This window comes from Lepidochelys kempii, chromosome 1, assembly GCF_965140285.1.
Source record: "Lepidochelys kempii isolate rLepKem1 chromosome 1, rLepKem1.hap1, whole genome shotgun sequence".
NCBI lineage: Eukaryota > Metazoa > Chordata > Testudines > Cheloniidae > Lepidochelys > Lepidochelys kempii.
This window is the reverse complement of record NC_136380.1, coordinates 288,647,891-288,719,979: the sequence shown is the minus strand read 5'-3', so window position 1 is coordinate 288,719,979 and position 72,089 is coordinate 288,647,891. Positions and strand designations below refer to the sequence as shown.

Genomic DNA, 72,089 nt, shown 5'->3' with positions numbered 1-72,089 from the left:
GGAAAATACAGTGGGGAGATTTATATACACAGAGAACATGAAACAATGGAAAAGAAGCTTGGCCATGCCTCCATCTAGGAGCAACTGGGGGGCGAGGTGGAGTGAGCAGGGCAGGGCCTCAGGGAAGAGGTGGGGTAGATCCTGGGTTGCCCTTAATTTCAAAAAGTGATGTTGGGTGTAAAAAGGTTGGAGAGCACTGCTGTAGCCTCTAGTCTTAGGTCCAACAGTCATGGGGTTGCCTCCCTTTTACGTTAATGGAGAACTCCATTTTAGTACTTCCCTACCCCCATAACGTACCATGTGGCGTCAGGGGCTGCACCCCTACCCCCACCACTCTATGCCAAGGGACAGTAAGGAAAGCCACAAGCTCACATACCTGTGAGTGCTACAGCATGCATGTGGTGCCAAAATTGATTGAAACAGGAATGTTTATCTACCTTTCTGATTTTAAAGTTCTGTTTTGTTAATTCATTTTAGAAGTTGGTATTGTATTTGTTTTTAATTGCACATTAGTTTGCACTATTTTTGATATTCCATAACATTCTATTTTTCTGGAAATAATTAATCTTTATTACTTCATAACATATACTGCAGAATGCCTAGCATGGCTCAAAGAACCCGCTACTTGGAATCGTCCAGGACCACAGAACTCATAGGGTCAATGAAAAGCAGTGAAATAGTTATAAATGTACAGCAAGCACCACATAATTCTAGGTGAGTTAAAAGACAGCATGATATTCCTAAATGTACACCAAGCGGTACCTAGCAATTCCTAACAGCTCCCAAAATTTCAGGGCCAGGGAGAGCACTGTCCACAACACAGCATTACTGTGGCTGACCATTAAAGGCTCTTTCAAGGCCTCCTCAGCTGCCTACCTGTGCATTGAGTTCTTCTAATGGCCCTTGTGTCTAGTTGTTCAAACTCAGCAGATAGGTGCTTCCCCTCCACCCTGGCAGCAATTTTTCCACCTTTGCCTCATAGCTGTTATGTGGGACACAACAGACAGCTGTAACCAGTGGGATATTTTTCTTACTGAGCTCAAATCTTGTGAGTAAAGATTCCTGCCAATGTTCCCACTAGTTTTTTCCACCCCTGTGTGGAATGAATTCTGTTATGTGCACCAATATGGAGGTGATGTGTGGCAGGGGTGTGACTGAGCGGTTCAGGATGCAGGAGGGGGCTCAGGGCTAGGACAGAGGGTTGGGGTGCAGGGGGGAAAGGGCTCCAGCTGGGTGTGCAGGCTCTGGGGTAGGGCCGGGGATGAGGGGGTTCAGGATACAGGCTGCCCTGGGGCTGTGGCAGAAGAGAGAATCATAGAATCTCAGGGTTGGAACGGACCTCAGGAGGTCATCTAGTCCAACCCCCTGCTCAAAGCAGAACCAATCCCCAACTAAATCATCCAGGCCAGGGCTTTGTCAAGCCTGACCTTAAAAACCTCAAAGGAAGGAGATTCCATCACCTCCCTAGGTAACCCATTCCAGTGCTTCACCACCCTCCTAGTGAAAAATTTTTTCCTAACATCCAACCTAAACCTCCCCCACTGCAACTTGAGACCATTACTCCTCGTTCTGTCATCAGCTACCACTGAGAACAGTCTAGATCCATCCTCTTTGTAACCCTCTTTCAGGTAGTTGAAAGCAGTTATCAAATCCCCCCTCATTCTTCTCTTCTGAAGATTAAATAATTCCAGCCCCCTCAACCTCTCCTCATAAGTCATGTGTTCCAGCCCCATAATCATTTTTGTTGCCCTTCGCTGGACTCTTTCCAATTTTTCCACATCCTTCTTGTAGTGTGGGGCCCAAAACTGGACACAGCACTCCAGATGAGGCCTCACCAATGCCAAATAGAGGGGAATGATCACATCCCTCGATCTGCTGGCAATGCTCCTACTTATACAGCCCAAAATGCCATTAGCCTTCTTGGCAACAAGGGCACATTGTTGACTCATATATCCAGCTTTTCATCCACTGTAACCCATAGGTCCTTTTCTGCAGTACTGCTGCCTAGCCACTGTAGCAGTGCATGGGATTCTTCTGTCCTAAGTGCAGGATTCTGCACTTGTCCTTGTTGAATCTCATCAGATTTCTTTTGGCCCAATCCTCTAATTTGTCTAGGACCCTCTGTACCCTATCCCTACCCTCCAGAGTAGAGTAGTATCTACCACTCCTCCCAGGTTAATGTCGTCTGCAAACTTGCTGAGGGTGCAATCCATGCCATCGTCCAGATCATTAAAGAAGATATTGAACAAAACCAGCCCCAGGACCGACCCTTGGGGCACTCCACTTGATACAGGCTGCCAACTAGACATAGAGCCCTCTTCCCACCACAGCAGCCCAGGACTGGGGGAAAGGCATCTCTCCCCACCACAACCCTGTACACTATGAGCTCCCTGACCACCCTCTATTCCCTACCTCACCCTACATGTCTCTCCTCTCCAGGCCCCTGTGGCTGCTTCTCCTCATCAGATGTGCGGCCCTTGATGGGTTCCAGTGAGGCACACAGTTCAGGAGCCCTACTGCTGCAAATCCATCCACTCTGTCCTGCACAGTGCCAAGAATCACAGTCCTATTTTGGAGATGATTTAATGGCCCTGGACACTTGCATGACATGAGCCCCCACTGTGGAATTTCCAACTCCAAAATGATTGCCCACTGACCAGTAGCAAACCAGAGATGCAAGTTTCCATGGTACAATCACCACTCAATTCTCTGTCAGTTCAGCTCTTATTCTGGTGTCCTTGCACTGGAGGGCTGGAGTGAGCTTGGCCCACTGATCCCAGAACGTGGCCTTTCACATCCAAAAGTTCTGCAGCCACTGCTTATCATCCCTAACCTGCATTACAATCACAGCTGCCAACTTTCACAAGGTAAATAAGCACCCCTGACTTTCACAATAAGCCAAAAATCAAGGTAATCCCATTTCAAAACAAGCCAGTCCCTAAGAACCCCAACACTCTGTGACTAGATCCCCCCAGTGTGCAGTCTGGGACTGTAGTGGGCCTGCTGTGCACCCCAACTCTCTTGCCCCCCCTTTCCTGCTTGCCAGGAGCTGATCAAAAAAAAAAAAAGAAGCAGCAAGCTACAACAAGCAAAAAGCTACAAGCCAAAAACTAGCCAACAACCAACTCTTAAGCCAAAACAAGCCCAATTTCTTTCTTTTCTTTTTTTTTCCCATGGGTTTGGTATATCTGATTATGATGTAATCCTACCAGTCCGGGCTTGTTTCTTGGGCCTAGAAGTGCTGCTCCATTACCTGCAGCTGCTCCATGAATTCCACCAACAACCTTGAATGGCTTTAAGCTATGACCCTCAGCAGCCTGGCCTTGATAAAATCCTCATTCCCCCAGTTGTTGTGGTTCTTCCTGCAGCTCTGCAAATACCAGCGGATTGTTCAACCTGTGTTGCAGCATTCGTCAGAATAGTGCAGAGCTCTGTAGGCTTCATGCTTATGGCAGACAGTGAAAAGTACCGTGTGATTTTTGTGGGATTTTAAAAAAAGAAAATTATGAGATATGGATGATATTATGGGATGGAGAAAGTTGCATGACGGGAACTTGACCTCATGCTCCTAGTCACCCTTGTGCCACTCATTTCTGCCCCACCATGCATTGCCAAAATTTTCCAAAGGACAGTGCACCAGAAGGTGGCAAGTGGCACACTGGGATACCTACCCAGCGTGCACTACTGTGTGCATTGACACAAACTTTCCTCATGAATACATGCAGTGCAGACATAAGCAGCCGAGTGTGCACGCATGTTAGCGACAGACTAGCTGTGGTGGCTTTATGCTGACGTTACTTGCCTCACAGCAGTTGATAGTGTAGACATGGCCTCAAATTAAACCCAAATAAGTGTGGTTGAAACTGAAGTAAGAGTGCCCCTACAGCATTTTCCACTGGTTTAACTAAATCTGTTTATAATCACAATCTTAATTGAAGCCAGGGCAACTCTGTACATAGTCAAGCCGTGAGACATGGCAACACTTGTCTCTGTACCCTGTACAACATACTGTGTACAATGTAAGCTCTGAACTATTGGCTCCTGACATTTTCAGTTAAACAGAATTCCAGCTCTCATTACAGCAAGTACAGGGCTGGATCCTCCATGGCAGTACATTGGGTTTATGTTGGTGTAGCTCTTCTGATGTCAGTGGAATTGCACCAGAATAGAAGCGCTGTAAAATTGTGTGGAATCAAGCCCAAGGAAGAGAAATAAATTTGGTTTTAAAAAATGCAAGTTATACCTGGAGGAAAAATAACCTAAAACTAATAGGGATGGTCTGCACACAGTTTTTGTATTGCTTTAACTGTATGTGTTTTTTGTTTGTTCATTTGTGGGTTTTTTGTTTTGTTTTTTCCTTTTCTTTTCTTTATTGCTTATTGCTACTGAATGCAAAAGAATGAATGATGTCTGGGTTTGGTTTTGTGCCCCCTCCCCCCCGCAACTAACTTCAAAACTCCTGAACTTTGGAAGGGTTTCAGGTTGGCAAAGGAATCATGAAACATCATAGAGCCAATGCTCTAACTTTGCAAAAGTTGGAGAAATTGGAGAGCAGAAAGAAAAATTGAAAGAAAAAGAAAATGAGTAAGTGGGGGAAAAAGGGAAACCCTGAAAATTTGACAGTTCAAAATTCTTCAGAAATGTAGTTCATGAAAAATATTAAGAAATCTAAAAATTGCTCCATTTCAAACCTACACAATGAAAATAATGTAACATTTTCACAGAATTGTCCCCCCTTCCCCATTTTTTTCTTTTTTCTTTTTTAACCCGCGCAGCCTTTGATTTGGATTTGGAGCATGGTACTTTGTCCTGTCTGTGTTACATACAGATAAATGGGTGATGCTACCAGGCTACATGTTTTAGATTTTTTTTTTTTAAACCTCACATTCAAAAATATATGATTTCACGTTCAGCAGTATCATAAGGTATCCTTACCCATAGCTATTATATTCCCTGTAGGTTTTTGTACCGGCTCCTCACCAGAATCTAAAGGCAGAGAGAGAAAAATGAAGTGGCTTAGGCAAGGTCATATCAGTAGCAGAGACAGGCCCAGAACCCAAGTTCCCGACTGCCATCCCATTTTATTATCCACTAGGCCATGCTACCATCCTTTTTTTAATCCTGTACAACTGGCTTAAAGAGCCAACAGGAGATTCCCATTGTGGTATAATGCTAGCCTAGGGGTCTTTTCAGGGAGAGCAACTTAGGCCATGTGTTCACTACCATTTTTGTCAGTATAACCGATGTTGCTCAGGAGTGTGAAAAAACACCCCTGACAGAAGTGCCGCAGTGGACAGCACCATGTCAGTGGGAGGGCTTCACTTGCTGACGTAGCTATCGCTGCTCGTGGAGGTGGTTTTATTATGTCAACGGGAGAGCTCTCTCTCCTGCTGGCATAGAGCAGCTACATTGGTGCCACTCTGCCGCTGTAAGCTCGCTAGTGCAGACATGGCCTTAGAGTTGTTCTAATTTTTGCTGAAGTCAAGCACTGCCTGGCCAGCCCTGGAATTGGGTGGCGAGAGCAGGTGTGTGAAAGCAGCCTAAAGCTTCCTCTAATCAGGACCTCTCGGATCCTGCCCTGAGCACAGCTGTGGTGAAGCCAACAATCCAGGCCTTGTTCCTATGTCACAACATGTAGCATTAGTTGCCTACCACTCAGACATGTGTGTGAACCACTCAGATGCTACAGTGATAAGCACAGCAGAGGGGTCTATAAATAAGTTATACTATATAATTACAATATGGGTAAATGTACAAAACTTACAGGCCGTAGCTTTCTACCTGTTACAGTATCAACTAGCTCGATTGTAAGTTCCAAAACAAAGCGTTAATAACAGGGGCTGCAGACTCTTAGCTACCGTGCCATTACCAAGCACCACGACAATAACAAACGTTGCTGAGTTGTTTCCTTTGTTTCTCATTGACACTCCTTTTGGAAAGCCAGGAATCTGCACAGAAGCCCTGGCAGCATTTTCACTATCTTTGTTGAAGTGAAGATACAAATTTCAGAGGCAAGGGGAATTTGTATGGGGGTGTTAGGATTGGTTTTATTTTTGTACTTCGGTAGAGTTTTTAGTGAGGGGGAGGGGGAAGTCGAGCTGAAACAGATACCTTCTCCTAGTCTCCCCAGTCTGTTACCCCAACTTACTCTCCCAGACATGTCATGTGCACCTCCCTCACAGATCACCTCTGAATTGAGCTCACTTAATGCAGCAGAGATTAAGCTGGTGTAAAGCCAGGACACCAGCAAAAGAAATACAGCAAGAAAAGTGGCCAGCGGGAGGGTGTGAGGCAGTGAAAGCAGGCCAGCCCCTTCTTACCGTACACGTTCTCATAGCTCTTTCCTTTTCCTCAGGATGTACATTTCACTAGCGTAGGCTCCTTTACACTCATTCACACATCGGTAAATGGGTCAAACTGAATAGAAGGAAGTCTAATGTACATCACCTCACCCCTGAATTTGGCTCCAGACAGTATGTATTTATTTGTTTTGATAATACACACTAAAAAGAGCTTTAGGTGTCCATGAATACATATACAAAAGCGATTCCATTGTAAAGGATTCAGCTCTGGCCCATATAATTCCTTACCAATGAGCTGTGCAAATTCAAAGTTAAAAACACTCTTCCTCTTCAGCAATTATAATTTCTTGACATCATCAAATGTTGAGGGGAAACAATGTGGTTTTCAGCATGCCCTGAAACCCACTGATTTGCTGAGTGACCTTGCGTAAATCACATCCCTGCTCTGTGCCTCAGTTTCTCAATCTGTAGAATGGGGATAATGATACTGACCTCCTTTGTAAACACTGAGATCTACTGATGAAAAGTGCTGTATAAGAGCTATTATTATTATCTGATTCATTTCAAACCAGGCAGAAGAATGAGTTGCAAAGCCATGGGACTCCCTTCAGACAATTCCCTATTAGCAGCCCCATTTCAAAGACAAAGATAATGCTTCAGATGTCACCCAGAAACCCAGAGGCAGCCAGTTCAGGTTATGGAGCACTGGTATCATATGCACATGGCAGGGTAGGCCCGATTATGTCACTCTCAATAGTTATACTGTAAAAATCAGTCAGCATTCCACTAGCCACATGGAGACACTGATTCATATACAACTTGTCCACTTTATGGTGCAAATAGAGTGGAGCAGCCAGGGATGACAAAGTAGGAACTGGAGGGAAGACTGGGATAGAGGGCTTGGGAGAGACACTCAACACCAAAAGAAGAGAATTACAGCTGAGAAGGACAGTCTAATAAGAAATTATTTTTTACCAGTGATGTCTCACATTTTGAATCAAAACTTTCTGAAGTTCCATTTAAAACCCAGCATTTTGTTTTAGACCTGTCTGCTCAGTTTTTACATTGTTACTTACATTTTGTTATGCCCAGGGCTGGCCTTAGGAATGGGTGAACAGAGCAGTCGTCCTGGGCACTAAATTCTGGGAAGGGTGCCAAATCAACATGAGGAGAGGGAACGGCCATCTTGCTTTGTTTTCACAGTTACCACTTCAGGTAGGGGTGATGGGGGCACAGTTTTCGGCCCTGGGTGGCAGAACACACAGGGCCAGCCCTGATTATGCCATACAATGCCCAAGCATCTTGTCCGGGAAGCATTGTTATATTATCCTACATAATGTATAAATTATTCTCATCAGAACCCAGAATGGGTTTGAATGCTAGTCCAACCCTCCATGAACATTTAGTGGAACTGCACTTACGATATTTGCACAGTACAGCACCCTACCACCCACCCGAGGCCCTGGGCCCTCATTCCAAACCACTGTTTTGTTATCTTCCAGACACTAGTGTCTTGAGTCCTCTGCTCATTCCTAACCCCCCTCTCCTGAATCTTCAGAGGGCATCAGGCAGCTGCTTTCTCTAGATTTGATGGCAGTTGTCTAGTATGGTCCATTGTTCCCTCAAATCCAGAGACTCTTCTGTAATGTTAGAAATCAAACTGACCCTCCTCCAGTAGTGAGCAAGAGAGAGAGGTAACACTCCTCCAACTGCTGTTACTCCCTGAATGAACTGGATGTGCAAGTAGAGCTACATACTAGGGCTTCCCTTAGAGTTGTCTGCTCAGCCTCATATGGTGCTACATTGCTCTTGCAGTTAGTTTAGGAGCTGGCCGCTGCAGAAGAGGAATGCTTCCTCTTTTCGACTGTCTATACAGAGAAGGCAGGCTGCTTCCTAATGGCTCTGAAGACTGTGTGGGTTCTGAAGGAAAGTGACTAATGCTAGAAGGTCCCCAAAGCAAGAAAATGGATAAATCAGTCACCTGATATATTACGGAGTCTCCAGGCAAAAGGCATGGTGGGCTAGGAACAGCCCATTGAGAGATGGAGGGGATCAAGCCATCGGCCTCACCAGAAGACGGCAAAGGTAAGATTTGGGAGTCTTGGGAGTCCCAAGGCCTGGATGAGGGACCTCCTGGGTGGTAGTGAGCTCTCCACTCATCCCTGTGGGATGCAGTTTCCTGGAGATTCAGGTCTTCTAGAACACATACCTCCAAGTGAACTAGGATGGGCTCAAGAAAAACATCCAAACTTCTCAGCATATTAGCAGCAGCTAACCCATGCCAGGGAACTCCCACATTCCAGTTCATGAACCCATATAAACCAGACCTTGCAAGGGCCACTGAATCCTTGTTATCTCCCTTTTATTGCTGTAAGTTACTGATATTGGAAATGCTGTGTCATAAAACACAAGGTAGAGAAGATATTCTTTGTGCATTCTATTAATCTCTCACATTGTTATGTGGACACTGAGTGATATGCAGAAAGATGAAGGATTGAAAAGGGCCAAGAGACAAGGCAAAGAGAGAAAATATAGAATAGAAAGCACCAGGAGAGAGAGAGAGACAATGAATTTACACAGAACAGGAGAGGACAGCTGGAGATAATACTGACTAAAGGAGAGAGAAAGAGACAGAGGTCACAGGTAAAAGGAAAGCGCATGCCAGCAGATAAAAGGTGACTATCTTTTCACCTATTAGCTTCCCCTTCTTCCTCCCTCTTTCTACCTGGATCTCCATAATTTCCTTTTTCTTAGCATTCTTAGTGCCTGTTATGTGCTTTTCCGGTGTCTGAGCTGTTTACCACCTAGTCATCATTGTGCTTTCTAATCAGAGAGATAGATAAAGGATCATTAACCTCCATGTACTGAAGTTAAACTATATATAAATATACTTATCACATTCCAACACCTTTGACTGACGGAGACATTACGCACTGCTTGCATGAGGCAGTATTCTTAATACAGTTCTTTACAAGGGGAAGAAAGGACAAGAATTCATGGGCTGTACCCCACATGACAGACCATTTCAAACAAAAAGGAACAATAAATATAATGCTCTTATTGTGCCTTTCATCTTAGGGTCTCAAAATATTCTAAAGACATGTATTAATAAGCCTCACAATATCCCTGGCGAGTAGGTAGATAATATTTTTATACTTATTTTGCAGCTGGGTAAACTAAGGTGCAGCCAGGTTATTGGCCTGATTTTCAGAGGTGCTGTGTACTCACAACTCCCATTGACTTCAGCACCTCTGAAAATTAGGTCATAAGTGCCTAAGATGACACAAGTACTCCTTTTCTTTAAGATGTCACAGCAAGTCAATGGCAGATTGGCAGATAGAACCACATTTCCTTCTGATATTGTCTAAATCCCAGCTAATAGGTTCTGATTACTAGCCAATGCTTCCTCCTTTCTACAGTTGAGAAAGCAAATTAGAGCTGAGCAAACAATTTGTTCAATGAATCAAGGTCCAGATCCTGTAAACTCTTAACCATAGGTGTAACTTTAAGCATGTGCTTAGTTCTATTGAAATCAATGGGATTGTGCAGTTGCACACACATGCGTACCTGTTTCTCGGATGAGAACCTTATTCTCTTTTTCTGTTTGCAGAATGTCTGTGAGAAGAATTCCCTTGCATTAATTTATTATTCAGTGATTTTTAAATTTCATGCATTTATTTTTTCAATGTTTCCTCCTCTGTGGATTGATTGCAAACAGTTTGTTTGAGCATGTAGGTGTACACATCAACTTAGGAAAATGAGTACAAATGATAATGAACTAAAACCTTCTACTTTAATTTTCACTCTGTCACAAAAAATTGGGCCTGCAGTTTAACACACAGGCACACGCACACGCACATAACCTTTCTTCTCACCCAAATCTCAGTCTGACCCTCTTCACTTAAAACAGTGGGCTAATTTACGGCTCTTCCAATCCTGAGCTGCACTTTCGAGGGTAAAACGGCATATTGCCAAATAAAGATTTGATGCCTCTGAATGGCAGAATACATTCAGAGCTCTGGAGGAACATGGGTAAGGGATCCCCTTGCTACACCCATACAACAGGTTTAGCCAGCATTTCCTACAGCATGACTACACAGGGGGTGGAGCCAGGACCATGCTCTTGCTTCACTGAGAAATGCCCTCTAGTGTTTCTGAGCCAGCCACCCTTAAAGTGCTTAGAGACATTCCAATTATGCATTGCACCCTGGCAAGTGCACAAAGTAGAGGTTTGAAGAATTCCCAATACTCTTGCTCCCTTTCAGATATACCAGAGGGAGGCATAATTTAGCCCAGTACATCAGGATGATTCCTTTCTTGTTACCCTAACATGAGCCCTGAATATATTTTAATGAAAAAGGTGTTTCTTAGCAGGAACCCTTACCTTTGATTTTCAGCGCTTAGTTCACAGCTTAACTCAGAAGCCTGTGTGTAAATCCTGGCAGTAGATCACATCAGTGAATGATAGCGGACCTTGGGGGACACAGTTCATTCCCTAGTTGTAATGAATCATTTTCCTTTTATGATTAATAAATTCTGCTCAGAGACATCCTGTCTGAGGAAAGAATTTGGTTGGAGTGAGTTCCTTTTGGATACTGAGGGTCTCTGACACGATTTAATTATGTCTCACTTTGGTTCTTTTGTAGCATGATCATTTAAATGAGGTTTATCATAAGTGGCCTAGATTTGTAATTTCACCGTTTTAGTGCATCCTGTGAGGTAATGAGTTCCCTCAGCTTCCAGGGACTTCAAAGGGAGCTGAGGACACACAGCACCATACAGAATTAAGCCCCGATCTCTACAAAATATTGCAGTGGAAGAGAGCTCCCTTCTCCCTCTCCTTCCCTGTGAAGGATTGTCATACTTACACATAAGGTGGGAGGAGTAAAGATTACAAGAGTTTCTTTTGCTGGGATGAGCCCTACCTTTGTGTGAACAGCTGGTTTGGAAACAAAGCCCTAGAAACCAATTCACCCACACACCAAGTGCAAGAGAGATTTCACAGAGTTTCTAAACTGGCTTTCAATGTGGAGAGAGGAAATTAGAGGAAAACAGGCTATAACAAGCTGGTGATTTTTCTCTGAAATAATCTGTTATAAATTCCTACTATCCCAACTGATTATTATCCTACTTAGGTTATTTCAGATTAAAATTTTAGTAAAAGTCAATATGAGGGTGAGAACCAGTCATTTGCAACCACACCTAAGAGCCAGAGCATACCCCTGAGTTCTGCTCTTGTCTACATGACTGGAAATGAAAGCGAGCCACCTTTATAAAGCCATCTCTGCCCCGGGCATGTAGAGGAAGTGTTGTGGATCCAGTGTCCATGCATGGGAATGGGGCACCAGAAGGGCTAGGATGATGGGCGTCATTCTCTTCAGTCCTGCAGTACATCTTCTCAGGAGTTCATGCAGATGAAGGCTGTATCAACTATTGAGAAGAACCAACAGACTTTATGCTGTGGAACATTATTTTAAGAGGAGGTAAAGAGGCAGCTGTGGCTAGAAGTCATTGCTTCAGAAAAGCAAAGGGACAGCAATAGTGGCAGGAGACGGCCAGCATAGAGGCTGAGCTCTATATGAATTTCCATGGTTTCCTTTGGACCCTGGAAGATCCCTGGAGTTTGTAATCCCTCTTATTCTGCAGGGAAGCAACCTCCTTCTGCCCTTTCTGACAGCAAGATTTGGAGGAAGATCTATAAGGAGAACTTTATGGCTTTTTCTCCTCATACAAATAAAAAAAAATTCCACAAGAAGGGGTGATAGGACCCACCAGGTGAGAAAATAAAATGTCTTCATATCCTTTACCTGTTCCCTCTCTTCATTCCTTTTATCATCTCCTTTAAAGCTTTATCCTTTTCACTTACCCTTTCTTCTTCCATCCCTTCTTTCCCTTCATTTTCCCTTTGCCCCTTCATCTGCTTCTATTTGTTATCCTTCACCTCCTTCTGCTTGCTCTACTGTTCCTCTTCCATACATTTGATCCAAAGAAGTTGCTTGTTCATGCATATTGATACATGTTAATATAAATCATATACAGATGGCAACTAAGAAAACAAAACTCATGGTGGGGGAAAGGAAGATGGGAAAAGAATGAAGAAAAGCAACCAAGTTGTTCCTATTCCTACTTCATGATTGACCAGGATTCTGCTGCATTTTCCGTGTTTGGTGGGTTGAGAAAGGCAATGGACTGACCTTATATAACACATTAATTCATTACAAGTGTTAAAAACTATTTGGACCTGATCCTCTTCTGCTCTCACTCACACTAGTTTTACACCAGTGCTACTTCCTTGACTCCAGTGAAGTTGATCCTCATTTATAGGGGTGTAACTGAGAAGAAAACAGGACCTGTTGTCTCCAAATTACCCCTGCTGAGAATTTATACAATAACAGATGTTAAAAGGATAAATCTAAAATTGTTTGAGAAGACAACATGGGAAAAGAAATGACAACAAGCAATGGAGGGAGATCTGGGGCAAAGCAGTTTCCGCAACAATCTGTACAAAACCAAAAGAGAATGAGCACAGTGTATGTCTACACTGAGTCTGGGAGCAAACCTCCCAGCCTGGTTCCACAGACCTGTGCTAGCAGAGCTCATGCTAGTATGCTAAAAATAGCAATGTAGCTGGTGCTTTGAAGTTGGGACTCAGTCTGGAACTGGGGCTCTGAAACCCCCTCTTTTTTGTGGCTGCAGAGCCCCAGCACCATTGTCTACAGAGCTAATTTTAGCATGCTCGCAGGAGCCCTGCTAACACAAGTCTGTGGGCCCACACTGGGAGGCTTGCTCTTAGATGCAGTGTATACATATCCTGTGAGACTGAACATTAATGCTATAAGACTCCAGAAATGATACAGCAAATCTGCAATACAGAGACTTAGAAATGTTGGAGTAACCTAGGGAGGAGGCAAAGCATTTCCAGTAATGGATGGTGGCCCTGTCCTAAGATGCAAGTATACTGGAAGCTTACTTGCTTCACAAAATAGCTTTCATAATATAAGGATTAAATTACCATTAGGCCTGCAGTTTCATACAGTACCTCAGAGCATGCCTTCAGGGGTATATTCATAGACCAATAAAAAATCCCTTGTATCTTAATGCTATAGTAAAAGTGGCAGCTTATGTGTTCTTGGAGTGCAGAATGAAAACACTGTGAGAATATAGTGTAGCTGGAGTGGAATGTACCTGGAGTGGTTTATGAGTGCCAGCAGATATTTGAACCTTGCAAATTATTTCAGCTTGGTACTATATTCGCACTGGGGCTTCCCAACACACTTTCTACAGTTCTCTGGGAATGGCCCTCCAAATACAATACTTTCCTGTCTGATGCTATATATTACAAAAAACAACCCCATTTTTCAAAATTGTGTTGAAATATAATCTTAACCCTGGCTGCAATGGATGTTGTGTTGGGAAAATAAGATGCTGGGAAGAAAGGTGGAGGGGGGTCATCAATTACGGGTTTGAGTGTACACGACTCTGAAAGGATGGGCCTGACCCTGCTTCCAAAGAAAATTCCCAGACATTTCAATGGCATCAGGAGTGGGTCTTAAGGCAATTCAGACCCAGTGTTGAAATTCATTCCAGATTTTCTGTTCTCCCCAAGCTCTGCTTGGCATGGGCAGGGAGGGCAGGGTTAGTAGTAAAGGTAGCTTTGAGCCACCTTTGTACTTCCCCCAGTTCTGGGCTCGGCCCCCAGTGTAAGTTAGAGTCGCCTTACTTTATGCTTGGCTGGCTATGGCCAGAATGGGCTGTTTATGACAGCTGAGAATAGCCAGAACACAGCAGTTCCCCTGCTCCCCACCCAGGCAGCCTACACTGGGGGTGGCAGAGCGTTATCACTCCAGCTTTGTGCCGCATGCGGATTCTCTTTTTAGGAGGGAATTCCTCAATAGGCAGATCTATCAGCTTTATGACCCCCATAGTGCCACAGGAGAGGATCAAATGGTCTATAATGTAACAGACAATCAGGCCCTGTATCTCTCCCTGCTGTACTGGGACATTGGTGGAAAATTCTATAATGACATTTTTTATGTATCATCTAATCAGCAATACCCACATACAAGAGGCTGACTTTCCTAATGGATTTTCCTGATTCTAGCTTATCTTGGTTTTGTGGTTTTAAGATAGAATTTTAGCTGTATTTTATTATTTAATCATTTGTGATTTAGACTAATAGTGGCCAAGCATTTGGAGAGACTGTGTGCTGGTTTACCAGATTAAGACTTTAACTGTAACAGCCAGTGATCGATTTGCTCAACTTCCCAGGCAACCAGCTACCTTTCTCCTCTTCTTCTGCAGCCAGTAGCCTTCTTGCCCCACTTCCCTTCCAGCCAATGACCTCTGCTCCTACTTCCCTCTATAATGAATCTGGGGCCACCCCGTGTGCTGAGCCCTTGTGCACCAATAGTGTCTGCCTCCCCATAAGCTGTCTTTATTCTCATCTGCAGTGGAGCTTGAGCACTGTAAGTCCCAAAGCGGCCAGATCATTTGAGATCAGGATCTTCATATAACTGTTTTAAAAACAAATGCTTCAATGCTATTTTCCCCTAAATCCCTTGCAAATAGTCTACTGCTCATCACCACACAATAACACACTAGTGTACATGGGATGACGGGAACATTACTCTTTCATTATTGGCAATGGACTGTATGGGAACAGGAGACCGGGTTAAGAAAACTCTGATTAGTTTTTCCTTCTAATCTCTCAGTTTTGTATCCGTCTCTTCCAGCCGGGGTCTTGTATACTTTACTACGATGGGTATTGAACTTGGCTGATCCTCTCCATGCCAGCATTTTCAACATTGGTTTGGAAGGAACAGCAAATGTTTGCTGCACTGCAGTATCCACAGAACTTGAGAGCAAAAGCAGCTGGCCAGCAACAGAAAGGGGGAAATGTGGCCACACAGCTGGATAGATATCCACATATCTGTATATAAAGAATGAAGAGAGGCCTGGCTTTGCCTTTTAGCTGTGACCTCGTCACTGGGTTATGCTGTTCCCCCACGCTCTCTTGTGTGCTGTTCAAAAGCCTCAGCTTTTGTGACATATTTGGATCCCTTGGCTCATATTGACTTCCTTTATGCTTCACATTTCCTTCCATATATGTGTGCCTAGGCTTGTGGAGGTTGTTGTTGAGTGTTACCACTTACAGTGTCATTTGTAACTGTTTCATCCTCCATCTCCCTGTCTATAGGCCAAATTCACAGAGATGCTCTCAGTTGCAGTTAATGCAAATTACAGGTGCTCAGCACCTCTCAAGAATTGTCTCTCTGCCTGTCATTCCTAAAGTACCATCACCATAGCCTAGCATGCAACCATCAAGTACCCAATTAAGAAATGCAAAATTTCGTCCACAAAGATAACACTCTCCTGCTCTCTGTGATCTCACCACCATTTTTCTAAGGGATATGTTCTTTCTCACTTCTTTTCCTGGAAAAAACGCTGTCAGCCATTCGTTAATCACCATTGCAGTAAGGCATATGTTGAGGTGTCTGGCACTGTGTTCTATGACAGGCTTGTCCTGATCTCCAGTTTCACTGTAGACTCCATCAGCCACAGTGTGCCCATTGATCTCAGCTGTCAAGCTGGGTTGTCCAGAGAGTCTTTGAGATATCTAGGCCCCAGTCCATTGAAATATTAGAAGATTAGCCTAAAACCTTGAAATGGATGTAGAATTGCATAGGGAGCCGAATGGGAGGATCAAGCACCAATATGCTGTGCTCTTGTTGGTCGGACTTATCTAAATGGCTGTTCCCTGCATGAGGAACCAGCTGACTTTTCTATGTAGCCTTCAGAGTAGTCCAACACTGAACAAATTGCAATAGACAAGCCTTAAACTGGCACTGGTATTGATCACCTGATAGGAAAGAGTGCAGTCTCCTAGCTTGCTGAAACTGGAAAAAGCCATTATTTCTGCTATTTGAGTGTTTTGGAGATCCAATGAGTCCAGAAGGAGCACAAGGCTGTACCTCATCATGGCAATCAGGGCAGGTAAGGTAAGACCAGAGCTCCTGCTAGTTCCTTGTTTTCTTCATATCAGCATAATATCTTTCTTATCTGGATTGAATTTAAACTAGCTACTTTTTCATCTCAATATTTCTCTTGCTCACACTTCTCTCTCTCTCCATATATAGTAATCCTGCACTTCTCTTGACCATTCCCTGAACTGCTGTGCTATCAGTGCATTTTATGGGAAATGATAATGTTCCCATGGTGACTGCCATCTTGGGTGCTGCTGATGTGCAGTTTCATTGCTTGTATACATTTTCCCACTTTTTGGAACAATTGGAATCCTAAATGGTAGTTAGACACCAGCATTTATACAACTTTATTTAGTTTATTTTTAATATAACTGCCAAAGAAGCAGGACTCTGTTTCAGTTTATTTTTCCTCCAGACCTTCCTCCTTTGTCCTTCTAATTTTGCTTCAGTTTTCGGGGGTCTCATAGTTAAGGCTAAAATTTTGTCATGATTTTTAGTAAAAGTCATGGACTGGTCACGGGTAATAAACAAAAATTCACGGAAGCCATGACCTGTCTGTGACTTTTGATGCTGCAGCGCCATAAACAGTGGTGGTGGGGAGTTGTGGGGTTCCCCCTCTGCCCGTAGCAGCTCGAAGCTGTGGAGGGAGGCGAGGGGGGGCTCCACTCACAGCAGGAGCTGCAAGGTGACCATATTTCCCAAGGAGAAAATGGGACACCCCAGCCATTTGCCCTAGGCATCCCCCCTCCTCCTCCCACGTGGGGCTGTTGCACGTCTCTGGAACCGTGAGGAGGGCCCCCTCTGGAGTCTGTCACCTGTTGCTGGAACTTTGCAGGGGGCTCCCTGTCACTTGTCACTTTGCTGTCGCCTGTCGCTGGAACTCTGCCAAGGCTCCACTGGCTGTCAGCTCCAGAGTCCGGCAGCCCCTGGGGCTGAAGCAGAGAATGTCATGGAGGTCTCTGGAAGTCACAGATTCCCGATTCCGTGACTTCCATGACCTCCGTGACATAAACGTAGTCTTAATCATAGCTGGTACCGCTCTCATCCCAACATTGTTTCAGCTCTTCCCAACCCCATTCACTTCTATTCCCCCTCTCTGTCCTCTCCCCATTGATGCCCTGGCCACCTTGACGCTCTCAAGGTTTGAGCCCAGATGATGGGTTCTGCTCATCATCCAAATGCAGGTGATTGAGAATGTGGTTGGTTTTTTTGGGGGGGGGGCGGGCATAGTTTGTAGTTGTCACCGTTTGTGAGTGTCACAGAATTGACTGCCCTCAGCCAGGCAAGTGGGGAAAAGGGGGAGGAAATCATTTCTTTGGGACGGGGGCTAATTTTTGCACGGCGAGCTGCAGCCAACAGCCGCTGGCATGCAGCTCACGGTCACTGGAGCTCTGCCTGCCCCGGGGGGACCTGCACAGACGAGGAGGCAGGAGACGGTCACCGCGGCCGCCCAGCCCAGGCCCTTGGGGAGCGAGCGAAGGAGCGGAGGGAGGGGTGGGGGCGGGGAGCGGTTCCCCTTTGGGGTTGCTGGGACTTTCGGGGCGTGCTCGTGTGGCTCTTCGCTACTGAAAGTGAAAGTGGCGGGGCCAGGCGGGGCGAGTGTGTGTGTGGGGGGCGGCGGCGGCGGCGGGGGGGGGGGTTGGAGGGCGGGGAGGAGAAGCGGCTGGGGGCGGAGATCGCCCCTCCAGAGCTGTTTGTTCCTATTGCTCTGTGTGTGCAGGGGGGGGAGGGTCCTGGCCGGCCGCCTTCCCCTGCTCTCGCTGAGCTCTATGTGAGGGGATCGGGGCGCTGATGTGCCTGGGCAGGGGCGGCGGCGGCGGCGCTGCTGCTGCTGCCGGCGGAGGAGAGGGAGGCTAGCGGGGCTGCGCTCTGTCCGGCGGGCCCGGGGCCGGGGGGATGCAGCGGAGCGTGGGCCGGGGGGGAGCGGATCGGGGAGGGAAAGCCGCCGCCGCCGCCGCCCGGAGAGGCCGAGGAGGAGCGGAGCGGAGCAGCCCTGACATGCCTTTCCCTCAGCCTCCTCTCCAGCGGCCATGTTAGCCCGGAAAGCCTCGGCGAGCGCGGCTGCGGGAGCTGCCTACCCGGCGGGTAAGGAGAGGGCAGGGCGCAGCGCCCGGGAGCGGCCAGCCGGGACACGCGGCCTTTGCTCGGGGGCCGGGGGAAGGGGCTCGGCCCGCTGCCCTCCCGGCCCCAGCGGCGCGGGGCGGGGCGGCGGAACAATGATTTGCCCCGGGCCGGGGCACGGAGGGAAGCCCGGCCCCGGGCAGTGTTACCTCTTCGCCCAGAGGCTGCCTGTATCCCCCCCCCGAAGGGGCGCGGATCCCCAGCCCGTCCCCCCGCAGGCTCGGGATCCCCGGCGGTGGGGAGCGGGGATCTGGAGTAAGGGAAGCGGCGGAAATCGGATTGGCTGCGTGGGGGGTTTCTCGGCCAGACGGCGCGGGCGGCGCCCATCCGGGCTGCGCTGCCCCTTGGCATGTGCCCGGCGGCGGCGGCGGGGTCCATCGCGGCCCGCAGGGCTGCGCTGGGCTGACAAGCTCCGCGCACACGCGGGGCCCGATCCCGGCCCTTCCTGCTCCCTCCGCTGTGCCACGTTTGCGGGCCGCTTCCCAGGGCTTTCTGCGTCGGCAAAACAGAGTCTGGCGGCGGCAGGAGGCTTCCCCTCCTCCCCCCTTCCCCAGCCTGCGTGCTGTCAGCCAGGTCCGCCCCACCGGGCTCCTCTCCTCGCTCACCGTCTGCTCTCCCTTCCTCGGCAGGCAGGGGAGGGGACAGTGGCCGCCAGCTGCAGTCTTCCCCGGGCATCGGAGCCGGGGGATCCCGGACGGGAGCTGGGACCGGCCCGCCATCACCCATCGCCTTGCCGCCGCTTAGGTCCAGCAACACAGCCCACACGGTGAGAGCCGGGAATGGAGGGGGCAGGGGGCAAAGGCCTGGCTTGATCTATTTGCAGCGACCCTGTGCGGGCCATAGGACCCTCCCTATCCTCCCCGTGGTGCCTGGGGCTCTGCAGCGCCCGAGCATGTTCATTCTCCAAATGCAATAACCTCCCACCAGCCGCCTCCCCCTTCGTATTAATAGAAATAAATGTGCTAGGTGCCGTCAGGCTGCCAGCCTGCCCGTCTGCCAGAGAGCTGTGAATGAGGCTAGAAAGGACAGAAGGCGGTAGGATCCCTGTTAATTATCCTGCCTGTCTCATCATGTCTCATTATTCCTGTTACCAGCCTGGTTTCAACAGGTATTCTGATGGGGCTGGGGAGGGTACTTTTTTGTCACTTGAAGTTTGCATGGTTGGGATAGAACCCCTGGCGGCCATGAGTCCTGTGCGAAGGGGGGCAGGCCTCTGGTGTAGGAGGGTTTCCCAGGTGGTTCTCTGTAAAACGAATAATGTATAGACAGGGCTCATTTCATTTGAAAGGGTCTGGTCAAATGTTGCATGACTCCTTTTGAAGCTGGCACCTTGCGTGGATTTGGCATGGAAGGCCTGTGCTGGTACATGGGTTCCCATGAAATGACATTGCTTTGAAAATGAGGTTAGTCACTGTCATTAGAGGATGGCCTTTACTACAGTGGGGAATGAAAGCTGCTCTTTCCTCATTTGTCTGATTAGCTCAGGCTGATAGCTCTTTCCCAGGGTAACAACTATGATTGTATTCAGGGGCAATAGGTGGATGAAAGGCTGACAGTGCTGCTACAGCACAGTGTACCTAAAGAGGCGTGTGCTGCCTGACCTAAAGGGGATTTTTATTTTTCAGGTCTGTGATATCTCACATTATCTTCCAGTCCTAGCTAATCCCATTGGAATGGAAATTCACAAGTGTACCACTATTTATGGATGCAAGAGGGCATCTCTCTCTCCTTAACGTGTGGCTGAGTGGATAGTAGATCTATATGATTATATGTTAGCACTAAATAGCTCATGTTTTTATTTCATAGATTTTAAATGGGTGAAAAATGTATGATTTAAAAAGCATTGCTAGAATATTTTTCTTTGAGCTAATACTTACTTTATTGGATGCTCACATGCTATCATGGTAAACATATGGCAGAGCTTTAAACTGTAATGTGATTATGGGCTGATGGAAGGTGAAACTCTGCATTTGGATATTACTGTTGCACTGACTTTCTATGCTTTTGTGTTAAAAGCATTGGCCATTTACAATAAGAATAGGCTTTTTTAATGAAATAACACATTTAGGGTGCACTGGAAAAGAATGTGATAGTCTACAATTTGTGTCTGCATGCATAAAATCAACATCACTATATACGTAAAATACAGTATGTGTCCACAAATTCAAATGCCAAATTTTGTTCTGAGTTACACATATGTGAATGAGTTGAAGTGCTGACTGAGTTAAAAAGAATTAGAGGCAGTTTTTAAAATTTTCTTTTAAGAACAGAACATAAGACATAATAACAAAAAAACACAAGTAATGATTGTGCAGACTCATGCGTCCATTCTTGTGGCGCTCCCTGGACTTAATTGAGGCTCTGCATGGGCATATAGTGATCCACTTGCATAGTTCTACTTACAGAGTTGGGAGATAGTCTTGACAGTACAGACCCCCAATCTAGTGGGGTGGGTTTTTTTGCTTTTTTTTTAATGCACAAGGGTGGCCAACCACCAATATTGTTAGCTTTCGGGTCCTTATAACTTCTGATTGTTAGAATCTGTACTTTTGGGATATATGATCTACTGCACACAACATATTTAGCCTTGAATATTGTTTTAGAAATATTGCAGGCTGTCCCTCTAAATTTTGTAGGTTGTTATTTTGTGGTTGGTAGAAGATGCTAACATAACTTTTTATAGTAAGAATCAGATGTGACATTAGAATAGCGGATTGTAACTTTAAAAACCATTTGGATATGTCTGTTACATGATCATTCTAGGAACTGTAGTCCCAGTGACCTCAGTTAACACTGACTGATTAAAATCCCTTTAACTTTATGTCCCACTGCTTCCTCAAATCAGTCATGTCTAAAATGGAACTTCTCATCTTTCTATCTGAACTGTCTTCCCTCCCTCTATCCGTATACTTAAATGGTCCCCATCACCACAGTGTCTGAGTGCCTCCCAAGTAACTAAAAATAAAAATAACAATCTATCCCTTTTGCCTTCCCAGACTGTAGGAGAAATAGCTTGGCTGGTTTACTGGATTTGAGTGTGTTGTGTATATGAAGAATTTATCAAGGGAAAAAATGAGTTTTGCATTTAATTCTGAAAGTGAAGAGGTCCATTGTCATTCTTACCTCTTACAGGAGTGAGTTAAGTAGTCTAGGTCCAACTCCTGTCAAAATTCTGTCTCCCACCTTGTTGGTCAACAATTTAATTGTTGGTGTAGTATAGCTTCATGGGGGATCATGGTCAGAGAGATAGAGGTGTGAAGATGAGGACAGAGGTTGTGTAATCATGGCAATCTGTGTTGCTAACCAGACAGGCTGTTGTGTATGCACCAAGTAGAGGGTTTTTTGTTTGTTTGTTTTGTTTTTAAAGAGTGTGTGGCTTCCTCCTAATTCTTTCCTTCTCCCTTTCCACTGATACTGCCACTGTCTTTCTGGTCAGTCAGGCTCAAAAACATGGGAGCATCACTAATTCTTCTTTGTCCTTCTCTTCTCCAAAATCTGCCCTTTCCTCTCTATTCCTTACTTTCAAAATCCTTTCTTTCTTGCCTAAACTACTGTAACTTTTTCTCTTCAGTCTCTCATCTCTCCACTGTTGTATCCAATTAACATGCTGCAACAAAGATAATCTTCCTTACCTGCTGCCCTGATCATGTAAATCCCCATCCCTCTGTGAGTCTGTTAGAATTATTATTATTAATATAGAATACTGCCACAATGCCAGTTTCACCATAAATTCCTTTATTCAATCTCACGGCTGAATAGTAGTTCTACAATTGCTCTAAACATATCTAAAAAGCCTAAATTAAATGCAGTTTAATACATCCATACAATAACAAGCATTTATAAGCATTTGATCATAATACTCACAAAAGGGCTAACCCTAGGGGTGCTTGGACCCATGCTGGTCAGCTCCAACTTGATCAGGCTGCTATTATCAATGAACCCTTAAAGAGTTCACCCTCTTATACCCTTTATCAAACAAGTGATGTCATTGTTTCTAACTTAGCTAAAAACCAGGTTTTGGCCAGTTTGGAGTTATTGCTGGTTCAACACACACAATCCTTCCATATTATTTACTATGCCTCATGGAAGGAAGAAAAGGCCCCAGTTATCTTATCAGTTACCTTTCAGGTCCAGTTTTTCCAATTAGGCCATATTCTTTCAAGGCCTTCCTATTACTGCCAACAGACTGAACCTCACATGACCTTATATATATATATATATTCATTTTGAATTAATTCAACTTTTTATGTCTTACAGGGTCCGTCTACCAGCTTCTTATCTCTGCCCTCTGCTCCCATCTACATCTGTGCTTTTATTACTTGTTGCACCCACTCTTGTACGCACCACTCTGCCAGCTTCTCCTGTATTATTGCAATTCTTAGTCTCCTTCTCCCACTGCCTAGGACTGGATTGACCTTCCTCTACAATGCATCAAGCAACTTTGTTCTCCTTCTTCATGACCCTCCCCAAATTTCCCAGTTTGTAGTTAGCTTTCCATTACTGACCATCTTGCATCTACACCCTATTCTTTTGCCTCGACTCATAATTCTAACATTTAACTTAAATTACAGTATAACAGAGGTTCCCAAATTGTGGTCCATGAAGAGCTGATTGGTCACAGGCTGCTAGTTCTCCTTGTTTTTGGTTGCTAAATCTCATTAAGACAGCTGAAAATACATTACTTTATTACTGTTACTTTTCCATATAATCAGTTACTCTCATTGCCACAATTGCTCACGTTATGTGAATTTGAGTGGAAATGTCTATACAATCATGAATGCGAGGAGAGGCATTCGTAAGACAGTCTCTTTATTAAGATGTGGTCCACGCTATGAAAATTGTGTGTGCTTTAAATATCTGATACTTAGTGCAAGCTCTTCAGGGCAGGGACTTGGTCTTAGATCTGTAAAACACATGATAATAATCAAAATCATTTCAATAATGCTGCTACATTGGTATAATATTGGCTAATAAGGAGATATTTTTAGAAGTTATGAACCACAGAAGCACTTGAATCCATCTATAAAAAAAAAGGGCATTCATACATATGCGTGCTTGTGTTGTAAGCCACTAAATAAGCAATGAAGTGTGCTACACATGATACCCATATGTCTCTGGTGTGTTGTGAGCAACAAGGCTGAAAGCCAAGTGCCTTGACCTAGCCTAGAGAGAAGAGTATGTTGTGTAACAGTCTTTCTAGAAGTATTTTATTGCCTTAACAAAATGTTTTCCCCCACCTATTTTTGTAACATCAGATTGACAAGTCCTGGTTCTACTTGATATCTCTACAATCAGAGCCTTTGTCAGCCCGTCACATTGCTTGTTTAATATGATTCACTTTATCATTTTGGGGTTCTGATGACAACATAAACTGTTGTTTGGGCTTTGGTGGAATTAAGTCATTGTAAATAATTATAGCGCAACTATTTCCTTTGGGTGATTTTATAGGGTACAGCGCCTGAGACCAACTGAGATTAAAAACTGAAGTTGAAAAATAATTTCCTCAGTGTTGACTACATAGAGCACCTTGTTGCTCCTGGGAAATGCAATTAACAGGGGAAAATGCCAGGAAGAATTATGGTCTACTCTGGATAAGGCTTACTTGATCCTACAGTGATGGGCAGTATAGAAAATCCTAAAATAGATTTATGTATTGACTGGGTATCGCCCACACATGTACAACTGATTGCTGATCAGTCCCATTTGGTTTTAAAACACTGGACACAATTTATACTATTAAAGTATTTACAGCTAGTATAGTTGTGGTTGTAGAACAGTTTCCCTTGAAACCTCTTGTCCTCACACATTGATACATTTCTGAAACATATATTTATTTTGGACTAAATTTTTCCATGATGGGTCTCTATTTAAGGGGATATGTGGATGTTATGTACCCCATCCTACCCATTTCCATAAGACGAACAAATAAAGTTTTGCAGCAGCCAGTTTAGAATTATGAAATGGTAAAGAGAGAAAACATTTTTACTTTTATTTTTTTCTCTTTTGTAATTTATATTCCCAAATAACTCAAGCAGAGGAATTTTTCAGCTTCAGACATGATATGTAGATAAGTTTTAGTGAACACTGTGTGCTTTGATAAGTGTGAGAAGAAATGATGTATAAAAAAAGTTATGATTTTGAAAATATGGGCAGGAAAACATCCTCTTAAGATGTATATGCTGTGCGGGTATATGCAGATGTATAACTCTCTAGCTGTTTGGTTACAGGAATTTACAAACACATCTGCAGAAGCAGAAGGCGTTTATAAACCTCTCAGGCTTACACTGTCAGATGAAAGGATTGTGAGTTCAACAAGCAGTTCACTGCGGGACTACGAAGCATATAGCCCTTTATAGCGCCACAGGCCCATTAAGCATGGTTCATGGAACTTACAAGCTTCACTGGGGAAGCATGTAAGTTCTACAAGTCTGATCTTGAAAAAAATATCCAACACCTGCTATCCAGAGGACTATACCTGCTAGGCCAGGTGTCGGCAACCTTTCAAAGAAGAAGAGCCATTTTTTTGTTTTTGTCTTTGACCAAAATTTTTCGAGAGCTGCATCACATGCAAAGCTACTTGTAGAGTTAGAATTTATCAACTAAATAATTGAATATATTAAAGTTATTACTAGTCACCAATACTTTTAATGTGACTTCTGCTGTTGGACATCTTTAGAGAGTTGCTCAATGGTCGGTGAATATGCCGTGATTTTCATTTTCAAGCAGGACTCAAGACTAACATCGTGCAGTTGGCTCCTCAGTTTGTTTTTGATGAAATTCATGTTGGAAAACACTTGTTCACAGAAGTACGTTGAACCGAAGATTGAGAGAAGCCCTAATTCGTATTTCTTTAGCTGACTACAGATCAGGTAGACAATTCCAAAAGTTGAATATAATCTGGTCTTGCCGTTTCAGGTTGTCTATTTCAGACCACTTGTGTTGTAGCCCCAGGGTGGATTTCTGCCTTTCCAGATTTTCAAGTTCAGTGATAAGATCTTTCATATTTTAATTCCATAAATCCTTGTCTTGCAAGTCCGCTAATTCAAGTTCAAATTGCGCTCGACTGATTCCCGCAAATGCTGAAAAATTCAATGCAGAAGTGTCAGCTTCAAGTGGTTTCAACAGAAGTGACAAAGTGGCCTTTTCCTTCTGAACTCGTGAAATTGGTCAGCAAATGCAGCCTGCATTTTGATGACTGTTTCTGCAAGGAACCTAACGTCAATGTCACAGTTGTTTGTTTGTTTGTTTGTATTGCTTCAGTGTTGGGAAATGCACGAATATGCCCATCTCAGTGTCCCTTACAAACAAAGACAGCTTTCGTTCAAATGGAAGAACTTCTTCCAAAACCGAAATTGTAGTATTTCCTTTTCCCTGTAGCTTCCTATTCAACACGTTTAAATGAGAAGTTAAATCCACCATGAAATTGAATTTCTGCAGCGAGTGAGGATCCATTAGCACCGCATATTTAAGGCCCGTTTCTTGGAGGAACACCCTAGTTTTCTCCAGACAGGACGCAAACCTCATCAGGACTGCACCTCTGGAAAGCCATCTTACCTTGTTATACATGAGAAGATCAGAATATTGGCTGTTAACTTCTTGAAGAAGCTCGCAAAACTGCCGATGATTGAGAGCGCTTGCCATTATTTTGTTAACAACCTGTTATTTTGTTAATAATCTGCATGATCATTTCCATTACTTTTGAGATTTCCTCTGGAAAGGTTTGTGCACACAGCGCCTCCTGGTGGATTATGCAGTGAAATGAAATTACGTCGTGTTCCATACTTCTTTTAAGTAAAGAAACAAAACCTTTATGCTCTTCATGCTCAGTGCTCCATCTGTATCAATAGCAATTATTCTGTTGATGTCAGTATCTTTTTGTTTCAGACATTCAGTGACAGCAGATGCAATATCTTCGCCCGGGGCGTGTCCTTTGAGTGGCAAAAACGCAATCAGCTCTTCCTGAGGACCTTGATCATTAACGTATCTGCCGAGTAAGGCAACCTGAGTGATGTCATTCACATTGCATGTCTCATTGCAGGCAACAGAAAAACCTGGTGCTGATCTAATGTCACTAACCTGCTGGCTGGTTATGTCTGCGGCCGTCTTAATAGTTCTCTCCTTTCAGTCTTCGTAGATAATGGCATTTCTCTAATTTTTCTTAACTCTTTCACCTTTGTTTTTAAAATCGCCAAAGAGGTGCTCAAATGTTTTAATGAAACATTCGTTCACATATTCTCCACCTGTGAATGGCTTCCCTCGTTTGACAATTTCTTGAGCTGCCACGAAACTAGCAGTTGCGGTTCCACTCGACGCCTTCATCCATTTAGCAAACGTACGTCTTGTTTGCTCTGCTTTGCGTCGGAGTTCCTCTACTGATTTTCTCCTTGCATCTCCAGCTGGCTAGGTTTCAGCAAACGTCCAAGCTTTCTTTTCAAAATGTCTTTCTAGGTTTGATTGCTTATTGTTGGGTAGTTTCTTGTCTCAAACGGGGCACAATGGGAGTCCAGCTGAACTCACTATAAAAGCGTAAGACTCAGTCCAATCATTTTGAAATTCTCACTGTTCTTCTTCTGTCATTCTCTTTGTGGTTGTCATTTGTTTGACTGAAGGTATTTAGCTGATCTATTTTATTTCTGACTTTAAACTTTTTCAAACTGTTGGATGTTGGAACATACTAGTACAGACAGAGCAGGTCCACTTGCTTTTCACAAGAACTTCCATGAGTTTTATTGGTAGACAACAGTTGCCTTGTAATGAGCCATTTGAATATAAACAGGAGGGGGCTCCAGGCTGCAGCAGAGTATTGGGGTGCAGGAGTAGGTGAGGGGTCTGGGAGGGAGTTTGGGTGCAGGGGGGGTTCTGGGCTGGGGCAGGAGGTTGGGGTGCAGGAGGGGGTGTGAGGTGCAGGTTCTGGCTGGGAGGCGCTTACTACAGGCGGCTCCCGGTCGGCAGTGCAGCACGGCTCAGCAGACTGCCTGCCTGCCCTGGCCCCATGCTGCGCCCGAAGTGGCTGGCTGCTGACACGTCTCTGCGTGCCGCTGGTGTGGGGGGAGGTGGCTCCGCACGCTGCCCCCACCCCCAGCACCATCCTCAGAGCTCCCTTTGGCAAACTGCGGGGATGGTGCTTGCAGGCGCGGGCAGTGCATGGAGACCTGCTGTCTCCCTCCCACAACGGGCACGCAGAGACGTGCCAGCAGCCAGCTGCTTCTGGGAGCAGCGTGGGGCCAGGGCAGGCAGGCAGACTACTTAAGCCCTGCTGCACCGCCAGCTGGGAGCTGCCTGTGGTAAGTGCCTCCTGGGCAGAGCCTGCAACTCGCACCCCACAAAAAACAGCTGCCCGCAAGGGGGCAGCCAAAGAACCACATGCAGCTCCAGAGCCACAAGTTGCCTACCCCTGTGCTAGGCAGAGGTTGATGCACAGAGGCAAAACCCCAGGTGAATATTCAACCCCCATCCCTCCAAACTGGTTGGAAGAAGAAGAGTGCTGTGATTCCTATGATATGCTATCCCTGGATCCTGTGTGGGAGAGGGAGGTGCCATCTTTCATATCTGATTAGCAGGGGCCTGATAAATCTGAACCCCGTTTAGGCTGTTGGTTGGGAGAAAGAGCTCTCTCCCACCCCAGAACTACGTGATGCTGTGGGAGTAGGGAAGGGTGTGTCAGCTATTTTTGAGCCCTCTTCCCTTGTAAATAGCTTTCTAGTACTTACTTCTGCTTCTGTACATGCAGTCTCAAGAAGCAGCTGAGTGAAACTGAATGACTGGTCAGCAGCCAGGGAAGTGCTATCTAGAATCCAGTGAGAAGCAGTAAAAAAACTGAGCAGTCTTGTTAGTTTCATTCTTCTGCTTAGAAAACCTGTGTGCAGCAAGAGAAACACTGAAACTGTCTAAAGGCTCAGGAAGGCAGAACTATATTTAATATTTGGAAAGCTTATCTGAAAGCTTTATTAGGAAACAATTCCTACTCGCTACTGGTGGTGAGTGGATAAATGGATTTGTTTTTTAACTCCTGATACAAGACAAATAGCTACAGTTCAAGCAATGTACATCCTCTAGTGAAACCTACAGTACTTGTAAAATGAAGAAGCCAAATAGTCCTTAAAACCAGGCGAATCAAATGAAAAAATAAAATGAATTCAAAGGTTTAGATTGTGGCATTGAGCACTTAAAGAATTGCCAGAGAGATGGTTTCTTCCTCAACACCATCTCAGTCTCACTGCTCATAAGAAGTATTTTCTACTCGTGTCTTAAGTATGTTCTAGTTTTGTTGTTACTGTGCATCATAATATGTGGTTGGATTAATGTTGTAGAAGAAACCTTAACTTCTCCGATTTCTTGGCTTTAGTGTTTGTAACCTGCACTTTGCCCTAACGCCACTTTTTTATGTGATTCTTATTTACACAATCTTTTAATTCTGCTTATACTGAACCCTTCCCCGTAGCCCTCTCCCAAAACCAAAAAACCCTCGAAGTAATTTCGTGCTTGTGAAATATGCCTTCCTGACAGCTATGTGGACTGAAGTCCTGTCTTTACCCACCAAAGAAATATAGCATGCTCAGGAGCAGAGCAACTTTCCAGACCCTACCACACCAATATTCTTCATACTTAACCTGGAGGAATTGTCCGGAGGGGTCACAGGGCAGTTAAGTCTTCTTGGTGGTTTAATTCATGGTGTTTCTGAGAATTTAAGCAGTTAGTTCAATATTCTGTCTCTCTCCACTATGCTTGACTGATACAAGCTCCTTTGCTCTGAACGCCAGTATGTTGTAAAACTTCATTTAAGATCAGTCAGATTTGATTGTCCGGGCCCAAATGGCTTTGCAAATAAACATATGCAGTCATGTTACAATCTTGAAATAAAATAGACCTGTTATTAGAGCTGAGTCAAGATGTATGTAGAAAAACAATAAACTCAGCAGAAAGAATCACCAAGAATTCTAGAGGGTTTCCATATTATGAAAACTAAAGATGTGCAAACTGAAAGAATATCATCAAAACCTCAAGCTTTCATCCAGGTTGTCTGCTCTTCAGGAAACAAATGATTTTACAAAGAAATGTCTGTCATATTAGAGTAAAACCCTTGATAAAACAATGTAATCTGCTAACGGTGCACTACACGGGGGATTTTCTCCTGGGGAAGCCCTTTCCTCCGCAGTTAAAACATTGCTTGATCTCAGAGTGTACTCTTATCATTTCTGAATTTCATTTTGACATTAGTGCACTTTTGGTTACTGATTTGGCATACATTTTGAGGCCGGTAAGTCAGGTGGTGAGATAGCAGGAGAAATCTTCACACATTTGTGTAAGACCAAGCTGAAAGAATGACAAGTTATTTGTATTACAGTAAAACTTAGGTTTCAGAGGAACAGCCGTGTTAGTCTGTATTCGCAAAAAGAAAAGGAGTACTTGTGGCACCTTAGAGACTAACCAATTTATTTGAGCATGAGCTTTCGTGAGCTACAGCTCACTTCATCAGATGTTTACCGTGGAAACTGCAGCAGACTTTATATACACACAGAAATCATGAAACAATACCTCCTCCCACCCCACTGTCCTGCTGGTAATAGCTTATCTAAAGTGATCAACAGGTGGGCCATTTCCAGCACAAATCCAGGTTTTCTCACCCTCCACCCCCCCACACAAATTCACTCTCCTGCTGGTGCTAGCCCATCCAAAGTGACAACTCTTTACATAATCAAGTCGGGCTATTTCCTGCATAGATCAAGGTTTTCTCACATCCCCCCCACCCCCATACACACACAAACTCACTCTCCTGCTGGTAATAGCTCATCTAAACTGACCATTCTCCAGGTTTAAATCCAAGTTAAACCAGAACATCTGGGGGGGGGGGGTAGGAAAAAACAAGAGGAAACAGGCTACCTTGCATAATGACTTAGCCACTCCCAGTCTCTATTTAAGCCTAAATTAATAGTATCCAATTTGCAAATGAATTCCAATTCAGCAGTTTCTCGCTGGAGTCTGGATTTGAAGTTTTTTTGTTTTAAGATAGCGACCTTCATGTCTGTGATTGCGTGACCAGAGAGATTGAAGTGTTCTCCGACTGGTTTATGAATGTTATAATTCTTGACATCTGATTTGTGTCCATTTATTCTTTTACGTAGAGACTGTCCAGTTTGACCAATGTACATGGCAGAGGGGCATTGCTGGCACATGATGGCATAGATCACATTGGTGGATGTGCAGGTGAACGAGCCTCTGATAGTGTGGCTGATGTTATTAGGCCCTGTGATGGTGTCCCCTGAATAGATATGTGGGCACAATTGGCAACGGGCTTTGTTGCAAGGATAAGTTCCTGGGTTAGTGGTTCTGTTGTGTGGTATGTGGTTGTTGGTGAGTATTTGCTTCAGGTTGCGGGGCTGTCTGTAGGCAAGGACTGGCCTGTCTCCCAAGGCTTGTGAGAGTGTTGGGTCATCCTTTAGGATAGGTTGTAGATCCTTAATAATGCGTTGGAGGGGTTTTAGTTGGGGGCTGAAGGTGACGGCTAGTGGCGTTCTGTTATTTTCTTTGTTAGGCCTGTCCTGTAGTAGGTAACTTCTGGGAACTCTTCTGGCTCTATCAATCTGTTTCTTTACTTCTGCAGGTGGGTATTGTAGTTGTAAGAAAGCTTGACAGAGATCTTGTAGGTGTTTGTCTCTGTCTGAGGGGTTGGAGCAAATGCGGTTGTATCGCAGAGCTTGGCTGTAGACGATGGATCGTGTGGTGTGGTCAGGGTGAAAGCTGGAGGCATGCAGGTAGGAATAGCGGTCAGTAGGTTTACGGTATAGGGTGGTGTTTATGTGGCCATTGTTTATTAGCACTGTAGTGTCCAGGAAGTGGATCTCTTGTGTGGACTGGACCAGGCTGAGGTTGGTGGTGGGATGGAAATTGTTGAAATCATGGTGGAATTCCTCAAGGGCTTCTTTTCCATGGGTCCAGATGATGAAGATGTCATCAATATAGCGCAAGTAGAGTAGGGGCTTTAGGGGACGAGAGCTGAGGAAGCGTTGTTCTAAATCAGCCATAAAAATGTTGGCATACTGTGGGGCCATGCGGGTACCCATAGCAGTGCCGCTGATCTGAAGGTATACATTGTCCCCAAATGTGAAATAGTTATGGGTAAGGACAAAGTCACAAAGTTCAGCCACCAGGTTAGCCGTGACATTATCGGGGATAGTGTTCTTGATGGCTTGTAGTCCATCTTTGTGTGGAATGTTGGTGTAGAGGGCTTCTACATCCATAGTAGCCAGGATGGTGTTATCAGGAAGATCACCGATGGATTGAAGTTTCCTCAGGAAGTCAGTGGTGTCTCGAAGGTAGCTGGGAGTGCTGGTAGCGTAGGGCCTGAGGAGGGAGTCTACATAGCCAGACAATCCTGCTGTCAGGGTGCCAATGCCTGAGATGATGGGGCGCCCAGGATTTCCAGGTTTATGGATCTTGGGTAGTAGATAGAATATCCCAGAGTGGTGTTCCATTTTGTCCATTGGTGCACCATACAGACACATAGAGAAAGCCCATGCTCTGAGTAGCTTACACTCTAAATAGACAGGTTTCAGAGTACCAGCTGTGTTAGTCTGTTTCTGCAAAAAGAAAAGGAGTACTTGTGGCACCTTAGAGACTAGTAAATTAATTTGAGCATAAGCTTTCGTGAGCTACAGCTCACTTCTTCAGATGCATGCCTTGGAATATACAGTGGGGAGATTTATATACATAGAGAACATGAAACAGTGGGTGTTACCATATGTACTCTAACAAGAGTGATCAGGTCAGGTGAGCTATTACCAGCAGGAGAGCGGGGGGAGGGGGAGAAACCTTTTGTAGTGATAATTAAGGTGGGCCATTTCCAGCAGTTGACAAGAACCTCTGAGGAACAGTGGGGCAGGTGGGGGGAGGATAAACTTGGGAAAATAGTTTTACTTTGTGTAATGACCCATCCACTCCCAGCATTTGCTCAAGAAACTCCCTGAAAAAGCACAAGAACAAATCCGCACAGCCACACCCCTGGAACTGCAACCAGGGTATTCTGTCTGCTATCCAAGATCCATAAACCTGGAAATCCTGGACACCTCATCATCTCAGGCATTGGCACCCTGACAGCAGGATTGTCTGGCTATGTCGACTCACTCCTCAGGCCCTACGCTACCAGCACTCCCAGCTATCTTCGAGACACCACTGACTTCCTGAGGAAACTACAATCCATCGGTGATCTTCCTGAAAACACCATCCTGGCCACTGTGGATGTAGAAGCCCTCTACACCAACATTCCACACAAAGATGGACTACAAGCCGTCAAGAACACTATCCCCGATAATGTCACAGCAAACCTGGTGACTGAACATTGTGACTTTGTCCTCACCCATAACTATTTCACATTTGGGGACAATGTATACCTTCAAATCAGCGGCACTGCTATGGGTACCCGCATTGTCCCACAGGATGCCAACATTTTTATGACTGACTTAGAACAACGCTTCCTCAGCTCTCGTCTCCTAATGCCCCTACTCTATTTGTGCTACATTGATGACCTCTTCATCATCTGGACCCATGGAAAAGAAGCCCTTCAGGAATTCCACCCTGATTTCAACAATTTCCATCCCACCATCAACCTCAGCCTGGACCAGTCCACACAAGAGATCCATTTCCTGGACACTACGGTGCTAATAAGTGACGGTCACATAAACACCACTCTATACCGGAAACCCACTGACCGCTATACCTACCTACATGCCTCCAGCTTTCATGCAGACCACGCCACACGATCCATTGTCTACAGCCAAACTCTACGATACAACCACATTTGCTCCAACCCCTCAGACAGAGACAAACACCTACAAAATCTCTATCAAGCATTCTTACAACTACAGTACCCACCTGCTGAAGTGAAGAAACAGATTGACAGAGCCAGAATTGTACCCAGAAGTCACCTACTACAGGACAGGCCCAACAAAGAAAATAACAGAATGCCACTAGCCATCACCTTCAGCTTCACCATCACCTTCAACTAAAACCTCTCCAATGCATCATCAAGGATCTACAACCTATCCTGAAGGACAACCCATCACTCTCACAGATCTTGGGAGACAAGCCAGTCCTTGCTTACAGACAGCCCCCCAACCTGAAGCAAATACTCACCAGCAACCACACAACAAAAACACTAACCCAGGAACCTATCCTTGCAACAAAGCCCATTGCTAACTGTGTCCACATATCTATTCAGGGGACCTCATCATAGGGCCTAATCACATCAGCCACACTATCAGAGGCTCGTTCACCTGCACATCTACCAATGTGATATATGCCATCATGTGCCAGCAATGCCCCTCTGCCATGTGCATTGGCCACACTGGACAGTCTCTACATAAAAGAATAAATGGACACAAATCAGACGTCAAGAATGATAACATTCAAAAACCAGTCGGAGAACACTTCAATCTCTTTGGTCACTTGATTACAGACCTAAAAGTGACAATTCTTTAACAAAAAAACTTCAGAAACAGACTCCAACGAGAGACTGCTGAATTGGAATTAATTTGCAAACTGGCTACAATTAACTTAGGCTTGAATAAAGACTGGGAGTGGATGGGTCATTACACAAAGTAAAACTATTTTCTCATGTTTATTCCCCCTCCCCCCCCCCCCACACTCTGTTCCTCAGACATTCTTGTCAACTGCTGGAAATGGCCCACCTTGATTATCACTACAAAAGGTTCCCCCCCCCACACCTGCTCTCCTGCTAGTAATAGCTCACCTTACCTGATCACTCTTGTTACAGTGTGTATGGTAACACCTATTGTTTCATGTTCTCTGTGTATATATATCTCCCCACTGTATTTTTCACTGCATGCATCCGATGAAGTGAGCTGTAAGCTCTTGATAGCTTATGCTCAAATAAATTTGTTAGTCTCTAAGGTGCCACAGGTACTCCTTTTCTTTTTACTCTAAATAGACAAGCAGTCAAAGAGTGGAAGAAAGGAAGTATTTCCTTCCTATTTTACAGATATGGAATTGAGGGGTCAAAGAGATTAAAGGAAATCTGTGGTAGAGCTGGGAGATCTCCAAAGTCCCAGCCCAGTTCTTTATCTGCAAAACCATCTTGCCTCTCTGTTCTACCTTTTAGTGTCTGTCACTGGTAAAAACTGAAAGTTTGTTATTGACAAGATTTTATCAAGACATTCATCCAATAATCTTTGTCCAGTATGTTAATGGAAAACTAACCAAAGACAATGCCTTTATTTTGCTTATGTCCCACATGAGTAATATCACAGAGGTAGTCTGGCATTCTGGTTTCAATAATATTTTTGAAATTAATCCGTGAGTGTCATTCACAGCCCATGTCTTGATACTGAAGTTGTGAAATTGACTTCAAAGATTGATATGGTTGTGTTAATGACTTAGAACCCGTATTTGTTAAATGAATCTTAAACACTTAGGGTTGCATAGCATTAGCTTCACTATTTTATCCTTGCAAGTTTTTCCAAGAAATTAATATAGAAAAATCAGACCCCACGTCATTATAACTGATATATCCAAGTTCATTACAGGCAGGAATGAAGAAGATGCATTTCGATTCTTAAGGCCTGTTTGTCAGAAATACTGAGTATCCACAACTTCACTTGAAGTCACTGGGAGTTGTGGGCTCTGAGACCACTCAAAAATCAGGTCCTTAGACCCAAGCTTATCCCATCAGTACATTGACTACATTTTTGTTACTGTAATTTGAATTAATTAATTACATTAAAACTTAGTTTTGTTACCCTTTTACTCTAAGACTCAAATTTATTCTTCCATTGACTTCAAATGAATTACACTAAGGATGAATTTGAGTTGTAAAGTTACAGAAAGTTATTTTTTATTTTAATTTACAGCTTGAAATTAATGTATTTATGGATTGTTTAAGGCCCTTTTTACGAGAGAGAATGTCCTCCGCATAAAGCAAATGAGAAATTACAAAGATATCTGTGTTAGGAACAAGGGTTTGCTTATATATTTCTTGTTTCTCATTACAAATAGCTGTTACGTAAATAGTTGCTTTTCGCAACTCTGATCACATATTTTATTGTTTGAAAATGCTTGAGATTCATGCTTAATCCATCATACAAACTATACAAAAACAAAACATAATTTCTAAATCCAGTCCTAATTTTTTTTAATTACAGAGAGCGGAAAATAGATTTTGATTGTACGCCCTTTGAGGCATGGATTTTTTTTTTTTATGGTTTAGTGTTTGTCCAGTGTCCAGCAATCAATCTTGAGAGGTGCTATAGTAATAGAAATACAGTACCCAGTTTGGCAAACTGCTTAAGCATGTGCTTTAAGTCCTACTGATGTAAATGCATTGCTGAATTGTAACTATAGAGTCTATAAATGTTAAACTTGGTCTCTTGCACTTTCGTAACATCCAGATTTTTTTTTCTTTTGAAATGTCAAAACTCATTCCCTTCCATTTAAAATTGTATATGACAGCCTTTGTCCCACAGCAAATTTTGGAAGGAGTTAAAATCCTGATTTGTAAGAATTTGTGGAGTTGGGGGAACTAAAGGTGCCTTATCAATAGAAGTTCCTGCCGGTGATGTGAATCTCAAGCATAACTGAAACTGCTACTTTGTATTCTCTAGAGTCAAGTTTAATTTCCCTCCAGCATATTTTTTGATATTACTGGGCTGTTGCCTTACAGATTCTCTGGAGAAATTATTAAGTCCATGATATTACCATACCCTTATTTGCCTTGCTGCAGACCTCTTATTTAAATGGTCATGACAGTGAGGAAAGTCTAGAAGTATAAGAGATGCTAAGATCTTTAAAATGGGACCAGTAACGAAAGATATCCTGGGATATTGGTCATATGTTTAACCTAGCTGTAAGCAGCTTTAGAAAAATGATTAATTGAAGTAAATTGGGCCTGGTGGGGGGACAGAAGAAGTAATTTTGAAACATTAAAAAATGTGTAGAACTGAATGTTCTAATTGGAAAAATATTATTTTGAATTTTAGGTTGGAGGCAATAAGCACACAATGAATGAGCACCTGCACGTTGGTAGCCACGGACAGATTCAGGTTCAACAGCTGTTTGAAGATAATAGCAACAAGAGGACAGTTCTAACAACACAACCAAATGGGCTTGCAGCAGTAAGCAAATCTGGATTGTCAGTGGTGCCGGACAGACAGATAGACAGTGCTCATAGACGACAGGGGAGCTCCAGTTCTTTAAAATCGACAGATGGGACAGGGAAGGTGAAAGCCTCCTTTATGATACCAGAGCAAGCAATGAAGCAATACATGCAAAAACTAACAACCTTTGAGCATCATGAAATTTTCAGTTACCCTGAAATATACTTTTTGGGTCCAAATGCAAAGAAGCGGCCAGGTGTGATTCAAGGTCCAAACAATAGTGGTTATGATGATGACCAGGGGTCTTACGTGCAAGTACCCCATGATCATATTGCATACAGGTATGAGGTCCTGAAAGTAATAGGGAAAGGAAGTTTTGGCCAAGTTGTGAAGGCTTATGATCACAAGACCCATCAACATGTGGCGTTAAAAATGGTGAGAAATGAAAAACGTTTCCACCGCCAAGCTGCAGAAGAAATTAGAATTCTGGAGCATCTAAGGAAACAGGATAAGGATAACAACATGAATGTTATTCACATGCTGGAAAACTTTATATTCCGCAGCCATATCTGCATGACATTTGAGTTGCTGAGCATGAACCTTTACGAGCTAATAAAGAAAAACAAATTTCAGGGCTTCAGCCTGCCATTAGTCCGCAAGTTTGCCCACTCAATTTTACAGTGCTTAGATGCTTTGCACAAGAATAGAATCATTCACTGTGACCTTAAACCAGAGAACATTCTGTTGAAGCAACAGGGTAGAAGTGGTATTAAAGTTATTGATTTTGGCTCTAGTTGTTATGAGCATCAACGTGTCTATACTTACATTCAGTCACGTTTCTACCGTGCTCCGGAAGTGATTCTGGGTGCTCGTTATGGGATGCCTATCGATATGTGGAGCTTGGGCTGCATTCTAGCAGAGCTTTTAACCGGTTACCCGCTCTTACCTGGAGAAGATGAAGGGGACCAACTGGCTTGTATGATAGAGCTACTGGGCATGCCGTCCCAAAAACTACTGGATTCATCCAAACGAGCCAAAAATTTTGTGAGCTCTAAAGGTTATCCCCGTTATTGTACCATTACCACATTGTCTGATGGTTCTATAATACTCAATGGTGGCCGCTCCCGAAGGGGAAAATTGCGTGGCCCACCGGAGAGCCGAGAGTGGGGGAACGCATTAAAGGGATGTGATGATCCCCTCTTCCTTGACTTCTTAAAACAGTGTTTAGAATGGGATCCTGCTATACGCATGACACCCAGCCAGGCTTTACGGCATCCCTGGCTTAGGAGACGTTTGCCAAAGCCTCCAACTGGAGAGAAGGCATCGGCAAAACGAATAACAGAAAGCACTGGTGCTATAACGTCAATTTCCAAGTTACCTCCAACATCAAGCTCGGCTTCAAAACTTAGGACTAATTTGGCACAGATGACAGATGCCAATGGGAATATTCAGCAGAGAACAGTGTTGCCAAAACTCGTTAGCTGAGTTTGAATAACCCAATGCTGGTCATACGAGAAATGCTACATTGCTGAGCCTTATTCGTATGAAAAAGTAGCTCAGATTTTTATTTGCTCAATAACTTTATTCATTTGTATCTTTTCAGCACTCATTTTAAATGTAAGAAATTTTGATTTTGTTTTTATAAAAATATGGGGACAATGCTTTAAGTTTTTATACTTATTTTTAAAAGTGTTTGTTTTCTAAAGTACAATTAGCCTTACTGTAATTAGTGTGGTACAGTAATAAACATCAGTGGCAGGCCACTGGTTACAACATGACTGTCATGCATTACAGCTTAGTGTCAAAGGTGTTAACCATTTTTTTCCACATGGTTCATGTTAGTTTTCTCGTGGACAGAGGTGAAAGTGGGCTGGTACCGGCAGCAGTGCTTTAAGGACTGTCCTTAAAGTCACTTCCCCGTTTTCCCCGGCCCCCCCCCGGGGCTGCCAGTGTGGGGGGGATGGGGCAGCTGCCCCAGGGCCCAGAGATTTAAAAGAGCCCGGGGCTCCTAGCTGCTGCTACTGCAGCATCGGCTGGTGCCCCGGGCCCTTTCAGTTGCCACCGGAGCCCTGGGTGGTGCAGGCCAGGCAGCGTGGAATGGCTGGCTGGGGGAGGCTGACCCCCCACCCCCACCCCTTCCACCCAAGGCCCCGCCCCTTCCCGGGGCCCATACTGGTAAGTCTTTTATCTTACTTTCACCCCTGCCCTTGGGGTAAATTTGCAATACTCTTCCTTCTCTGAATTCATTTACAGATATAAGTCCTGATCCTACAAACACTTACACAAGTGCTTAATTTGATGCCGGTGAGTCTAGTCACATGAGTACAGTCAAGCACCTGTGGAATGGGGGCCATAGCATGTTTTCATTTTCCATATAGTAGCTTGGAAGAAATGATATTTTGTAACAATGATATAGCTACATCCTATAGATTTTTTTGAAAAGAAAAAACAACATTAATGATTAAAATAAATGTTCAAATGTAAGCCAAAAAAAAAGAGAAGAAGCTGTGTCCAGCACTAAAATTACCCAAGTGGCATTCATATTATGTAAAAAAGAGAAAGATGAACAGACAGTGGGAGAATAAATGAAGGTGGGAATATGTGTTAATGTGACAAATGAGCTACTTTCTATAGATGAAGTTATATAAAGCAAAATGTTTTGCACATAACTTTAGGTGTACAACCTATATTCATGTTTGGTTTCCTTTTTTTCTCCTGTTTTCTTCTCTCTCTGCTTAAGTACAGCTAGGCCTCACTACATCATACATTCAGAGCTGTTTGCTCTGTCATTTTCATACTGTATCTTCCAGACTGTTAATGCAACACAAATTTCACAGATTTTTTTTTCCAGATAATCTGTTTGATGGATTATGAATTCTTTGGCACATTTTAACTTCAGATCAAATCAGTGTACAAGGGCAAATGTTGTTTTGCTCCTTCAAGATAACTATTCATTTTTAGAAAACAAGACACTAGACAAGAAAGTCACTAACCTAAAGATTGTTAATTCTGAGCATCTGCAAGTGTTAATTGTTTCCTCAGTAGAATGATTGGAAGACATAAAGTTAATCAGTGAAATAAACTGATGCACTACATCTCTAGGGGACAAAACATTAAGGAAAAGATAAGTGGTTTGAATTAATCTTTAGCATGGTAGCTGAAGAAAACTTTGAAGGAGTGGTAGAGATTTAAGTAGATTTGTATTTGTGTGGTTTTTTTTTTAAACTGAACTCAGAGAAGGAAGATGGTCTTTTTCAAGGAGTGATCTCTAGAGTTAGGATGAGAATGGTCACACATGTAATATGTTTTCACTAGTAACAGTTTGTTAAAATCAGTATTATATCTCAAGCAATGACCGTGATCTACCTTGGATGTATGAAGTACATGAAAAGGAAATTTTGAAGAAAGTAGAACATAATCTAGAAGGATTTGCGAATGTCAGAACAAGAGAAGTTTGGGTGGGTTGAATAAAACTTCAATAACTTTATTATAAACAATGTTTATATGCACAGATTGCATTAAATTACTTGTAAAAGTTGTTAAAAATACTTAAAGCATGGTCCCCAGAGAGGCCAAGAAAGTTTCCGGTTAAGTTCTCATTCATATTCATTCAGATTTTTCATTTGAAAAGAAAGCAACATAAGTTTTATTTAACTGAAGACTCTGGGGGCGGGGTATGGAAAAGAAATGACACTACTCTCAGGAAACATATAATACAACTATTTGCCAAAAAGTCAGTACACAAAGAAATCCTGAAAATTAATTTCTGATAAAGGATGGTGTTTATTGATGATTGATAACATTAAACATTCAAACACTGATAAACTAATTTTTCTTACTATATTTTTTAAATTATAGTTTCCTGCCTCTAGTCAAATTTTAAATTATTTAGAAAGTGTTAAATGTAAACAATTTTATACAATATGTGGAAGTGCAATATATAAACATGTATGGAATCATATTCAAAAATGAAATATAATACAAATAGGGTAACAGTGGCTTCTGGAATCTAAATATCTGGTGATTGACAATTGGTAATTTCTAGGTTTGGAAAAACATTTATTTACATGTAAAATAAACCAGTTAAGCTCCTACCCTCCAGCTGTTTAGGAAATCAGCAAGGGATAAATCAGGAATTCCATTCTGTTAGAAAAAATGATTCCCCCCCCCCGCCCCGTATGTTTTCTAAATTAAACATTGGAACCTGTACCTGCCTTTAATGTAAATTTAAGGTGAAAATATACATAATGTTCATGGGTCATTAGTAGACTAAAACCACTACATTTTCTTTTTCATGTAACCAGTTTTTTAAATACCAATAATGCATTTGTGATGGACTTTATTCATAAATGCTACCGGAAACTTTTAAGCCAAAATATAGTGTGCGGAGCTATTTTTAACCCAAATACAGTAAACTTCTTTTCCATTTAAAAGAGCAGCTATATTATGGATTTTAGTGATATAGCTCTTGTTATTGTAGCTTATTTATAAATGTAAAAAGAAGGGGGGGGGAAGAAACTGATATTGCCTCTTGCTTTGATGTGATTTAATGATAAGGGCTCTGATAATTAGGCTGATAGAAGTGGCTTGGAAACAGTGCTTAGTCTCACATGTTACCATTGTCTAGAGATGTCTGAGCTATTTTCAGATTTAGTAATAGCACAGTGTTGTCTTGTCTTTGGTTGCAGTCTCATTGGGCTCAGTTTCTTGCACCACTGGAGTGTTCATTACCACTTAAGTGTATTGGAACAACAGAGTGATGCAAGACGTGTAGATTAACAACAGAGGATAGATTGTGCTCTTGGTGTTAACAATGTGCCTTTTGTTATAAATGCCATTTTGTAGGGCAGACATCTTGGCCTGTTTAACCCTTTGAATACTAGATAATAAGGATGAAATCTATTTTTAAATGCTAGATCTATCTTAAAACATCCTGTACGTTTTCAAAGCCTTAATAGAAAACATAAGGCAATCACACTATGTCAGATAAAACATTCTGTTATTGTAGTAACTTCTATGTTGCTTAAGGGGTTAAAGATGGCACTTCATGGTTAGTTGTATCTTAACATCAGACTGATTTTTTTAATATGTTTTTGTTATGGTAACACTAGTGGAAATCAACTGTATTTGTAAAAATTTACCTCAAACTGCTTAATTTTATAGTGTGATTTAATCCCAGGGCATTTGGTATGAACCAAAGTGCATTCCTTTTATATGTGCCTGGCTCTAATAAAGATGGCCAGGGATTTTTACAATTTGGGTGCAAGGCACTTAAGCCACTTTTAACTTGGTGGGTGGTTTGGAGTGATAAAGGACTCCATAAGAATGTTAAAACACTTTAGACATAAGTAGCATTGGGCTATATTTGAATCTTTAGGAAAGTGTGTGTATTATTTGATGCTCTCCATTTTTATAACACCTTTTTGTCCCCATCAAGAATATTTCTGGTAAGTAGGAGACTTTTTTTTTTTTTAAATTCTTGCTGTCAGTAAAGATTTTAATATTGCCCAACTTGATGCTGCGGTAGCATTTAAATAAAAAAAAGCATTTGTGAATTATTGTTTGTAGGGGCTTGTACATCTCTGCTACAAATTGTAATTACTCAGCTCAACTGCTACAATTACGTCTAAGCAGTAGCTTGGGTTTGTATTGAGCAACGACTTAGACACGTGACTGTAATATGCTGCAACTGTGTGTACTGAAAACGTGAAAAATGATTGAATGTGGACTGTGTATATATGTTTGTATAATTTTCTGTGAGATGCTGCTGTCGCCACTTAACATGAAATATGTTGTAGTGGATTTTAATCCTAGTGGCCAGTTTTATGATACTGTATGTATTGTACAGCTGATGACAGGAGTAAGACTGTTTTAGTGCATATTTGTTACAGTTTATTGTTGTGGCCAGAGATCATTTCAGAATAAAACTTTATGTCCTACTTTTCCTCTTTCTACTGCAGTTTGGGTTTTCTCTGACCGTATGGAGCCCTTGGAATGCTGGCATTTCCTAGACAAATAAAGGCCTCTTCCTGTGCCCATTGAAGTCAATGGCAAAGTGCCCTTTGTCTTCAGCAGTGCAGTACGAGGCCCTAAGGCTAAGATCCTCAAAGGTATTTAGGTCCCTAACTCTCATTGATTGAGTTAGGCACCTTAATACCTTTGAGGATCTGGGCCTAAATGGTTAGCGGGACCTTTATACAGTATCGACACATTAATGGATCCTGATTTTTGTTGTTGTTTGTCCAAAGGCAGCTTTTGGCTTGAAATTTCTAATGTTCATCTCAGGAGCTGGAGTATAATGTTTAAAATGATTTTGAAAGTCAAGTTGTTGCCACGCACCAAAGAAAATATGCCTTTGATGAAAGTTTTGTCTGTATAAAGAAGGCAGGACTTGGTCTTTAGTTGCTTTTAAAAACTATTTAAAAATAATTTTAAGTGTCTTCTGTGATTGTTGTAAGACTTTTATGAAAACAAAAATTTGTTTTTTCTTTACTTCAAAACTTCCAGTAAAAAATAAATGTCAGACTCAGTTACAGCATTGGTCAACATGACAACAAACAGATACTGGAGACTGTACGAATGTATTTGTCAGATTTTGCAGAGAGACCGTTGTATTCCTCAGTGCTAAATATGTGTTTTGGGCCAAATTCTGCTCTTAGTTAAATTGATGTGAATCAAGAATAACTTTATTCTTCAATGCCAGATTATATGGGTCCCCAATTACAGTTAATGGGCCAAATTCTCTTCTCAGTTACACCAGTGTATATCCACGGTAACTTCATTGAAGAAAGAACAGGAGTGGGCTGTTGGCCACGAAAGCTTATGCTCAAACGCATTTGTTAGTCTCTAAGGTGCCACAAGTACTCCTGTTCTTTTTGCAGATACAGACTAACAAGGCTGCTACTCTGAAACCTGTCACTATACAATTCATTGAAGAAAGACACTGGTATAACTGAGAATAAACTGACATTGAGGGCCTATGGAATTGGATGGCACTTTTAGTATACTTTTCTCACTGTGGCTGGGGAATTTCTGCAACAGATTAAAGTAATTTCTGCAATAGGACAATGAATGCATAGAAATCTAAATGCCAGTTAAATGAAGTCTATATTCCCACATTCACATAACGAATTCCAATACAATTTTATAGTATAAGAGTAAAAATTAAGCTTTGTAAATAAGAGGTAGAAGTTCACCATTTGGTCCATCTCCATGCTCTTTTGGGGTCATGACAGATGCTGTATTTTGTTTTAAAGGATTCCCTTTTCCTCCTAAATGCGTTGCCTTGCCTTTATTCTTCCTTCCCCCAGCCCTATATCCTTCTATGCAAACTCCTCTTTCTATCTGCTACTTCTGCTTATTCATGTACTATGTAACTACATATTAAACAGCATTTTCAATACGAGCCGTAAAGTCGCAAGACCAGGAGGCGAAAATGTCAGTAGATAGCTGCATAAATGTGCATGGCACTTCAGCGGCTGAGTTACACTTACAGATTTCCTGTGGCTGCTTCTATCTTGGCAGCACTTTCCATGGCCAGGTAACTGGGGTGTACTGTCGGCGCTGGTTATAATTCTCCAGGTTTCCTATACATTGATCCAAATACAGAATATGAGAAGCATAAATATTCATGACGTTACAGGACAGCATTCCTCAATATGTGCTACTGCTGCTGCTTTTCTTTTAAATCCCAGTTTTAAGACCTTTTTTCAGTATTCTGAATCAGCGTAAAGTTCACCCGTATCCTATTTCGAAACATGACAAGCAAGGCTAATGGTCTGGTCAAGCAGGTCAGGGAGGACTGTCTGTGCAGACGATGAGGTGCGTGGAAACGCACAAAGACACTGATAGGAGAAAACCAGACAGTTGTGTTTGAGGTCAGTGTGTTTCCTTTGGAAATGAATGTGGTGTAACACATTCGGCTTTATGGCTTCACTGCAGGATCTGGTCAGACTTCTAGATGGGGCTGGGATAGGATCAACCTTAAATAAGGATAAGTATTTGAAAACTATTGCTGACTAAACTATTTCAGTATAAAAGTGTCTTCAAAATTAGTATTACTGCTCTGCTTTTTGAGGCTTGACATTTTAAATCCTACGCTAATAATTAAAGGATAATTTTAAAGTGTGATTTTTTTATGCTAAACTTCATAACATTGTTATAACTTTCCTTTAAAAATGTAATTGCTATTCATGGGAGAGACAAGGTGGGTGAGGTAAGATATTTTATTGGACCAACTTCTGTAATGATACTGTTAGCACAGTCTTCTGGTTAATATTTTAAAGTTATGGGAGGAAGAGTATAATTCCTATAGTTTCAAGTACTGTGTAATCAAGGTCTCATAGTGACATCATATAGTAGAGAGGAATGGAAATCTTGAGATTCAGCACATGACTTATTCAGAGTCTGGATTTTGTTCCTGGCTCTATCAAAGTCTTCTTCTGTAACTCTTGGAAACTCAAATTCCTTGTGTCATTTTCCCTTTTTACATGGGGGGCGGGGGTTGTTTTTAAGAAATACTTTCAGACTTCCTATGGACATTGTGAGGCTTGAGCCTTCACTGAATTTAAAGCACTCTGAGATGCGTAATGGAGAGCACTGTAAAAATCATATTTATTAGGCTTTGCTCTGACTACAAACAGAAGATGATCCTTATGGGTGGCTATATCTAAGTTATTACTAACATCTGCTATCTGAACACCTCAAAATTTTGGAGAAATTCAGATTCAGATCCAACCTCTGAGCTATATCTTTCACTGTCCAAATCCCTGCAGGAGGTGCCCAAACTCTTGTGCATGTACTTACTTAGCTTGTCTCACGTGAATAATCACATTGGCTCTAATGACATATTCCTTCCAGTTCTCCAGTCATCCAGAGTGTCTTCCCAGATGGGGTGTGTTTGTGTGTGTTTATGGAGGAGAGGGGGAATCGGGTAGACAAGATCTGAACACTAAAAGCAAGCAGAATGTATTATTATTGTTTAAAAAACACAGGCTTTCTTTATAACACTTAAAAGCAAAAAAAAACTTAGAAGCAAAAATTAGCACAATCTCATTTGTTCCCCCCTCCCTTTGCAGGGCACCTTGACGTTTCAGAATAAGTACAGTATCATTACATTTATGCAGCATGCCAAAGAAAACTGTTAGGATATAGATATTTAGGCCTGTCTGCCAAGGCCTGTACTTTAAGAATTTAGGTGTATTCTTATCACTTGGCTAGTGATAGAGGTATAAAGGAAAGAATCAAAATCACTGTCTGCTGGTGTAAGGGCCTTCTCTTACTGTGACAGTCTGAGGCCCTGTTCTTAGGCTAAGGCCTTTGGCTAAGCAGCAGAGGCAGCCATAAGCTAGGAAGTGAACAGTCACATCCTCACATTCCAAACTAGTCACACTGAAATAAGGTGCTATTGGGCTGTTAGGAATACAATCCTGCCCTGATAGTGCCTATCGCCTCCAGAGAAAGGGAAGTGCCTAGAAAATGTAAAAGGGGAAACTTAGTTTGATGGCATCCTGTCTGGCAAGAACTCACTTATCAATAGCTGGGATGTGAAATCCTCACTTCTGTATTGTTTTGTCATTATAGTTCCCACTTTGCTATTGTTTGTCTGTATAATCTCTGTCTGGTTCTGTGATTGTTCCTGTCTGCTGTATAATTAATTTTGCTGGGTGTAAACTAATTCAAGGTGGTGGGATATAATTGGGTACATAATCATGTTACAATATGTTAGGATTGGTTAGTTAAATTTCAGGAACATGATTGGTTAAGGTATAGCAAAGCAGAAGTCAAGTTTTACTATATAGTCTGCAGTCAATCAGGAAGTAGGTGGGTGGGGGTGGGCATGTGGGTGTGTGAGATGGGAACAGGGAATGGGGGTAAGAAAATTGGAATCATGTTTTGCTAAAGAGGAAAATGGGAACAGGGAATGTGAGTAAGGAAGTTGGAATCATGTTTGGCTAAGGGCAGGAATGGGAACAGGGACACAGGTGTAAGGCTCTGTGGTGTCAGAGCTGGGAAGGAGGATACTAAGGAAGGAAACTGGAATCATGCTTGCTGGAAGTTCACCCCAATAAACATAGAATTGTTTGCACCTTTGGACTTCGGGTATTGTTGCTCTCTGTGCATGCGAGAAGGACCAGGGAAGTAAGTGGGTGAAGGAATAAGCCCCTTAACAAAAACTACACCTGTTCGAACAGCCGCTTAACTGGATGAAGTATACAGACATTAGTTTGGCTTCCCAAGTACTAAGAAGAGTGTGTCTAGTTACTAGGAGGGCACAATTATAAAGCCAAAGTATTCACAACAGTAGTCACTAGTAATATTTTCTCAATGTTAATTTTTTTAATCAGCTGGGGAAAAGATTTTGTCCATCTAGCTTCTTCCACTTGGCAACTAATGACTCCTTAATAATTAAAGCCTGAGTCCATGAATACAAAAGGAGTCTATAAACTTTTTAACCAAAGAAACAATAACCTAAGCCAGTGCTGAGCTTTTAAAGCCCAGGTTCAAAATCAAAATGGCCTTTAAGAGCTAAATTTGTGTCTTAGCATCATGATAAAATGGGTCATCTGCAATACAGAAAATAAGATCATTTAATTTTTTGTAAACAATCCATACAGTCTCCAAAGCTTTAGATATATTTTCAGAAATCAATTTACACAGCTTTGTCCAGCACAGAACCTGTTGTTACCAACAGGAACAGAATGCCTTAGGTTACATTATGTAGAAATGGCAGTGTTTCTGGCTCAAATGTGGAAGGAATGTGTGGGTGTGTGCGCGCAACACAGGAGCTGCACAGCCCGACCTGCATCCCACACGGAGCCCCACTGAGTCTGGTGCTGGGGTCCACCTACACAGATCAGCTTGGGGCCCTGCATAGAGGGCATGTCAGGGTGGAGCGGGAGGGACATTTCAGGACTCAAATGGAGAGGGGCTGCCATGCATAGCGCTGCTGGGATTTAGGGCAGTACTTCTGTCCATAAACCGCTGTGGTCAGGAAACCCCTAACGAACCTTTCAGGGGTGTCTAAATTATTCCAGAGTCTGTGGTGGCGCAAGCAGCATCGCAGAATCAGGATGATGCAACAGTGTCTCCAAGCCTATTAAGCACCACCTCTCCTTGGCCTGTGCCACTGACGGTGGGTGTACACTGCAGCTGGGAGGGCGCCTTCCAGCCTAGGTAGATGGACTTGAGTAGGTAGTGCTCGTGCTAGCTCACTAAAAATACCTGTGTGGACATGAAAGGCTTCGTCTAGACACCTGAGCTCAGACCCACACTAGCCGGAGCCTTTGACGGTGCCACAACATCCACACGGCTATTTTTAGCATGCTAAGGTGAGCTCAGCTAGCGCAAGTCTGTCTACCCAGGCTGGTAGATTTGCTCACGGGTGCAGCCCAGACACGCCTTTGAGGTGCAACAAAAATCCCGCCTCACGTGGGATTTTGCGGCCTTCTTTTTCGTGCCCTGTTAAAATAAAAACGTCTCCCCTACCCTTGTCCCAGTGCAGTGTTCCATTTTCTTTCCATGTGAGGTTCTTTAGATAAAGTGATCCACACTTCCATAGTTGAGGAGCTATATTTTTATTTGAAATGACATAATTAGGAATTAACTAACAGCAGCACTCTACACATATTCAGTGAGAATTGCGTGGAGCCAACAAATCTAGCCAGTGTCATCATCAAGGTATGCTAATGCATTTTCATATTTCTTGAAATCACACATTTTCCAGACCAACATTTAGTTTCTCCCCCGACACTGGCCAAGTGTGACAGCTTGGTGCCCAATGACTGCAGCTCAGTGAATGTCTCACTCTGTGGGCTTTTAAAAACCAAGATTTATGATCAATTCTACAGGCGCTGTAACTTTGATAGATTTTTCATAGTTTGTGCTGTGGTCTGCATGCCCTCTGCAAAGTCAGGGTGAGGAGAAAGGGTTCTCTGTCTTCAAAAGGACACCAAGCAGCATGTGTGCTGTAGCGGGGGGGGGGGGGGGGGGAGTTGTAAGGAGAAGCTGCATCTGGTTTTCTAAGGCCCTGCACCTGCTTTGTTTCATTCACAAATGTTTGATCCCTCTGCTGTGGAGAGAGACCACACAGACTTTCCCTGTTATGGTTGTAACTGACCATGCTGCACCCCACTTCCTTGAACTCAGCAGCTGAATACAGTTTTTATACTCTTAGGTAAGTCCAAAGAAATTGTAGAGGCCAACAATAAACTAGATGTGGAAAATAGGGAGTGTTTTTAAAATGGTCGGTGAATTTAGTTTTTGATGATTATGAGGGGGGAACAGCTAAGCTGAGCTTCATGGTGCGGGCTTATTGCTAAATTCATGCAGTCTGTGATGTAAGCTGGCACCTGGCTCTGCCTATTCCCACAGCTCGACCACTCAAGAAAAGATTATTGTTTATGAGAGCCATTGGGTCATATATGAACTAAATTAGGTCTCACTTTCATATGTGACTTCTGTCCAGGATTTGAAACCACATCTCCAAAGGTGTGATAGTTGGTATATTGACCAACAGTACCGCATGTTCCCTAGAACTTTGCATTTTAAAATCATGCAGATTTCTCACAAAGTCATGTGCCCAGGAACTGATGACCAAGAAGGAATTCTCACAATTAGATCCTACAACTTTTCTTTTTTGTTGTGGTGTACAGCAGATTTTAAAATAAAGTACAGTGGGTTTGGATTCTCCACACCTTGCTTTTCAATATGAAAAAAAACCCCTTACCTACAAACAATTGTTTCAATGCTCTATGCTAACTAAGCAAATGTTAATCTGTGGAGGGAGGGGACAGGAAAGTGTTACCGACAGAGCTAGTTTAAAATGGGAGGAAACATTTCATGAAAATATTGCATGTTTTGTTTTGAGGTTTTTTAAAATAAAATGTATTTCCAATCAATTTTAGATTTACCTGTAGCTTGTTTTTTATAAATTTTGGGAGATAAAAGATACAAACAAAAAACCTAATATATTAACGGAAATGTAATTTAGAGGCATCAAACATGAAAAGCATTACACTGTGCTTAGATTTCACTGTTGTTCGGGAGTGTTAGAAGTTTTAACCATAATGCCTTTTGTGAGAAATACTTAACTGTGCTGACATCTTGAAGGATATTTACAAGTGTAAAAAGCAAAAATCCACAAATGGAATCTTCTTCTCCCATAATCATCTGTTCTGCTCTACACTTGCTACTGGGGAGTAGAGGACTGGGGATGAGTGACCTAAGAAATGAAAACCAGGGCTTATCCATGGTATTAGATAAATATTTATACACCACTATTACTTTCTTTTTATTGTAGGGCTTAAGGGGCTATAATATTTTGGCTTGCCTAGAATGCTGTTTGAATAAAACCCAGCTGAGCTAAGAGAATGTGTTAATGTCAACATGACATGAAGTATCAAAGTTATGGTTAGATATGAAGCTATTAAGGTCTTTGTCTGGGAGGGATTTTGGTTTTGGTATGTGCATTTGTCCATCCAAGCCCATACAATCAGCAGAAGAAGCTATCTAATTTTCATTGCATGCCTTTAATACCTGGACTGAATTGACAAATAGTCAATCCAGCCGGAACCTCAGCACAGGCAAGGGAATGAAACTTGTAAAATATATCAGCGTGTGTGTATTGAGTGGTACAGAAACCAAAGGTAAAGAATGGACAAGTTTTGATTACTAGCAGCTGCTGTCCAGCTGATGTAACTCAGTAACAGCCCGTGACAGGCAGACACTATAGAAGAGACAAGTGCTAACTCCTCAGGGAGATGACTATATTCATAATTTATAAAAGTGCATTTTAGAGTAGGGGTCAGAAGAAAGTGGAAGGCAGCTTGAAAGCGAACTCTAAAGGAAAAGCTAGTTTTGTAGAGGCTACGAGGACGTGGCACATCAGCTAATGAAAGGGGAAAAAATGACACTTAGCCCTAATGGAAAAGGGAATTAACTGGGTAAAGCCAATGGAGAGACAGGAAATAAAAATTAGATCTGAAAAAAAGGGCATGTTTTAAAAAAAACTCCATTGAAAATTTGTGGCAATCAAGATGTTCAGTTGGGAACAAGTCAGCTTCTTTTCAGGGAGAAAAAAAAATCAAAATGAAGTGTTTTGATAAGGCTTTTGGACTCTAGCTTTCAGTTACAATGAAATTCATTCTTGAGCCAACACTCTAGGCCCCCGCTTTCAGATGCTCAACATTTCTGGGGAAAAAAATCAATTAAACTAAAGCTCTCCTTTCTTGTTTCTGGGACAAAGGTGAAGTTTTTGATGAAGTCCTGTTTTGAGTTCTCTTAGCATATACGTATTTTTTCCATGCAACAACAAATTGTTCTGATACTTCTTTTGTTTAGGTTTTGCATTTGACATGTGAAAGCTCTGACTAACCCATGAATTTTGTCCTTGCTGAGGACACATGCTTTTGACATATGTGAAGAAGTGTTGGCTTAGAAATAAACTGTTATAAATGCTTGTTACTTATGTGCAGGGCATGATTTTCCACCAACGTTCATGGATTCAAAGTGGCCTCTAATTTTGGGTACCCAGATTTAGATACCTGGAAACTGATTTATGGAGATGCTGGCTGCCCACAAGCCTGACTTGTGTCTACTTTTAATTCCCAAGAATAGCTTCCCAAGGATGGTGTACTTCACTGCGTATAGCAGCCCTTATGTTATGCTGATCCAGATTGTTTTTCTTTATTGTCTGATAACTGTGAACACCCTAGTACCAGATATTTTCCCCAATAACTAAGGTATTAAGAGTGTCTACACTTGGGGTTGTGGAATCATTATTTTCCAGAGACTGACACAGACGTCTTTTATTTCATGTTTTCACTTGTTCTCAGGAAAAATGTACTTACTAATAATCTTAGTCAGATTCAATCATGTTAAGGACTTTACAAGTACTTGGATAGATATAATTACAGGTTTGAAATATAAAGTAAAAAACTAGTGGGGGGGGGAATAATCCCTTGCTTCAGAAAACCCACTATAAATTTGTTGTTTTGATGCAGGGAAGCTTTTTGTTCCCCTGTGGAGTGTCCCTCTGTGGTTATCTTGGGAAGGGGACAATGATACCATGAAGGTGACTTACATACCTTTCTACCCCCTCATTTCTGTGCAGTCCAGGGGAAATGCATGCATGGCAAGTCTCCTCTGTGCATGGCTTGGAGTGGGGGGAGACAAGGAAACCCATTTTAAATGCAGTGATGCACATAGGAAACTTTTAAACTCAAAAGTCAGTGAGCTAAGCATTATGTTTCCCATAGTAACTCAAAACTTGTCCACTTGCACCTATTTATAATGAGGAATTTTCATTCTCTGATCCACCACAAATTGAAATGTACTATTTTGTAAATATAGGTTAACTGTTGTATTGAAAAATGACATGCTAGTAGTAATGTATCAGCTTACAAAGGTGAATAGAAGGATATCCTGGTGAAGGTGTACTATAAATATCTTGAGATGGACGGACAGAAGTGCTCAGAATATAGGATGATCATGGGATTAATAATCTCTTCAATTATTGATTTAACACCAAACAAGTTGAACATTACAGGGGGTGAAAAAGCACAAGGAAAATTCAGGATCTTTTTAAAGAGACAAAATATAGCTTTTCTCATGCTAATTCTAGTACAATCATCAGAGCCAAAAGAGAAACCATCGTGTTATAAATAAATACTTTGACTCATGAAAGGACTGTTTATCAGCATTCTTGCCTCTGTCCAGAAGGTTTTCATAGTTAAACTAGCAAATCAACCCTCTTCCCTTTTGAAAATCAATTCTCACTTGAAAATCAGCCCATTTAAAACACTACATTCAATGCACATTAATAATTGTGGATGCCTCTTCCATGGAAACATACCTAGCAGAACAGTGACATCAGCCATAGGTACTGTAACAATTGTTCTAAGGAGGTTTACTGTCTTACAGTATCAAAGGACAACTAGGAAAAAGGGAGGGAAACATTTTGAATTGAAGCATTTCGTATTTTATTTTTCAATGACAGATTTTACATTGGCCAAAGTTGCCTTCATTTCTATGTGACACCTATTCTGTGCTTATTAAAGATGAATTTATTTGGTTGAACCAGTTACGGAATGTCAGAAACAATACCCTTACACATTCCATGTGGTTGTGGGAAGAAATGGACAAAATTAATTGTACGCACAAATGACATAATCTAATTACCTGATTTGTGAGTGCAACTGGGTAGTTATTTGAAGTCAGGGGAACAGAGTTAGGCCAATGCTGAGTGCTTTTGAAAATCTCACCCCAAACATTTTAGTGTTAAAATTTACATTAAGATTTCTTTTGCCCACAATGAAGTTCAGGCACAAAACTGGAGGCCAGTTCTAAAAACTAGGCCCTACATATATTAGTACAAGTATATTAGCATCCTTTATTTTTAAGAATCACAAAAATTCATTTTTAAAATAGTATAGATGTATCAGCAATAGTTGGCTGTACAATATAATAGATTAGCTATATACCTAATATATGTGGACCTATGCTGCAGGTCTTTTAACCTTTCAGTGCTTCAGCATACGAATATTAGCAAACCACCTCAGTTCCTACAGAAGGACTGGAGTGAAATGACTTTGAAGTAAAGCACTTACATCTGGAGTCCAGATAAGGGAACACTTACCAAAAATCCAACACTTATAAGAATAGACTCTTCATGGCTCTCTGCTTTCGCTGCCTATGTAGGTAAATGGAGAGCTGTCAGCTACCTACCGCCTTCTATTTGTGATTTATCCAGTCAACCCACTGGTTTATGGTATTTGTGCATTATTTGAGAGCAGTTTCACTTTTCTAATGTTCTTGAAGAGCAGGCCTTGTAAAATATCTTTTCTGCAGAATCACGATAGAAAGGAATATTCATTTTGATTTTTATGTGCAAGGGCCATGACAATCACACTGAGTGTTCAATGCTTCAATAATTTTTATAGATGCTTTTTTTCCACATGTATTTGCCGAGTTTAGTTGACATTATTTTCCATTATCTTCCCTGAATCTGAGGATTAACTTGTAGCAAATTATTTATATCTAGACTTCACTTCAGGACTGAAATACACTGTTTAGCTCTTTATTTTAAATAGTGATGCCAATGTGACAGATTAAAGCACAATATAATGACGTTGTCTTGTGAATTGCTGTCCATAAAGCCCCTTTAGTATCACTTTCTCTGTCTTGATCTTGAGAGTGACAAATTCCATTTGAGTAAGGCAGCACTTTCAGTGTAATTAAAGTGTAATTTATGGTTTCGTTTAGTGGGGTTCTAGAACTGACTCCTTTAAATGTATGTAACATATTTGACTTAAATCTCATGGGACTTGGAATAGTATTGTCAAGCGATTCCTAACTTCCTTCGTTATCATTTAATAAAGCCAGAATGCCCTTTGTTAAATGAACCATTTCACCCTCTGGGTGAATTAAATGGAATTATATTTTAACTTTCATTTAAAATTGGAACTAAATGAAAATCAGATAAATAACTGCAACGTCAAGTCTGATATTCCTGCCTAATAAGGTAACTGATCTTGCTGGAATAGACTTTTTTAGGATACATTAATAGCACTCCACTCTTATAACATATTTATCTAAAACGATATAGTATATTTAAAATGCTTAACTGGCAGTTCCCATAAGGGAAGGGCTAATAAGATGTCCGATTAGAGATTTGATTATTCAATGATTTAACTGTGCTGCAGATTCTGCATATGCCTGATGCCTTGTGTGAAAGCCTATAAGTTAAAATTCTTATCGCAGTGTTATTCAACATTTCATTTTTGAAATTAGATACATTTCTTAAGAGTTCATGGAAAATACTTACACACGGTTTTAAGTGATTAAGGCAGTCTATAACTATTAGTTCTAATACCTTTTATAGGGCAGTTTGGCATGTGGACTTTGCAGAAGATACAAAATAGTATATAAGAGCTAGATTCTTTTTATTTATTATCCTGTACACCCAATTTCATTTGCCACTGTGATGTCCTGTTGCTAAATTATTTACAGTGCTCTGTTCCTTATTCTCAAGAGAAATATTAACTTTGTATCTTTTACAGTACATCTCCTTGGTAACTGTTGTAAACATTTCTCTGAGGGAGATTTAACTCTTGAGTTTTCCAGAAGGAAATCTGTTAGCTGTAGAACCGTAGGCAGCACTGATTCTGGCTTCAGAGGAATAATTTGGAAGTGCGGTATAACCTATTGCCAACAAACTTACTTAACTTTGGCAAGGTGACCCCTGTTGTCCAAGAGAACAGTGTTTTTAAAAGATGCCAAGTACAGTAGAACCTCAAAGATACGAACACCAGAGTTATGGACTGACCGGTCAACTGGGCACCCTGTGAGAAAGGAAGTAACCAATCAGGCAGCAGCAGAGGGGAAAAAAGCAAATACTGCACTGTATCTTAAAGACAGGTACATCTGGGCTGCCTGTCCCCACCCTACCCCACCTCCACCCCCATATGCGGGGCAGCCACTTACAGCTAGGAGGTGAAGACACTGGGGCTGCCAGCCCAAGGCAGCTGGAGCCAGCAGAGCAAGAGCAGCCCTGGGATCTGTGCCACTTTCACCTCTCCTTCCCCCCAGCTGGGTGGGGGATGCACTGTTTTCATCCTCCCTCCCCTCTGGCTGGGAGGGGGACAAGCTTCCAAACTCAGTTCAACCCAGGGAAAGAAGTTGCCTGTAAGGAAGCTGCCAGCCCTGAGGAGGTTGGTCAGAAGCTGCTGGAGTCTGGCCTGGAGTGTCAGCTGTTGGATCTAGAGCCTGAACTGTGCTTTGTTCAGAGTTACCAACATTTTAGCGTTACCAACAACCTCCATTCCCGAGATGTCCATAACTCTGAGGTTCTACTGTAATATGCTGTGTCTGCCTTTCATCTAGTGAAGTAGCAGTCTGCCTGATATCACTTATCTTTCAGCTTCTTCTGTAAATAAAGTTTCTAAAGACCTTCCTTCAATCTCATAACTTTTTTTGCATGGTGTGTTCCCTCTTACAATACTATGCACATCACGGAAAAGTGGAGAGCCTCATTATGTGGTATATGCCTTCTTTTAGCCCAGATCATTTTAGCCCATCTCATAGGAGATAATCGTAAACTCACTCAATGAAAGGCCTAATTGAATTATGATGCAGGGAATCTGTTTATTGTGTCCATTTCATTATGGTCTACACTAATCTGAAAATGTACATGGTAATGGCAGGATGGGTCGAGGAATCCTTAATGATCCAGTATAATAGAGATCTTCATGTAACATGGAATTAAAAACTAGAAAGGTATATATGACAGAATATCCATTATCAGAGGAGTTGGCTAGATTAGGCGCTTCATAATGGGATTTAGAGTCATACATTCACTGGGAACCATCTTTTACTGTTAAAGTCCTTTTACTCTAAAGGTAACTTGGCCTATGTGAAATGAGTTGATGGTCTCAGTCGAACTCCTACCTCTCACCCAGCTCGCAAAGCTGCCAGGGCCATTGGAACAGAATGGCAGGTTGAATAAAGAAGCTAGGGACTAAAAGGATAGACTGAACTGCCTCTTATGTTTAGAAGTAATCCCCTCAGACGGGGTTGAAAAGCAGGGTTTGTAGGCAGCTGCAGCACTCTTGCTGACTGTCCTGGATTTGTTCTGTGGCTAAAGAAATGTGCTTTGGTATCACCATTTATGTACATACAAATTAGTTATCATCCTTCAGGTGCTCAGTCATGTGAAACACTTTGCCTGTCCCTCTGCCTTAGGGATCCATCACAATGCTAGCACTGAGTGATGTTGTCATTGTGCTTGGGGAGGGCTGGGTATGCCTACCTCCTCCTCCCCCTCTTTCTACCTCAATATTAGTTGCATTGGAAGGGCAGGATTAGTAAGAGCTCCATTGGGCCAGGTACTAACGCAGTAGTAGTTAAAATGGAAGGCGAACTGCTCCATCCCCACTTAGAGTAAATTGTATGTTTTATTAATTGTATATATAATTTAGTTTGTATTTTTTATATTAAAATGGGATGCGTCAATGTTTTTAGTGGTTTGTTTAATTTTCTTTGGTTTTAAATAACCGAGGCTGATAAAGGGAAAAACTTAGTGTGCTGTCTTCTGTAACACAAGACAGGGGGAAATAAACAGAAAAAATCTATAAAGGAAACCTAGTAATATAAAACAAAAAGAAATAATCCCAAGAGAGTGTAAAGTGTAGTTGCAGGAGGGAAGGTGGGGACAACCTAAAGAGAGAATAAATGCAGTAATACCACATACACAGGTACATCCTCATCTCTCTACAGTTAAAGGTAAATCTATTGGAGGTAACTTTCCTAGCCATGGGTTGGAATTTGGCAGAGACCGAAGACCAAAGTTCCTTTTTCTTTTCAGTTGTAGTGAAGTTGTCATTAAGGCCGGGATCCTATGTGTTTAATTTGTGCAGACCTACACTCATTGACTGCAAAGGGGCTGTCATTGGAGTATTGCCAACCTCAAATGTTCAAAAAACTAAGTCTGGCTTAAAAATTGAGACCTATATGAATGAGTTTTTCTTATTTGTCTTGATTGTTGAGCCTTTAGGCTTCATGTTTGCAAGGTTTTCTCTACAACTATCAGGGTATGAAATCACATGACTCCAAGATCTCAGACTTTAAGAAAAATACCAAATATTATGAGACTTATGAGAAAATCATAGAAGCTGGTGTGATGGGTTGGATCACAGAAAACCCCCTGGGAACTGAAAACTGATGTGCTGAGACTACCCCTGAGCCGTTTTCCCTGCCAACTAGAACCATGCCTGTTGAGCCAGACACACTAGCCTGCTACAAACCCAAACCCAGTTCTGAACTATGTCCCCCAAAAGCTGCAGGCTTAACTGAAAACAGCTTAAGAAGTGTTCCTGTCTCCAACACTCAGATACCCAGCTCCCAATGGGGTCCAAACTTCAAATAAATCTGTTTTATAAAGCTTATACAAGGTAAACTGATAAATTGTTCGCCCTCTATAACACAGAGAGATATGCACAGCTGTTTCTCCCTCCCCCCACCTCCACCCTGGTATTAATACATACTCTGAGTTAATTAATAAGTAAAAAGTGATTTTATTAAATACAAAAAGTAGGCTGTAAGTGGTTCCAAGTAATAACAGACAGAGCAACGTGAATTACCAAGCAAAATAAAATAAAACACGCAAGTCTAAACCTAATACAGTAAGAAAACTGAATACAGATAAAATCTCACCCTCAGAGATGTTTCAATAAGCTTCTATCACAGACTGGACACCTTCCTAGTCTGGGAACAATTCTTTCCCCTGGTCCAGTCCTTGTCCCAGCTCAGGTGGTAGCTAGGGGATTTCTCATGACTGCAGCCCCCTTTGTTCTGCTCCAGCCCCCTTATATAGCTTTGCACAAGGTGGGAATCCTTTGTCCCTCTCTGGGTTGCCACCCCTCCTTCTAAATGGAAAAGCACCAGGTTTAAGATGGATTCCAGTTCAGATAACATGTTCACATGTCATTGTAAGACTCCAAGCCTTCATGCCTCCCAGCCTGACTCACAGGAAGGCTTGCAAGCAAACAGAGCCATCCACAGTCGATTGTCCTGGTTGATGGGAGCCATCAAGATTCCAAACCATTAATGGCCCACACTTTGCATAATTACAATAGGCCCTCAGAGTTATATTTCATATTTCTAGTTTCAGATACAAGAGTGATACATTTATACAAATAGGATGACCACACTCAATAGATTATAAGCTTTGTAATGATACCTTACAAGAGACCTTTTGCATGAAGCATATTCCAGTTATATTATATTCACACTCATTAGCATGTTTTCATAAAATCATACAGAGTGCAACGTTACAACTGGCAATAGTCCATTTTGAAACAAATGGGCCTTTCCAGACTTTCTCAAAATAGTTTCACTCTGCCAGTTAAAATACCCAGATAAACTTGCCTTGGTACCTGCCAAGCGTGTCTTTAAGTTCCCAACCTAAGATGCTGCTTTTCCTTCTGTGCATAGATTGCAGAACTCTTCTTTTTCAGGAGCATTTCCTAAGCAAAACTCGGCTTCTCTAGTCTCAAAATTCCCAGGTCAAACTCAGGTTCTGGTATGTAAATGAAGTGGAGCACTGCTCCTCTATTCTTATCAGTTGTGGAGATGGACAGTCTCCAGGACAACTGGGGCACAGGAAGGTCAGAGCACAATTCTTACAGAAATGCACTTTGTTTCAGGGTAGCCTCATGTTATAGAAAGCAAATGTAACCCTTAAGTGGTTTTCAGGTTGTCATGTTTATGCTCTTATTGTATTTTATTTAGAAAGACATAGTGGCTCTTAATTAGCTTATGTCATGTAGATGACACCTATTTAAACACTCAGTGACAAAATTTCTAACATTTTAGGCTCCTAAATAAGTGGTTAAATTTTCAACGTTTTTCTGCACCCATTGACTCCAAAGACAGTTGCCAATATTCAGCACTTAAAAATCAGTCACCTTATTTAGGAGCCTAAATTTGGACTTATTTTTTAAAAATCTAGCCTATATCAATAATGCACTATAGAATTCATATGGTTTGTTCTCAAAGCTAAGGACTTGTAGGACAGCTCATGTGGCCTCTGCTTTGTTGTGGAGCCTCCTAAAGAAATCTTTGGGCCCATCCATGTTACAAATAGACCCTTATTTTAGTTTACCCTTATCTTAGTTCTTATTTGTATAGCAATAGTATCTTCTAAGCCAGAAATGTCCTATATGTAGTATAAAATGGAAGCGTGCATTACAATTCTGGAAATATCTTGTTTGTAATTGGATTCCCCTGCCGTGGCTGTATGTGAGATGTAACTTAGACTTTGAGCAATTTACAGACATTATAATACAAAAGATTTGAATCTCATGCTTTTTAAATGTTGCTATTTTAAAGCTATTCCTTGCACATGGGATTTCTTTTCTTTTTTTAAAAACTGTTGTCACTAACTTAATTCTTACAAGGAATGCTGGCTTGACAGCCCTGGAGCACAAAGTCTATTTATCCCCAGTACAGGTGCAGCCCAGCCAGCCATTGACAGGGAAAGATTCCCCACAAAATTGACCAAGATGTCTCACCCTGTTCTGAACTGTCCGCCTCTAAGAATGAGCTGGTAATAGATCAGTTTCCTGGGCTGTTCAGCTATTGGGCTTTTCACTGATAGTACCAGGTGTCAATTGTGAGGTGGACAACCACCTAACAGGAGCTTGGCTGAGACCACCTGTAACGGACTTAGGGACTAGCAGGCCTAGTGGGCAGGCTGCAGCTTAACCATCCCCAAAGTTCTGGGGTGGCCTTGCTGAACAATCTGAGGGCCTGGCGGCCAAGTTACAGTCTGTCATCCCTCGGTGATTCCCAGGTTGTCCCGGTCAGACAAAGGGGAGAGGGAAGGGTCGGGGGACCTGGGGTCTCCCTCTCTACTATGTCTGGGCCCAAGGCTGAAGGGATGTGGAGTGACTCAGTTCCCCCTATCTGATTAAACCAGACCAGCTTCCCCTGGGCCATTTCTGACCTCCCCTGTCCTCTCCTCAGTTTGGGACACTCTGCTTCCCTCTCAGTAGAGGTTTGCTCAAACAGTTTTGGTTATTCAGTTAGTCAGGAGGGGCTTCTCAGCTTCATTTTCAGTGTTCATTTATCCCCTCTTGTCAGGGAGAAGGGGAAAGAAAATGGGGTCTGGTCCTTGGCTACCCAGCCAGGTCTTACCCACAGTCCAGGCAGGCTCTTCCTCTATGAATTTCTCTGTCCCAGAAGCATTAACTGGCTTCCTTCCTGCAGACAGCCTCTCCTTCACTCTCCCCCTGCTTACTTGCCAGAGTCCCGTTTTAAGCCAGTCCTCCATTTGGAGCATGCTCTGCAGGAGGACCAGGGCCTTCTTGGTCCAATATTGCTCCATCACTCTGGAAGTCGCAGAGAGGGGTCTGTAAACTCCATCATACCATCAAACTCACTTCACCTGAACCACTGAACAATCATTCATTTCAGAAGGCAATCTCAAGGGGAGAGGCTGTCTGTCCCTTTACCGCTCCCTTCAGCAATCCAGTGCACCACCAATGTGTTTTTCCCCTCTTCTTAGATCATAATTAAATGGATACCTTTTTTTCTATTTTTCAGACTAACTCTTTGATACACGTGCTCAGAAACCATAGTGATGAAAGCAGATTATGGTAAATATCTTGAGAGATGGATGATGGGAATTTGAAAACTCATGGCGATCCGGGGAAGTCCCGGATGACTGGAAAAAGGCTAATGTAGTGCCCATCTTTAAAAAAGGGAAGAAGGAGGATCCTGGGAACTACAGGCCAGTCAGCCTCACCTCAGTCCCTGGAAAAATCATGGAGCAGGTCCTCAAGGAATCAATTCTGAAGCACTTAGAGGAGAGGAAAGTGATCAGGAACAGTCAGCATGGATTCACCAAGGGCAAGTCATGCCTGACTAATCTAATTGCCTTCTATGACAAGATAACAGGCTCTGTGGATGAGGGGAAAGCAGTGGATGTATTGTTTCTTGACTTTAGCAAAGCTTTTGACACGGTCTCCCACAGTATTCTTGCCAGCAAATTAAAGAAGTATGGGCTGGATGAATGGACTATAAGGTGGATAGAAAGTTGGCTAGATTGTCGGGCTCAACGGGTAGTGATCAATGGCTCCATGTCTAGTTGGCAGCCGGTATCAAGTGGAGTGCCCCAAGGGTCGGTCCTCAGGTCGGTTTTGTTCAATATCTTCATAAATGATCTGGAGGATGGTGTGGATTGCACCCTCAGCAAGTTTGGAGATGACACTAAACTGGGAGAAGTGGTAGATACCCTGGAGGGTAGGGATAGGATACAGAGGGACCTAGAGAAATTGGAGGATTGGGCCAAAAGAAATCTGATGAGGTTCAACAAGGACAAGTGCAGAGTCCTGCACTTAGGACGGAAGAATCCCATGCACCGCTACAGACTAGGGACCGAATGGCTCAGCAGCGGTTCTGCAGAAAAGGACCTAGGGGTTATAGTGGACGAGAAGCTGGATATGAGTCAGCAGTGTGCCCTTGTTGCCAAGAAGGCCAATGGCATTTTGGGATGTATACGTAGGGGCATTGCCAGCAGATCGAGGGATGTGATCGTTCCCCTTTATTCAACATTGGTGAGGCGTCATCTGGAGTACTGTGTCCAGTTTTGGACCCCACACTACAAGAAGGATGTGGAAAAATTGGAAAATGTCCAGCAGAGGGCAACAAAAATGATTAGGGGACTGGAACACATGACTTATGAGGAGAGACTGAGGGAACTGGGATTGTTTAGTCTGCGGAAGAGAAGAATGAGGGGGGATTTGATAGCTGCTTTCAACTACCTGAAAGGGGGTTCCAAAGAGGATGAATCTAGACTGTTCTCAGTGGTAGCTGATGACAGAACAAGGAGTAATGGTCTCAAGTTGCAGTGGGGGAGGTTTAGGTTGGATATTAGGAAAAACTTTTTCACTATGAGGGTGGTGAAGCACTGGAATGCGTTACCTAGGGAGGTGGTGGAATCTCCTTCCTTAGATATTTTTAAGGTCAGGTTTGACAAAGCTCTGGCTGGGATGATTTAGTTGAGCATTGGTCCTGCTTTGAGCAGGGGGTTGGACTAGATGACCTCCTGAGGTCCCTTCCAACCCTGAGATTCTATGATTCTATGATTCTATGGCTTTTAAAATACAGAATTGAGTTTGTAATAAGGAAAAGAAGGCGAAATAGTCGGATTTTTAGATTTGGCAGAGATGACTCTTTTCCCTACGGAGTTACTATCATCAGTGCTGGATGAGCATGGATATTAGAAAGTCAAGCTGTCTAACCCACAGAGACTATTAGTATTCAGTAAACAGATATGCTTGCAAATCTTAGGTGCTGAAAGTCTGCAGTAAAATTGTTCATGCTATCCTTTAAAATATTGCAGCTACTGCATTAAGAAATACAAACCAGAGATGGTACCAATGAATAACAATTTGAGGACAGATTTTGTCTAGATACTCTGCACCTGTATAAGGGATTTCAGAGAGGCCACAAGGAAGCTTTTCTCCAACCCCTCCTGTGGCCCACATAAGGCACAGGGAGCTTTTTAGGTATCTAAAAACAAAAAGGGATACCAGTATGTAGGGACAAAATCAAGAAAGCCAAGGCAATGAATGAGTTATAGCTGGCAAGGAATGTTAGAGACAACAGGAAGGGGTTCTTCAAATATGTCAGGCAAAAAAGAAAGATCAGGGATGATGTGATCTTCTCAGTGAAGAAGGTGAGCTGGTAACGGAAGATGATAGGAAGGCAGAGCTGCTCAATGCCTGCTTTGCTTCAGTCTGCTCACAAAAAATAACATGTGACCGGACAACTAGCAAAGTTACCATGGAAAATACAAGGGAAGGAATGCAGATTGGGATAAGTAAAGAACACATCCGAGATCTTCTGACCAATTTGAATGAATTCAAGTCATTCACCTAAGGGTACTCAAGGAATTAGCTGAAGAAATCTCAGAGCCACTGGCAATAATATTTGTCATGGATGACAGGACAGGTCCCAGAAGACTGGAGAAGGGCTAACATCATGCCCATCTTTTAAAAGGGGGAAAAGGAGGAGCTGGGGAACTGTAGACCGGTCAGCCTGACCTCGATACCTGGGAAGCTACTAGAGCAATGTATAAAACATTCAATTTGCGAATATCTGGAGGATGAGGGGTGATCACTAGCAGCCAGCATGGATTTACTAAAAACAAATCATGCCAAACCAGCTGGATTTCCTTCTTTGACAGGTTTCAGAGTAACAGCCGTGTTAGTCTGTATTCGCAAAAAGAAAAGGAGTACTTGTGGCACCTTAGAGACTAACCAATTTATTTGAGCATGAGCTTTCGTGAGCTACAGCTCACTTCATCGGATGCATACCGTGGAAACTGCAGCAGACTTTATATATACACAGAGAATATGAAACAATACCTCCTCCCACCCCACTGTCCTGCTGGTAATAGCTTATCTAAAGTGATCATCAGGTGGGCCATTTCCAGCACAAATCCAGGTTTTCTCACCCTCCACCCCCCCACACAAATTCACTCTCCTGCTGGTAATTTCATTTGGTGGATAGGAGGAATGCAGTGGATACAGTACACCTGGACTTCAGCAAGGCTTTTGACACAGGCCCACATGCATTATGATAAGTAAGCCAAAGAAATGTGGGCTTGGTGGAACTATCATTAAGTGGATACATAATTGGTTAAAAAACCCCAAAAACTATTAATGGAATGATGTCAGATTAGAGGGAGGTCTCAAGTGGGGTTCCACAGGGATCTGTTCTTGGTCCGGTGCTGTTTAACATCTTTATTAATGACCTGCATATAGGTATTGAAAGCATACTGATCAAATTTGGAGATGACACAAAGCTATGGGGGTTTGCCTACACTTTGGAGGATAGAGTTAATATTCAGAAGGATCTCAATAAATTGGAGACCTGAGCTATAGACAACAAAATGAATTCAACAAAGACAAATGTAAGGTGCTACGTTTAAGAAAAACCAAATGCACTAATACAAAATAGGGGATGACTGGCATAGCAGCAGCACTGCTGACAAGGATTTGGGAGTTGTGGTGGATCACAACCTGAACATGAGTCAGCAATGCAGTGCTGTTTCAAAGAAAGCAAATGCAATTTTAAGTTGCATTAACAGAGGCATTGCATGCAAGTCACAGGTGGTGATAGTACTGCTCTACTTGGCACTGGCTGGCCTCAGCTGGAGTACGGTGTCCAGCTTTGGTCACCAATGTATTGAAAGGATGTAGAGAAACTGGAAATGATCCAGAGGTGAATGACAAAGATGATCAAAGGGACAAAATGCAAGCCATATAAGCAAAGGCTGAAAGAACTGATCATGTTTAGTTTGGAAAAGAGGAGATTAAGGAGGGATATGATAGTCGTATTCAAATATTTGAAAGGCTGCCATAAAAAGATGGATAAAGGTTGTTCTCTGTTGCCACAGAGGACAGGACAAGAGCAATGGGTTCAGACTACAGCATAGCAGATTTAGATTAAATCTCAGGAAAATCTTCCTAACTGTAAGAACAGTAGGACAATGGAACAGACTGCCTTCACTGGAGATTTTCAAAAGGCCATCTGTCTTGGATGGTTTAGACACAACAAATCCTGCATCTTGGCAGGGGGTTAGATTAGATGACCCTTGCAGTCCCTTGTAACCCTCTGATTGTATCTGGTACAGAAGCTGATTTAAGTAGTAATTTCACAGTTCACAATTTCACATTTGAGTTCCTTCAGAACTCTTGGGTGAATACCATATGGTCCTGGTGACTTATTACTGTTTAATTTATCTATTTGTTCCAAAGCTGCCTCTATTGATACCTCAATCTTCCCTCAGAGCTGTCAGCTAAAAAGAATGGCTCAGAGGTGGGAATTTCCTTCATATCCTCTACATTGAAGACTGATGCAAAGAATTCATTGATGAACTCTGCAAAGACCTTTTCTTCCTTGAGTGCTCCTTCAGCATCTCGATCATCCAGTAGAACCATGTAATGTTGTTTGTGCGATACTTCTTGTGAACAGTCACTTCACTTATGCTGCTGATACAACCTGGTCTCTCACTGACTTTGGGAAGTTTCCTGCTTCTGATGTACTTAAAAAAAGTTTGTTCTTAGTTTGTGTCTTTTGCTAGTTGCTCTTCAAATTCTTTTTTGGCCTGCCTAATTATATTTTTACACTTGACTTGCAAGAGTGTGACAGTGTGTACCAACCCGCACAGGACCAACGGGGTGGACCAATCACTGTGGTCACACAGCGGCCACACCCACTTCCCCTACTGTGCATGCTCCAGGTGGAAGAGCCAGATAAAAGAGCCAGATAGCCCAGCTCAGTCGGGGTTGTCGGCGCAGGGAGCAGGACGTGTGCTGTGGATTCCTGCAGAAGTACGTGTGATGCTCCCGGAAGTAGAGCAGGTAGACCCAGACTACGCTGCAGACAACTTGCTGACTGCAGAGACTGACAGGAAAGCCAAGCCACCGCCAGCTGAGGAGATGCTCAGGACACTCTTGGTGGTAGGAAGTGACCCAGGGGAGGTAGGAGAAATGGATACCTGAGTCCCTGATGGGGAGTTCTCTGGCTTCACAAGGCCCTGGGTCAGACCTGGTGGAGAGGGAGGGACCAGGTTCTCCTACTATACCCCAAGTGCTACGGTTTGCCCCAGCCAGGAGGCTGCAGGGCTCTGGACTGTTTGTTTTGCCCACCCAGGGCAAAATGGATTATTCATTTATGTGACCCCTTCAGGTGACCAGAACCCACTTGGCCGTAATCACCCACTTAACAGGGAATCTGGACGACTGGGTGATGGGTTATATCAACCCCAAATGGGGCCAATGGAGGCGACCCAGCTCGGCACATGGGGCCCCTGTCACAAAGAGTTTATGCTCTTTTCTGTTTTCCTACGTAGGATACTACTTCCAATTTTTAAAGGATGCCTTTTTGCCTCTATCCACCTCTATTACTCTGCTGGTTATCCATGGTGGCATTTATTTGGTCCTCTTACTTTTTTTTAAAACATTGGGATATACATTTAGTTTGAGCCTCTATTATGGATTTTTAAAGTAGTTTCCATGCAGCTTGCAGACATTTCACTTTTGTGACTGTTCCTTTTAATTTCCATTTAACTTGCTTCCTCATTTTTGTGTAGTCCCCTTTTTAGAAGTTAAATGCTACTGTGGTGGGTTTCTTTGGTTCTTGCCTCTCTCCTTGTGGATTCCAGGACTAGCTGCTCCAAGAAGCAGTCATTAATGGTGTCTGGAAACTTAATCTCTGCCTCCCGTCCTGTGGTGACGTGTATCCAGTCAATATGGGGATAGTTGAAATCCCCCATTATTATTGGCTTTTCTGTTTTTGTAACCTCTCTAGTCTCCCTGGGCATTTCACAGTCACTGTCACCATGGTCGGGTGGTCAGTAGTAAATACAGGGACTGATCCCTCACTATTTCTATGGGGGCAGATGGCTTCCTCAAAGGCCACAGAGAAGGGAGGAGGTGAGGTGAGGGCTTTTTCCTCTCTGCACACAGTGGCCAGCTGCATGGGAAATAAAGCATTGTTTCAGTGGGTTTGCAGCATCTGTGTGCTCGGGAGCTCTGGGAAGCATTCTCTGCATGGGACAGTACAACATATCTCTTTGTTACACTCTGACCCTAATGGCATAACCTAGTTCTCAGTTAAACTAGAAAATTCCAGTGAATCTCCAGTGCAAACCTAGTTTTGTAATCATACATTTGTGTGGAAAGAAAACTAGCTAATTCTCTATCAGCTGTATGTTATCTTTTTTAATCTGCATCATAGTAAAAGTAAGAACACAATGAAGGAAGAGTGGCAAACATACTGTTTTCCCAAATGTTTTTGATTTGTTTCTTCTAAAACTTTAAAAGTGGTCATGAATGGTACCAGCATGATGTACAGGGAGGGAGGATGGAGAATATCACTGGAGAGTGAAATCCTCTTTTTCTCCCCCCAATCAATTATTTCAGTTCTGACCTAAAGAACCATGTAATGTTGTTTGTGCGATACTTCTTGTGAACAGTCACTTCACTTATGCTGCTGATACAACCTGGTCTCTTTACTGAAACCACCTGAAAAGGTGTCAGTTGTTGTGTTATGGACATAGACCCACTAGGGAATAAACTGTGAGGAACTCATTTCACATGGATTGTCAAAGAGCCAGCACCCTCATGATGACTTTTGGCAACTGCCAATCTGGATTGAATTAAATTGCAGGTTTCCTGAAGGTGAAAAGTTAAAATGGGTCAGATAAAATCTGGAATCTGGCTGGCTGTGCAAATGTGCTACACTGGAGAGTGGCTGGGCAATCTGCCAAAATCCTTACCCTCTCCCTCTTCCACATGAATTCAAGTGGGGGTAGGAGGGTTCAGAAAAAAAAAAAACCCCACCAGCTCCACTCTGCTCAGCTGAGCATCAGTAGCAGAGGTTCAAAGGAGAATCTGTCAAGTCCCAGTCTGCTTAGTGGTGGCAGAGGCTACCTCTTTGGCACCCTACTCCCATTGTTTACTTGATTTTGGCAGATCTAGTGCCTTAGCTATGGAAGGACCCTCACACTCCACCCAGATCCTTATGATCCTTTTGGGGAAAAGAAGGGGAATTTTCAGTGAACCATCTCAGTATTTGCAAAACTGCAACAGATTTTGAAAGATCCAGTTCAACGAAAATGGAATTACTTTATATGATGGATGAATATTTAAGAAAGAACTTTCAATATTTAACATTTTAGAGAATAAAATGGTTTGTTGAAATTATAAGTATCGTGAAACACTGCAGTGTGTGCATTATTTGGTTAATACACACAGACACATGCACTTTCAGGCTTTGACTTCTCTATGGTGTCTCAGGACAGCCAAGGTATGCCTATATTGGGGAAATGTACACTATAGACTGTAGAATCACTACACAACACATCCCATTATCAAATCCTTAGCCCTTCCATTCCTTCATTAGTTTTCTTTTTTTAATGTAATTTAACAAGCTCAAAATTCGTAAAATACTCCCCTGGGTACCCTGTGAGCGGCAGTCCCAGCAACACCTCAGCATCAGGTGGGTCTGGCCATTTGGGTAGCTTGGGGCCCTCTTTGGGACAGCAGAAGTCTCCTGTGGGCTCCTGGGTCCACAGTGGGGAGAACGCGTCCATCTCCTTTAGCAGCTGCTTCTCAACTGAGCTAAAGGGCCTGCCTTTTATACTTCCAGTTCCTTTCCTGCCCCTCTGCTTCGAGCGTGGAGAGTGTGAGCTTCCTGATTCCACCCACCTGGGGGCATCTGGCCGTCCCTCATTGTCAGTATCTGAGGCCAGCCATGCCTCTTTGCTACACACCCCATCAAAGCAGCATCACAAAGTCTCTCACTATTTTTAGTATGTTATTCGCTTTAGTCTCTTAAATGCAGAGGGAGAAAAGCATCGTTGTTTATAAAGTGATTCCAGTTAGGAATTGTGGGATGAATACATACCCCATCATGTATTCTCCCCCTCAAGTCTGCAACCCTCAGGGGTGTGGATGTCTCCTGCCCTGCATTTGCCTGAGCTGTGCCTGCAGGTCATCCCACTGTTGTTCCACTTCATCCACCAGGAGCCACAGATTATGATATTCCTCCATGGCATCCCTAAACTTTTCCCTTTGGAACTCCAGGCCTTCTCCAGCTGTTCACAGGCCTTGCTCTGCTGCTACTAGCTTCCCCTGGAGCCCCTTCAGTTGCCCCACAGGATCCCCAAGCATCCTTTCACTCAAGGTATGAGTTCCCACCATAGCTTGCTCTGCTTCAGTGTTAGTTCCTATGTCTGTCTGGGCCCTCTCTGTCCCAATCATCTTATCTGTTACTTTCTTACTACCCCTACAGGGTGTGTGGGTTGACCACTTGCCAGGTCCGTGGTCATTACCACCACGTCTACCCTGAAAGTCTCTGGCATACTTTGGTCCCCAGACACCTTCTTTTTTTCCTATTTCACTGGGGTGTGTGTCTTCACCTTTGCTGCCCTGCCCTTTAAGAGGGCAGTGCCTTATTATATGGCTGGCCTCATGGCCCCCAGAACAGACTCTTTCCCTTGCCTTTTCAGTAGGCTGTGCTTTGACCTTCTCTTGTCTAGCCACTTCTCCTGGATTAGCCTTCATCTTGCAGCTCATATATGGGCATTTCCTTCTTAGGTACCCCATCTGACCACTGGCAAAACACGCCACTCCCTCTCCTGTTCTCTCCACATGATGGACTATTTGGGCTTCCTTTCCCCAATCCTAGAAGGAGCACTCTTTTTTCAGGTGTCCTCGTTGCCCACAGGCATACCATTGCTTTGACTGGGCCTCCTGGCCCTGGTACCTATTTTCCAGTCTTGCTCCCTGAAGCCTCTACTAACTTGTTCTCGCAGGAGCTTAAATAAATAGAACTGCTCTTCTGCCAAATAGTTGTGCCAAATAGTCTTGCAGGTACACCTAGGTTTCCCCCTGTCTCTGCTGTTTCTCCAGCAGGGCCTGGATCCGTCCCTGCTTTTGTCAGTCCTCCTCTGCAGGGGTTGCGACTCTGGAGTCCAGCCTGGGAAGGTATAAGTGCCCTCTGCAAAAAAGCTTCCACATACTGCTGCTCCATTGTCTTTTATTTTTTTCTTTCCTGCTGTGGCCTTTTGCACTCCCCTTGTATCAGGGGTAACTGTCTTGTACAGGTTTCAGAGTAGCAGCCATGTTAATCTGTATTCGCAAAAAGAAAAGGAGTACTTGTGGCACCTTAGAAACTAACTAATTTATTTGAGCATAAGTTTTTGTGAGCTACAGCTCACTTCATCGGATGCATACTGTGGAAAATACAGTGGGGAGATTTATATACACAGAGAACATGAAAAAATGGGTGTTATCATACACACTGTAAGGAGAGTGATCACTTAAGATGAGCTATTACCAGCAGGAGAGCGACGGGGGGGAGGAGGGGGCAACCTTTTGTAGTGATAATCAAGGTGGGCCAATTCCAGCAGTTGAAAAGAACGTCTGAGGAACAGTGGGGGGTGGGGGGGGAATAAACATGGGAAAATAGTTTTAATTTGTGTAATGACCCATCCACTCCCAGTCTCTATTCAAGCCTAAGTTAATTGTATCCAGTTTGCAAATTAATTCCAATTCAGCAGTCTCTCGTTGGAGTCTGTTTTTGAAGTCTTTTTGTTGTAATATTGCAACTTTTAGGTCTGTAATCGAGTGACCAGAGAGATTGAAGTGTTCTCTGACTGGTTTATGAATGTTATAATTCTTGACATCTGATTTGTGTCCATTTATTCTTTTATGTAGAGACTGTCCAGTCTGGCCAATGTACATGGCAGAGGGGCATTGCTGGCACATGATGGCATATATCACATTGGTGGATGTGCAGGTGAACGAGCCTCTGATAGTGTGGCTGATATGATTAGGCCCTATGATGGTGTCCCCTGAATAGATATGTGGGCACAGTTGGCAAGGGGCTTTGTTGCAAGGATAGGTTCCTGGGTTAGTGGTTCTGTTGTGTGGTGTGTGGTTGCTTGTGAGTATTTGCTTCAGGTTGGGCGGGTGTCTGTAAGCAAGGACTGGCCTGTCTCCCAAGATCTGTGAGAGTGATGGGTCGTCCTTCAGGATAGGTTGTAAATCCTTGATGATGCGTTGGAGAGGTTTTAGTTGGGGGCTGAAGGTGATGGCTAGTCTACCAGTGTCTCTCAACCTCCCCTGTAGGGGGACGATGTGTCCACAATCGCCACCAAATGTCACGAGGTGCACTCACCACTGGTGGCACCTCCTACTGGCTACTTTGGTGATTAGCTCCAGCCTGACGTAGTGCCCTCCTCTGGTAGTGTCTCTCTTGTCATCCACTCGCCCTGTGGACCTCTCTCACTCCAGGAACCAAAGCTTCCTCTTCATGACTCAGCACTCTGGCTGGGTCACCATACGTGTTCCCCACTTCCAGGGTATCAAAGTCCCTCTTGACAACTGGGATCAGGCAGTTTTCCTGCTCTCTGTCCCACTGGTGCCATTCTGTCAGTGGCTGGTAGTGGGACCCAGGCTCACCATCTACTCTGGGTCCTGGCTCGGGGCCCTCTCATGAGCAGCCAAGGTTTGACCTACCCCATACCTCGGTGCTTTTCCCCTGAGCCTTGCCTGCCTCTTTGGCTCTCCCCCTTCTCTAGGTTTGTCAAGCCACACTCCTTCCTCCCAGAAATAACCATAGGCTACTTGCCTTTAGCCCTATACACGCCTCCCTTGTCCCAGGGAGTGACTGCAGACTCCTTCCCTGCAGCCCCTTCTGTTGCCAGCTTCCTGGCTTCCGCAGAGTAGAACAATTCTAACCAAATCATGTTCCAGTTAGCTCCTCAATCATAACTGTATCGGAGCCCATTCTCCCGCAAGTTCCTGTTGCAGGGGGGTAACTAATGGCAGTCCTACTAGCATTAACCTTCTATGGATTTGGGCTGTGGAGGTTTTTTTTTCCCCCAGGAGGCTTATGGAAGCTGCTCTCTTGCTCTACCCCCTGAAAATGCCCTCTGATCCACTATAGGCAGGGTGTAGGGAATTTGGGGGTTCTGGGACCAGGTAATAAGCAGCTATTTCCCTCCTAATACAACCCCCCTCCTAGTTCCATCCATTTGTCACCCTTTTATGAGTGGGTGTGGAAAACACAAAAGGCCTAAAGAAATGAACAATTAGTTGTCCATTGGTTACAATGACAAGTTTGTTTTTTTATTAAAGAAGCTTCGATAAACGTATGAGAATTCTTCTAAGAGTGCTATATTTTCATTACCTTATTATTTTTTGGTAAGATTTTTAAGCAGTACTATCCTCCCTCTGAAATACTAGTAACGTCTGGGATTTCACTTTTAGGAAATAAAAGAGTAATGGCTAGTTAAAGCAGTTAACATCTGAGCAAGTTCTAAATTAGTATGAGCAGTGCCAAGCATATCAGAACTATGCCAAAAATAGAACACTTTGGAGAACAAACCATTCACTGTGCTGATGTGTGTTCATTAATTGGTGTGGTAATAGGGGGAAATACTGCACAAATTAAATGTTTGTTTTTTTATTCATATATATAAATATTGAACTATGACT

The 72,089-nt window shown here is 42.8% G+C and overlaps 1 protein-coding gene across 4 annotated transcripts; it reads left to right on the top strand.

Moving 5' to 3' along the window:
* The first annotated feature begins 17,926 nt into the window (after window positions 1-17,926).
* DYRK2 (dual specificity tyrosine phosphorylation regulated kinase 2) lies at window positions 17,927-42,453 on the top strand. Of its 4 annotated transcripts, none has more exons than XM_073327843.2 (3): window positions 17,928-18,370; window positions 19,036-19,172; window positions 36,394-42,453. In XM_073327843.2, exons 1-3 carry the CDS (start codon window positions 18,316-18,318, stop codon window positions 37,993-37,995), a joined length of 1,794 nt encoding a protein of 597 aa, XP_073183944.1. In that variant the 5' UTR covers window positions 17,928-18,315; the 3' UTR covers window positions 37,996-42,453. The 4 variants fall into 4 exon arrangements, with proteins under 4 accessions (XP_073183946.1, XP_073183944.1, XP_073183945.1 ...); XM_073327844.2 differs by lacking the exon at window positions 17,928-18,370 and adding an exon at window positions 26,291-26,397 and having other exon boundaries at window positions 19,088-19,172; XM_073327846.2 differs by lacking the exon at window positions 17,928-18,370 and adding an exon at window positions 22,664-25,275 and having other exon boundaries at window positions 19,130-19,172.
* Window positions 42,454-72,089: the final 29,636 nt, after the last annotated feature.

Coding starts and splice junctions, on each gene's coding strand:
- DYRK2 (XM_073327843.2), top strand. CDS start 18,316: ATGTTAGCCCGGAAAGCCTCGGCGAGCGCGGCTGCGGGAGCTGCCTAC. Junction 18,371..19,035: donor GGGAGCTGCCTACCCGGCGG/GTAAGGAGAGGG, acceptor CTTCCTCGGCAG/GCAGGGGAGGGGACAGTGGC. Junction 19,173..36,393: donor CCAGCAACACAGCCCACACG/GTGAGAGCCGGG, acceptor TTTGAATTTTAG/GTTGGAGGCAATAAGCACAC.